This window comes from Stegostoma tigrinum, chromosome 39, assembly GCF_030684315.1.
Source record: "Stegostoma tigrinum isolate sSteTig4 chromosome 39, sSteTig4.hap1, whole genome shotgun sequence".
Classification (NCBI taxonomy): Eukaryota; Metazoa; Chordata; class Chondrichthyes; order Orectolobiformes; family Stegostomatidae; genus Stegostoma; species Stegostoma tigrinum.
In genome coordinates, this window is record NC_081392.1 from 17,447,411 (window position 1) to 17,519,329 (window position 71,919).

The following is a 71,919-nucleotide window of genomic DNA, read 5'->3' on the forward strand; positions in this document are numbered from 1 at the left end:
CCTGAGCTGGATCTCAAGGTGAAAGCGCTTTTCCATTTCCCAATCCCCTCACCTTGACAAACAAAATTAAGTTTGTACACACAACAGGACCCCATTGCATGGACTGAAACAGGCTCGCCTGGGGTGGGGGCTGGGGGGTGGGGATGGGCGGTGATGTCTGTGAGCTGTGAGGCTTTCACCTGACCAGAGACTCTGTCACACAAATGGAAACATATCCCAGTGATAATACAAATACACACACAGTCTAACCAGCTTATTGTGTAAACAGATCCACTATTTTAAAAAGGAAAAACACACACACACACACGCACACACACAGACAGCCACACGCAAAGGTTTGTTTATCTGGTTCTCTCAATGACTGAGGTCCAACATACAGCAATGCAACATAACAAGGTGTAGAGCTGGATGAACACAGCAGGCCAAGCAGCATCATAGGAGCGGGAAAGCTGACGTTTCGGGCCTGGATACAGCATTGCAGTGTTTTTTTTTGCCAGTTGCAAACTCAGTAAAAAATTGCTTTTACAAGGTGTCAATGATGGTTGTGCCAAAGAATCTTCGAGCCAATGATGTACTTTTAAAATGTAGCCATCTTGTAGTGAAAACAAAAGTTTTACACACAGGATGCTCCCACAAACATTTCAAGAAGCATTTAATTGACAATAAAGAGTTAGAGACATCCTAAGGTCACGTAGGGTGTTAAGTAAATGCAAGATAACAAGGCGTAGAGCTGGATGAACACAGCAGGCCAAGCAGCATCAGAGGAGCAGGAAGGCTGACGTTTCAGGTCTGGACCCTTCTACACATTTTTCTGAAGAAGGGTCCAGACTCAAAATGTCGGCTTTCCTGCTCCTGAGATGCTGCTTGGCCTGCTGTGTTCATCCAGCTCCACACTCTGTTATCTCAGATTCTCCAGCATCAGCAGTTCCTACTATCTCGATGTAAATGCAATCTGTCTTTGTTCCTGTTGTTAATTACAGGGAAAACGGCAGGAAAGTGGAGTTGAAGATGATCAGAACAACCACGATCTTATCAAATGGTGGAGCAGACTTGATGGGTTGAAAGGTCTACTTCTATTTTCCTCCTTCTTATTACCTTTTTCTCTCTTTATTCCAAACTTTCTCTCTGCTCAGTGCCACACAGGATTCCCAGGCTCCAAACAGATTGGTTCAGCCTGAAACAGAGGTTAAAGGATGGGATCAGTGGACTGGATATTGGGATGGGGAGGGGTGAGAGTGGTGGAGCTCGATGATATGTGTTGAAGATGGCAGTTCAGCTGGAGAACATTTTAGAGAAAGTTTGCCTCTGCGTTGCCTGTCAGAGCAGTGAAAAGGTTTTATAGCATGGAAAGAGATCATGTCCACACCATTCATTAAGCACCTAATCAATCAAATCCCATTTTCTGGCACTTGGCCCATGACCTTGTGGTCAATGATGCTTCAAATAATTGTCCAAATTTTTCTTAAATGTCGTTCATGCCTCAACTATCCCAGAGGTGAGAGGATCATGGATGGTAATCCTAGAATGGCAGCAAGGTGGGGATGGGATATGTGTGGAAACTGCTCCACAGACTGTTCCCCAGGACGCACACCAAGATAAACGTTAACTGCGCCTGGAGGAGCAGAATCGACTTGATGAAAGATGCTATTTTGTCTGACCGAACCTTGCTGGTCTTCCAGAACAAAGTCATTGGCCCCAAATGAGTGCTGCAGGCTGGCACATTTCCAAGGTCCAGGTCTATGAGCTGAGGGACACACTGAAGCTCAGAGCAGGAGCCACCAAGATGCGGTGCAGAAAGACCACCGTCTGAGGGCTTCCTGTTGATATTAAACAGGGTTTTGTTCAGTTATCGGACCGTCTCGGTGCCCAATGCATGTAAATATGGTCTGGTCCCAGTAAGAGATGCCTATGGTTTAGTTGGATAGGGTCAAACTCCAATATTTGTTTGTTTCCTTGATATACTACTGCACAGAAGCAAATTGTGTTTGTTACCATGTGTACGTTAGTAAGGATATTCTTTACGCATAAAGTACATTTTGAAATTAAGAAAAAATGGTATGAAAGCTGCTCGAAACCCTTAGACCAGTAGCAAAGCGAGTAGAGGGACAGGGATGCAATTCCAAAGAGGAGCAGCTGGAAATGGTCTGCAGATCTGGCAGCATCTACGGAGGGAGAACAAGCTTGCGGTCTGGATGACCTTTCACCAGTTTGAGTGATCAATTGGTGGGAGGGGTGGGGGGAGGGAGGAAGTGTGGAGGATGGGTAGTTCAGTGGGGGAGTGAGAAGGAGGGGAGGAAATTAGCTAACAGGCAAAAAGAAAAGATTGGGGGGGTGCGGAACTTGGCGAGTTGAGGAACAGGTTGAGATTAGAGACAATTCATACCTTTGTTTCGTCTGTTTGGATGGGTGAATTCATAGACAGGAGATGAAATTATGTCATCAACTCTGTGAGCCCTCCCATTGGCCAGAAGTGATGTAATGTGCCTCAGTTCCATCCAATCAAACTGTGGCAAACTGATGAAATGTAGAAGAATGTTGTGTATCTGGCACCTGATACATTCACAAAGAAGATTTCAATGTGAATGTGACCCTGCTCAACCTGACCTCAAACAGCCTTGGACTAAAATATCAGAACTTGAGCAGAAGCCTCCCACTTTTAGGGACTTTCAGCAAATTATTCTCATGTGTGAATCATCTCAAAGGGTTGCTGCTTTTGCCTGAATCTTTGCAATACCATTTTGCAGCCAAACCCTTTCAAGGACATATGACGAACAGATGTGCATTTGCAAATCTGGGAGCAATGATTTTCAAGGGACAGAAATATATCCCTGAATATCTAACGGTTTGCTGAATTTTCATCCAGGTTTTTCACCAGCCTTTTCTCAACTGAGCTGTTGACTCCTCATGAAGAGATGTGAATCCCAAATGCCTAGTTCTTTTTCTGCCAAAAAATATATAGTTTACATGTGTATTACATTAGAATTTTTTTTTGTAATAAAATTAAACTTAAACCAGTACTGTATGTTCTGCTCATTAATATTGTGGTCGTTCTAATGTTCATAAGTACTGGAACAGGCCCTTTGGCCCACCATGTCTGTGCCAGCCATGATGTATTCAAACCTAATCTCATATACCTACTATCTCTTTTTTCCCCTCACCGCCCCCCCCCAAGGGATTTCTGTTCATTTGGAGATCCAAAAGGACAAGGTTTGGGACGAGGCAGACTTTCAACAAAGAGCATCCTTCAGAGGGGACTATTCGACAACCTGGGGCACACATGACTAGTGTCTGTTTATTACCTGAGGCGATGGACTGTTCTGTGTTCTATGTTCTAATACATATCATCACATGTTCCCATGTGGGGCATCCCAGAAATGTTTGCCAGTTAAATAGATGTGCATCCTTTTGATTTCCCAACTGGCTGTCTCTATGGGCTGCGCATCTTTTAAGGTAATCCTGACCTTAGGGGCTCAGTTTAGGATGCAGACAGCTCCTAAACAGTAAGCCTCTTGTTTGAATGTGTGAGCCTTGAATATTGGTAAACTATTTGACTGTGGGAAGCATCACACTTTAACAAAGGCTACTGTCTGTCAACTTCCACACAAGGTGCTCTCCCACTGGTGATCAAACAATACTGAACCAATCCTGATTAAACATCAGTCATGATTTGTGAGGCTCAGGGAATAGAATTCATTCCTGTGGCTGCAAAGGTTCTGAGGTCCCATCTTAGGGTGTCACTGGCTGGGCAGCATTTATTATTTACTATCCCTAGTTGCCCTAGAAAAGGTAATAGTGAGCTGTTTTCTTGAACTTCTGCAGTTCATGTGGTGAAAGGACACCTAAAATGCTGTTCAGGAGGGAGTTACGGGATTTTGACCCAGCGACATTGAAGGCACGGTGACATATTTCCAAGTCAGGATGGTGAGTGGCTCGGAGGGGAACTTGTAGGGGGTGGCGTTCCATGTATTTGCTTCCCTTGGCCTTCTTGATGGAAGTTGTCTGTCTGAGGATCTTTGGTGAATTTCTGCAGGGCATCTTGTAGCTGGTACACGCTGCTGCGCCTGAGCGTCGGTGCGGGAGGGAGTGGGATGTTTGTGGATGTGGAGCCAATCAAGAGGCTGCTTTGTCCTGGATGGTGTTGAGCTTTCGGAGTGTTGTTGGGGCTGCCCCCATCCAGGGCAAGTGGGAAATATTACATCATGTTCATAAGGATCCTCATCAATTTTACAGATGTACCACAGAAAACATTCGGTTCATAACGGCCAGGTACAGCAACTGCTCTGCCCAGGACCGTAAGAAACTACAGAAGGTGGTGGGCACAGCCCAGACTGTCTGTCCACCCATGGACTGAATTTATCTTCTTGTTGCTGCGGAGAGTCTGCCAACATCATCAAAGACCCTCCCATGCCAGGAATGCCCTCCTACAACCTCTTCCATCAGGCAGAAGATAAGAAGCTTGAGCACACGCACCAGGAGGTTCGAGAACAGCTTCTTCCCTGCCGTTAATAGATTGAGGAATGGACTCTTTACCTCGGATTCTCCAGCATCTGCAGTTCCCATTATCTCTGATACAATTTCAAATAATGTTAGTCTTGTTAATGTTGACCCTTCCTAGTGCGCATCCTGTGTTACGTAACCAGTATGCCTTACTCTGTCCAAGTTTATTTTCACCCTATTATCTGTATGCCCTTGCTTCTATGGCCTACCTGTACTGCTCACAAACAAAGCTTTTCACTGTACTTAGGTACATGTGACAATAAATCAAATCAATCAGTCACACTCCTGGCTTATGCCTTGTGGATGATGGACAAGCTTTGGTGAACCTGACAAAGGAGCAGTATTCCGAAAGCTTGTGATTTCACCTGAACCTTTTGGACAACAATCCAATGTCATGTGACTTCTGACTTTGTGTTGAATCACCTATTTAACCTGTTTCACTACTTTTAGTTATTTCTGCTTCTGGACCCTCACCTTTCTCTGTCTCTGTCCTAATTAGTGTGTGACTTGCTCATTCTTCCTGCCAGGATGTAATATCTCCATTTCATAGAATCCCTACAGTGTGGAAGCAGGCCATTCGGCTCATTGAGTCCATTCTGAGGAGCATCCCACCCAGACACACGCCCCTCTAATTCTATCCCAGTCACCCTGAATTTCCCATGGCTAACCCACGTAGTCTGCACATCCCTGAACACGATGAGCAATTTAGCATGGCCAATCCACCCCAACCTACACACCTTTGGACTGTGGTAGGAAACCGGAGCACCCGGAGGAAACCCACACAGACATGGGGAGAATGTGCAAACTCCACACAGTCAGTCGCCCGAGGGTGGAATCGAACCTGGGTCCCTGGTGCTGTGAGGCAGCAGTGCCACCCAAAGCAGTACAGCAAAGTGCTTTCGAACATCCCGAGGCGCTACAGAAACACAAGTCTTGCCCGAAGCCTGTTGATTATGAGGACATTTTGGGATGCATTCAGGATTAGGATGAACACAAACCTTTTCCTGTCTAAATGTGGGACAGTTGTAAACTCCCATCTCTAAGCAGTAGCGTTAAGTCTGAGATTGCTGAGTCATGTTTTTTTAACGTGTTCACAGGATGTTGCCCATCCCTATTGCTACATGAATCCAAAGGGCATTTCGGAACGCAGCAAAGTGTCAAGTCTATAGCTGTGGAGCTGGAGTCACTAGATCAGATAAAGAAAGCTGATTTCCTTCAACAGTGAGTGAGATGAGTTTTCAAACATGGGTCCCATTAAGCTCATTTTTAATTCCAGCTCTTCATTGAATTAAATTTCCCCTTGGCCACAGTGGGATGTGAACCCAAGTGCCCACAGCATTTAGCCTGGAGCCTCTGGCTTACTTGGCCCAGTGTCATCACCATCACGGCACTCTCACCAGGATAGAGAAGCTAAAACCCTTTTGGTTATTGACACCCTGTCAGTTTTTTTCTGTAGCTGATCAGATTTGTGAAATCAATTTGCCTTTCTCACCTGATTGAGCCCTTTCTAAGTTGTGTGTGAAAAGAGCAATCGCTTGTCAATTTAATGAAGGTGTCACATTTTACTGTAAGTCCCATGTGGTTAACCATTTCCCATCGCTTGCTTTGTACTGCCTACGAACGCAGCATGAGAGGCAAGCCAAGAGGTGTCTGTACCTCATGCTCCACAGGAACAGCCCAGGACGATTCCGAGTCAGAAGGCATGGTTCATCCCTGACTCCAGGATCCTGAGCCAAAAATCCTGGCCATTATCCCTCAGTAGTAGCACCGAGGGAGTGTTGTAGAGCTGCCTTTTTGATGTGACATTAAACTGAGTCCCTCTCAGGTTGATTTACTACCATCTGCTGCACCAGGAGAAAGAGTGCCCTGGCCAATACTTATCTCTTAACTAACATCGCTACAAATAACTCATCTGGGCATTATGACACCAGACTCCATGGGATCTTGCTGTGCCTACATTCGTTATTGTGTTTCCCATTGCTGCAACAGTGGTAAACATTAAGGGGTGATTAATTGGTCATGCATTGATATGGGCCCTTCTGAAGCTGTGAAGGGTGACGTATCAATATAGAAATAAAGGCAGAATCTTCATAACTATTAAGATGTAAAATTGAGATGCCAAGGCTATGGGTCATGTGCTGGAAAATGGGATTGAAATGTTTAGGCGCTTGATTTTGGCTTTGATGTGCAAACTGCCTTCATTTTCTGCTGTTGACCTCCTTTACTTAATGATTAAACACAGATGCTGACCTTCCAACAGGTTGGAGGATGTGTGCAGTAAGAACAGGGAGGCTGTGAAGCTAATGTCAGGAGACAGCGTAAATGGTACAGCACTGGATCATAGAATCCCTGCAGTGTGGAAGCAGGCCATTTGACCCATCGAGTTCACACCAACCCTCCGAAGGGCATCCCACCCAGATCTACACACCCCACCGCCACCCATAACCCTATACTTCTCATAGCTAACACACCTAACCTGCACATCCCTGGGACAATTTAGCGTGGCCAATACATCCACCTTTGGACTGTGGGAGGAAACCTGGGATCCCAGAGGAAACCCACACAGGCACAGGGAGAACATGCAAACTCCACACAGGCACCTGAGGTTGGAATCAAACCCTGGTCCCTGGGACTGTAAGGCAGCAGTGTTAACTACTGAGTCACTGTGCCACTCTAGTGGAGGCGTAGAGAGAAGTGTTGTTCTTTCGTTTTTGATCCATGAGAAGATGGGGCAGAAAGATCCAACTGCAGACTCTCAGGAACCACTGAAATTCTGAGAGAAATGTTATGCTGTGATTTTCTATTGCTCAGGACCAGAGGCTGAAGCTGGGGGAGACTGAACTCACAACGAGAAAGTCCAGCCCCCTTCACAAAACTTCAGCAGTAAGAGAGGCTCTGCAATGTCCAGTTAGCAATATGTTCTGTGTCGCTATTCTAATGCGACACTGTCTGTTTACTAAAAATACACTGAACAATGCACATAACTGAGAGCAGTTGCTTTGCATTAGATCACCAGTTGGGATTTTACTGAACACCCTAAAGACAGGTTTGCATTTCTAAGGAAGACAAATGGTATGGTGGGCTTCAGAGTGCAAGGACTCAAGTGTAGGCACAGGGATGTCTTGTTGCAATTGTACAGGGCCACACCTGAATTATGATATGCAGTTTTGGTCTCTTTATCTGAGAAAGAATGTTCTTGTCATAGAGGGAATGCAACAAAGGTTTAGCTAACTGATTCCTGGGATGGTGGGACTGATGTGGGAATTGGTTAGGAAGGGCCGATAGCATACCAAAGAACTGCAGACGCTGAAAATCTGAAGCAAAAACAGAAATTGCTGGAGAAACTCAGCAGGACTGGCAGCCTCTGTGGAGAGAAACAGAGTTAACATTTCGAGTCCAGTGTCCCTTCCTAGTAAATGGCTAGGAAAAAGTGGCATATGTGCTGAATGCAGGAGTGGGGAAGGAGTGAGAGGAGAGGTGGAGAGACGGAGCTCAGAGAGAGAGCAAGACAATTAGGCATTCAAAGGGATGTCAAATGGTAAGCCAGGGAAGGAGAAAAATCGGATAATGAGGACCATGAGAGGGAGAGAATGGGTTGGCTGTGCTGATAGCAGCCCATGCGATGACGGGGCTTGGGTTGTGGGGGCTGGGGAATGGACACGGGATGGAGGTGTTTCAGGCTCCAAAATGATTGAACTCGATATTGAGTCCTGAAGGCTGCAGGGTCCCTAAAAGGAAAATGAGGTGATGTTCCTCCAGCTTGCACTGAGCTTCACTGGAACACTGCAGCAAGACTGAGACAGAGATGTTGGCCTGGGAAACAGGGTGGCACGTTAAAGTGGCAGGCAACTGAAAGCTCAGGGTGTTTTTTTGCGAGCAGAACATAGATGTTCAGCGAAGCAGTCACCAAGTCTACGCTTCATCTCCCCAGTGTAGAGGAGGATGCATCATAAGCAGTGAATGCAGTAGATTGAATTAAATGAAGGGCAGGTGAATTGATGCTTCAATAGGGAGCTGGGCCTGGGGCCTTGGATTATGAGGAGGGACCCTGAGGAGGTCACCCCTCCCTGCTCAAATTTGAGATGGTGGTTGTGGGATCTTTTACTTGTACCTGAGAGGCCAGATGAAACTTTGGCTCAATGTCCCAGGCAAAAAAGATTCACCTCCATCTGAGCCACTAAGAATGAATGGAGCCACAGTCCTGAAGAACTTCAACTGAGAACCTTCTGGGTGAGAGGTGAGAGCGCTACCCACTGAGACTCAGGCTGACACTGAACACAGAGGGGGTTTACAGGTCTTGCTTTGTTAAACTGGGCTTCACTTATAACCAGGGCGCAAATGATAAGGAGTATCAGGAGGTTTAGGAAGACACAGCTACAGTGGGGATGGTGAGTGTACAATTTAGAAACTCACCCGAATGAAAAGAACTCGGGTTAAAACTGGTTAAAGAATCAGTGGGTGGCTGCACCGTGCCCAGGTGCTGGTGTCAGACTGGGGTGGACCATGTCAGAAATCAGACAACACCAGGTTCTAGTCCAACAGGTTATATCACAGCAAAGCTCCCAGCCTCCAGCACAACACCACACAACCCTGTCATGGCAATCTCTGGAAGATGTGACTGATCGTCGACATGGACACTATCGTCACACGTGGGAACATCACCCACCACGAACATGGCAGGTACTCATGTGACTTGGCCAATGTTGTCTATCTCATACGGTGCAGGCAAGGATGTCCAGGGCATGGTATATTGGCAAAACCACGCAGACTCTAAGACAACAGATGAATGGACGCTGCGCAACAATTGACAGACAGAGATGTTCCTTCCCAGTGGGGCACACTTCAGCGGGTCAAGGCCATTCAGCCTCAGACCTTCGGGTAAATGTCCTCCAAGATGGCCTTTGGGATACACAGCAGCGGAGAATCACTGAGCAGAGGCTGAGAGTCAAATTCGGTTCCCATGAGGACGGACTTAATCAGAATCTTGGGTTCTTAATGTGCTACATGTGACCCCCACTACACTGTTCAGTATCTGTAAAATCTTCCTCACTGTCCTGTTTTGACAGCATCATCTTGATAAATTGTTATGATCTCTTTACCTTAATTAGTTAGTACAGTTTTGGATTAATTATTACTCTTGTTAGGCCCTCAGCGAGTGACTCTTATACCCCTTATGTTATTCCAGCCACTTATTTTGTCTCCAGCACCGCCTTATTTTTAACTTTTTTGCAATTATCTCTGCCTCATTTAATCAGATTACTAGGTCACCCCTTTGCCTGTTATTCAGCTGTTGACGCTTTACACTCACGGTCGAACTGCGGATCACCTGCAGAGAGTTATTATTCGACACTCCACTCACACCATTTGTATGATCTTTTGATCTCTCTGCTGTTGATCTCTCTGTTATAAATTCCGTGTCTGTGTGCTGATCTCTCACTTCAACTCACAAAGGGGCTACGCTCTATAAATTTGTGATTTGAAATAAAACCTTTTGGACTATAACCTATAGTCTGATTCCTGACCATGCCTAACAGTAAGTTCATAGGTTTATCCTCAGCTTGGGGATTTAGTTACTTGAACCTGGTCTTGTGCATATCCACTGTCCAGTCCCAGCAGCACTTCGACCATGAGGGCCTTCACATCTCCTCAACAATGTTGACATGATGCAGTAATGATCAGGGAGAATGTAATGCAGCCACAACAGGGTGGGGCTGCGTGAGGGGGCACAGTGCAGGGGAAATGGCATGCAATGGGGGAAATGTGTTATGGCTGTGGGGCATGAGGCTGTGCGGTGGATGGGGTGTGAGTGGAACGGCGTAGTGGTACAAGGGGTGCGGGGAAGGGGTGTGAGGGGAAGGTGTGTGAGGGGAAGAGGTGCAAGACATGGGTGTGTAGTGCTTGGGCTAAGGGGTGTGCTGTGGTTGGCGCTGTGGGGGAGGGGGTGTGTTAGTGGGAGGGGTGCTGGGGGGATGGGAGTAGGTGGATGAGGGCATGGAGGATGGGTGTGGGGAATGGGAGTGGGGTGAACGGAGGTCTGGGAGGTATGTGTGCGTGTAATAGAGGGTGTGTATAGAGGGGATGTAAAGGGGAGATTGAGGGTGTGGGGGATGGTGTGTGGGGGAAGTGCGAGGGTAGGGGATGTGAGGGCAGACTGTGAAGAGATGGCTTGTGAAGGGACCACTTGTGTGGGAGATGGGTATGGGGGAAGCATTGTGGGGGGTAGGACATGCAGGTGAGGGGATGGGAATGCTGTGTGAGCTGAGAAGGTGAGTAGGAGAGTGTTGGGGGTTGGAGGATGGTGTTTGCCAAGGGGTGTGGGGTAAACTGGTGGGGTGAGAGTTGAATTCCCAGCCCTGTTTCTTACTCTGTATTCCTTGTTGAGGCAGATTAGGTGTTAACTGTGAAGACCATGGGAAAACATGAGAATGCTCACTGCGGGTGTGGGGAAATGTACCAGCACAGCAAAATTTACCTGGCAAAATGTGACCCTAAGACATGTAGAGTGATCTCAGACAGATGACTATCAATTGGACCAGTGATCACTGCTAAGGGGCAATTCAAAGGGAGTTGGGGGGGGGGGGGGGTCGGTGATTTAGAGAGGAATTGGAGAGGGTAAGGTCCAACAGCTGAAGGCACAGAGATAGTAGGAACTGCAGATGCTGGAGAATCTGAGATAACAAGGTGTGAAGCTGGACGAACGCAGCAGGCCAAGCAGCATCAGAGGAGCAGGAAAGCTGATGTTTTGGGCCCCGACCCTTCTTCAGAAAATGAAGGCACAGTGTGGAATGATTACGATAGGAAATGGTCAGAAGGTCAGGTTGCAGGAGTTTGTGGGGCTGCAGAATTGGGGTGGAGGAATATTGGCAGCAAGGATCCTGAAGGGATGTGGATACAAATGGATCTTTAATGGAAATGGAAGCCAATGGGAATGATCTAAAAGTCTGGGTATTAGCAGCTGCCATCAGACCAGACTAGGCTTGGCAAAATGGCCTGTGGCCTAATGAGGAAATGACTCAAGATTTTTACTTATGAGAGAGGGTGGTGTCAAAATTGTGTAGATCGGCTTGTTATCTCACTCAATCCACTCACTTCCTGCAGTGCTAATCTCTAGGAACCTTGCCAGTAAGTACCTGCAGCATCTTCGTGGGTGAGTACAGTATTTTGTAAAAAAAAATGCTAAACCTCTATACCTTACAATAAAAACCCAAAATGCTTTCGCAGTGAAGTCATATAGAGAGTGAAAAAAAAGTCACTTAATTCTCAAGAGCACTCTGTGTTATAAACGTAGAGTCTGGAATTCCTGCACTGAACTTCTCTGTTGCTGTGAGTCATATTTCAGTTACCTGCTCTAATATCTCCGAATGTCGCTTAGTGTCAGCTGTAGTTCAAGTAAATCAGGAGGTTGCCAGTGTGATTGTTTGAGTAAATGGTTTTAATGTGATGCAGAATCAGGGAAATTCAGAGCCATCACAAGATGTATGGAGAAAACCCGAAGAGGAAAGGATTTGTTCCGACTGTACATAATTAGCAAATTAAAAATTCCCATTTATAATGTCTTAGTCTTTTCTTATATATATCTGGGATAAAAAGGTATGTGCTGGTTCGCATGAATAATCAGAACTGGTCAGGAGGTTTTATGGACAATTAAAAGAAAAATGTTAAATAAAAACCGAAAGAACCGTGGATGCTATAAATCAGGAACAAAAATGAAGTTGCTGGAAAAGCTCAGGTCCCAGCTCTGAGAAAGGCTCACCGGACCCGAAATGTTAACTCTGTTTTTCCCCTTCACAGATCCTGCCAAACCTGCTGAGCTTTTCCAGCAACTTTGTTTTTGTTGTTGTTAAAGAAAAATATTCTTGGGGATATGGAGCACTGGACTCCAGACAAACCCAGGGGAAGGCTGGGGGTGGGGATAGTGAGCATTGTCTCACAGTGTTCCAGTCTCCCAGCAGTAAACCCACTCTCTAACACAGAGCACAGGCTAACTCCTTGGTTTCTGCTGATCTTCAGTGCAGCACTCTCAATGAGGAGTCTGGATGAGGGAAATGGGAAAACACCAGGGTTAATGCTGCTCAAGGCTGCCTGATGACTCCTACAGGAGACTGTGCAAATGTGCAAGTATTTGTACAAATGTGTGTGTGCTTGCGCGTGAGTGTGTGTGTGTGTGTGTGTGTGTGTGTGTGTGAGAGAGAGACTCTGCGTATGTGTGTGTCTGTGTGTGAGTCTCTGTGTGTGTGTGTGAGAGAGAGAGTCTGTGTGTGTGTGTGTGTGTGTGTGTTTGAGTGTGAGAGAGAGAGAGACTCTGTGTATGTGTGTGTCTGTGTGTGTGTGTGTGTGTGTGTGTACGTGAGTCTCTGCCTCTGTGTATATGCGTGTGTGTGAGAGTCTGTGTGTGTGTATGTGTTTCTCTGTGTGTGTGAATGTGTGTATCTACATGAGTGTGCGTGTGTGTGTGTGTCTCTCTGAATGCATATGTCTGTGTGTCTATCTCTGTGTATGTCTATGTGAGTGTGTCTGTCTGTCTGCATGTCTGTGTGTGCATGTGCGAGAGAGCACCCTAAGGCATGTATTTATGTCTGTGTATGTCAGTGGGTGGGTGTAAGTGCCAGGGTGTGTGTGTGTGCATACGTGTGCACACCAGGATGTGCGTATGTCAGGATGTATGTGCATGAGCCAGGGAGTGTTTGTGTGCCAAGCATTTGGGCTTATCAGGTGGGTGCATTGTGAGTATGCCAGGTGAGTGTGTGCCAGGTGAGTGAGTGTGCCAGGTGTGTGAGCATGCAGGTGTTTGAGTATGCAGGGTGAGTGAGTGTGCAAGGTGAGTGTGTGCCAGGTGAGTATGCCAGGTGTGTGAGTATGCAGGCTGAGTGAGTGTGCCAGGTGAGTGAGTGTGCCAGGTGAGTATGCCAGGTGTGTGAGTATGCAGGGTGAGTGAATGTGCCAGATGAGTGTGCCAGGTGAGTGAGTATTCCAGGTAAGTGAGTGTGCCAGGTGAGTGAGCATTCCAGGTGAGTGAGTGTGCCAGGTGAATGTGTGAGCCAGGTGTGCCAAAGATTGTGTTTTGTGATAATGCCCTCGGTAGCTGAATAGCTTTTCAACAACTGATATCTGCATTGACAAGTGGGAGTTAGTAAAAAATGACAGGCGGAAATACTGGACCCAAGAGAACAACCAGGGCTGTGTTTCTGTGAACCGATCGAAGCTCCTACCCCAGTTATGTCTCAATCACAGTAACAGCCAACACCTTCAGCTGGGAGTTGGATAGGAATGGGGTCAACTTCAACGCTGATTGAAGGAATTGTAAATAGGATGTGCAGTATGAATGGGCTATCTCTCCGAAAGTCTCTGTATCATATCCTAACTGTGATTCACCTCCAAAGGAAGCTTCACCCGGGCAACAAAACAATCAATTCAGTCCACGCACTCGGCTCAGGCCCAGCAATCACAGTCCATGGGAATAAATAAATGTATCTGTGTTGGCTTCTACTCTCTTTCCTTGCAGCACTGGGAGACAGGCTGCTGGTGGTTAAACCGGTTGAATGCTCTCTGCATTCATTTGAGCAAACCTTCAAGGGAATTAACAAACTGGAAATGGGATTAAGAATGCAACAGTGAGGGCCCCTGCACCAAAGTGGATAGGCCAATCCATCTGAACTGCAGAAGCCTCCCAAAGATTATTTTTTCACATCACCATGCTCAGAGACATTATGAAACATCTCATAGAATCCTTGCAGTGTGGAAGCAGGCCATTCAGCCCACCAAATCCACACACGGCTGTTTGAACAGTATTCCATCTGGGCCATCACCCTACCCTATAAATTTGCATTTCCCCATGGCTACCCCATCTAGCCTGCACTATGGGACAATTTAGTACGGCCAGTTCACCCTAGCCTGCACATCTTTGGACCGTGGGAGGTAAACCAGAGCACCCGGAGGAAACCCGCGCAGATGCAGGGAGAATGTGCAAACTCCACCAGGACAGTTGCCTGGGGTTGATGGGGGGGGGGGGGGGGGGTGGGGAATCGAACCCAGCTCCCTGGCATTGTCAGGCAGCAGTGCTAACCACTGAGCCATCACACCTCTGGAGCAGGTGGAACTTGAACCCAGACCCTCCTGGTTCAGAGGTAGGGATGCTATCACAGTGCAGCAAGAGACCCCTCATAAAAATAAAATGGGGGGGAGGGGACTAGGGTGATGGTGGTAATGTGGCTTGCACAGAGTTGGCCGTGAGGGAGGTATTGGTGGGGGTGGGGATGGAGGAAAGGAGAAAGGAAAATACTGACGGGGACGCTAGCCCTTTAAGAGGGGAATCTCCCACTTTGTAACAAGCCCTAACTTGTCAGACAAGGCGTTACGTCAGGCACAGTGTGTGACAGAGGGCAGGCTGAGTGAGAATTCAGTTTGGGTTTTTACATGGACTCTGAATGACTCACTGCATCTGAGCAGCTCAGAGAGAGAGAGGAGAAACTGCGATAATTTATATCTAAAATCCACAATCCCCAGAAAAACGTCCTAAAGGGGAAAGGATTTTGGGTTTTATTTAGTGCGCAGGACTTTGCCTTTTGGTAGGTTTCTGTGAATCAGCGCTTCCCTGAAATTGCACTGAAAGTGAATGTTGTCTTGACGCGATTAAGATTTTAAATGTACACTCACTTGTTTCCCCTCTTTCCAACAATCTCCTCTGAAAAGTGACGGCTGGAAACACAGGGCTGTGTGTCTGGACAATGGTGTTTTAAAAGTGGAGCCGATCGCAGGTGAGTTTCAGTGTGATGTGAAATGTATTGTTTTGTCCTTTGCAGTCTCCGATACTGTTAGTCACAATGTTACTCTCAAGATTGGAGAGGCTCGCTCACATAACAGTTTATTCCCGATTGATAATTCCTTGCAGTTAATGTTCGTGCGATTGTCTGAAGTCAGAATTGGGAATATGCAAAATTAATGGGAATATTTAGACTGGTAGAAATTTATGTTGAATAAGCTCAGCGTTCGGTTACAGTGTTGTGTTTAATTAAGAGTCCGAATTTCTAATCTCTGTAATGTAGTTGCAATAAGCTAAAAGCTTTCCACCAAATGTTTTTCCTCCTCAAATGTCAATATGTTTGACGATATTCGTTCGTTTCCCAAACTCATGTCATGTCATGCCTCGGCGTGAGAATCTGAATTTTAAAGCGATAATGCCCCTTTATTTTTCTCTCTCTCTCTCTCTCCCCGGTGCCTGTCATTTTTTTTCTTTTCTAAAAGTAAAATGACCGTTAGGAAAAAAAGTATCAAGAGTCATTCATTCTTCGGCCTTTCCACTGTGATCGCATTTTAAAAGTTGGCTGGAATTAATTCTTCCACGCTTGATTTTATTTTATTTTGGTCTTTCTTTTTCCTTTGTCATTTTAAGAAACGAACCGGTCAGAGAAATCTGGTGGAAACATCACGACTTTTGATGCCTTGCTGGCATTTTGAATGAACTGCGCGCTGCTTTTCTGTTTTGTACTGCCGCTGTAAATGTTCCCCACATGTGAGCTGTTGTTTGCAAACAACCCGCAGCCCAGGGAGTGGCCGAGAGGAAGGAGGGCGCCCACTATGGGCTGCTGCGGGATCTGCAGCGCGCCTTGCCTCCTCCCCAACACCAGCAGCTCCTCCACCCCCTTAAAGGGACATGCGTGCCACTTCCTTGCCCCTATTTTGGCTTGCAGCTTCCAACCTCGGCAGCTGATACCTGTTAGAACAGTACAGCACAGGAACAGGCCCTTCAGCCCACGATGTTGTGCCGAACACGATGCCAAATGAAACTAATCCCTTCTGCCTGCCCTTAGTCCATATCCCTGCATTCCTTGCAAACTGAAATACTTAGTGGTGGGTGATGGCCTAGTGCTTTATCGCTATTATCCAGAGACCCAGATAACATTCGGGCAACAGGGGTTCGAATCCCACCACGGCAAATGATGGCGTTTGAATTCAATAAAATATCTAGAATTAAGAAGCTAACGATGACCGTGAATCCTTGCCAATTTTGGGGAAAACCCATCTGGTTCATTAATGCCCTTTAGGGATGGAAGCTGCCATCCTCACCTGGTCTGGCCTACATGTAACTCCAGACCCACAGCAATAAGGTTTGATTCTCAACCGTCTCTTAAATGCCCCTATTGTATCTGCCTCCACCGTCACCCCTGGCAGTGGGTTCCATTCTCCAACCACTCTCTATGTAAAAAAAAAACTGTGACCCTCACATGTCCTTTGAACTTTCCTAAGATGCTGCTTAGCCTGCTGTGTTCATCCAGCTCCACACTTATCCAAGCTATTGTCAGCTGGCTATTCGACTGCAGGGGGCATCACACTCACCTCGTGACTAGAAGGGTCAGCCCTACTCACCTTCCTCCTCCCAGCTGTCTACCTGGCATCGGCTAATTGAGCTCAGGTCAGAGTTTGAACCCAGATTAAACACCACTGAATGAGTGGGAACTTTGTTTGAACAGCCCCTCCATGAGGGAGTTGGTAGCTGAAACACTAAGGTGTGGGTACTGCTGCAGCTCTGTTTGTTTATCTAAACCACTTGCATAATCCCAGCTCTAATCCTTATTTAAATTGTCGAAGAGGAAGTTTGGTTTTGTCATGACTGAGATTTGAATTTGGAATTGTAAACAGGGGGAGTTGCAATTTGCTGCCAGTGTTAATAACACCCTGCAGCCCTAAATGCCAAATAAAATTAATCTGCTCACTGTACCTTTTGTAAGTTTAATTTTGTGTCAAATAGATTGGTACAAAACAGAAGGCCCATTTGGTCCATCAGACTGTGGTGGCCCTTTGAAAGAGTTACAATTAATTCCACTGCCCTCCTCTCTCCCAACATCATTTGCAACTTTTCACATGTGTATTTCACTCCCTTTTCACCGTTTTTGACTGTCCTTTCAGGCAGCACAAAAAACTCGCTGTGTACGCTTCCTTTCTCATGTCACCTTTGGTTCTTTTGCCTGTTTTTTTTGCCATTTCCTTCATTCTGCATCCCCTCTGCTCAATATCCACTCCCCCCCCCAACCCCCCGCAGCAATGGACTCTGCAACACCCTGATTTCAGATTCAGATCTCTCCTGCTTCTGGGGTGGGGGGAGGGTGTATATCTGCCACTGGTTCTGTGTAGGAGCCTGAACTCACCCCCGCCAACCCAAGAGGAGTCAAGAAGAGCGGCACTTTTCATAGTCGAATAGCCAGCTCTCCAGACAGTCGAAGTCCATCACAAATAATGCTCTGTGGGGTTAACATTTCCGAAGGAATCCAGCTGTGGATGAGGGGGGCAGTTTGTGAGGAAGTGGCAGATAATAGCGAGGGTGAGATAGGTATCCCATTTAAGTGAATCCCACTTCTGCCACAGTGGCCATACAGAAACCACGGCCATTAAGGGGAGAGGCTGCTCTTGGTTAAAGATATGCACCAGAAGCCTGGAGGCTACAACATTGTTTGCCATCAGTCCTCAACGCTTGACAGCGATTAAGAACACTTTGTATGCTGATGTTACGCAAGGGAGTTCCCTTTTGGGGGAACAGTTTGCTGCAAAAAAACAGTCCTTTTAAGTCGAGAAAGTGAGTTGCCTTTCGCTGCCTGCAGCAAGAGCTGTGTGGGCATCCTGTGGCCGAGTGGGTAGCTTTCTCTCTCGCTTTGTAATCAGAAGATTGTGAGCTCTGATCTTGTTCCAGAAACTTGAATATTTAATGCAGACAGGTGCAGTACTGAGGGAATGATGCACTATTTGTAGGAACCCATTTTGGAAGTGACATTTAACAGAGGCTCTGTTCATCCTCTCAAGTGGACTCAAAAGTGCTAGTTATTGAAAGAAAATCGCAGAGTCTTCCCCAGTATTCGGGCCAATAGCTAGCCCACAACTGATAACGCTAAAGCAAAGGGTGGCTCGGTGGCTCAGTGGTTAACACTGCAGCCTCACAGCACCAGGGACCCAGGTTCGATCCCACCCTCAGGCGACTGTCTGTGTGGAGTTTGCATATTCTCCCCGTGTCTGCGTGGGTTTCCTCCGGGTTCTCTGGTTTCCCCCCCAACACCTGAAGAAGGAATGAGACTCCAAAACCTTGTGTTGTCAAATAAACCTGTTGGACTATAACCTGGAGTTATGTGATTTCTGGCTTTGTTCACCCCAGTCCAACACTGGCACCTCCACATCAGTCCGAAGATGGGCAGGTTAGGGTGGATTGGCCGTGCTAAGTTGCCCCATGATGTGCAGGTCTGGGTGGGCCGTGGGAAATGCAAGGTTTGTGAACTTGATGGACTGAATGGCCAGCTGTAGGGATCCTATGAACAACTTATGGGGCACGAATTGGCCTTTGCATTATCCAAAATTCAACCTCATTACAGTCAGTACATAGTGGATGTGAAATTGATGACCACCTGAGGTTGTGAAAGGTGCTATGTAAATGCAGGCCTCGCCGGCACTAAGCTGTGCCATTTGTTTTCCAGCAGGTGTTTAGCAAACATGGCCAAACCATTTGATGATGGAAACTCGTCTGATGCTCACACGCAGGAACACATTCCGAGGGAAGTCCAGACGAGCCTCACTAACTGCACTGCCAGCACATCGGGTCAATATTCACCTTTGCCCCTGGTTTGTGCCCATTCTGTCAGGCACCAGGCAGAATACAGTAACTGCTCAGTGACATCCTCAGGCCGCAGGGGTCAGCTCACCTGTGGGATGACTGCGACCACCAGCAGCTCATTTGCCGGTAAGACTCTAAATTACGCAGTATCTTTTAGATATCCTGTTTTCTCCCTCTCCCTCGGCTGGTGCTTGAAGGGCTGCTGTGTGGGGCATCTCTAACCCCAGCGATTTGGTTCCACAGTGGCTGCCATTCTTTCGTGTGTGAACCCTGCTGTCTGACCGTAGGAGTTTGCGATTCTTCCTGTAGTCAAATAGCCACCAAAGTCTGGTCTCGTGCCTGGTTATGCTAGATGGAGGGGGTGAGATGCCGAGATGACTTCCCTTTTTGTTGAGAGGTGAGCAGAGGAAATAACACTATGGATTTCACAGAAATCTCATCAGTGTACCAGGCAGCTATTTGGCTGTGAAAGGCATCGCAGGTTTGCCGAAACTGCCCCTTAGGCCGTCTTTACCAGAAATTTCAGCGGGACTCACTAGACGGTGTGAGCCCCAAGTGATCTTTACCACTTCCCTTTCCAGCTGGACTACCCCAAACAGATAGGGAGGGGAGGGGTGGGGGGGCTGGGGGCAGGGATGGAACCTCTAACCATGTGGTCAGCTCAGCCTGGTTCTCCACTGGATGAGGAGTGGCACACTCGCCTGCAGTACCACCCAAGGAGATGTCGATGCCCCTTTCAGCTCATCTGGCTGCAATATCTCTCATGGCCGAGCATCTCGCCCATATTCGGGGTCCTGGTGGGCAGTGGCCATTCCTAGAAGTCTGCTGTCCAGCCCAATTTGGGTCTCTTCTGGAGGAGAGGGGATGTTAAGAGTGAATTTAGATGGCTCTGTCAGTTGGTGTTTTAGCTCATACTGCATTGTGCCTTGCCAGACAAGTTCAGACATGCCCCTCAGTGTGTGTGTGTGTGAGTGTTTATGTGTGTGTGTTTGTGTGTGTGAGTGAATGTGTGTGAATGTGTGTGTGGTGTCTCTCTCTCCCTCTCTCTCTCCACCACCCCCCCACCCCACCTTCTGAATATTTGTAACACAAACCACTTCGAAAATATAACTTTATTTACAGAGACTTCTTAAGGTGAGCAGACTGGCTGCTTGTGTGACAGTAACCTACAATGCTGTCTGCGACACCTGAGTTTGCTCACTGAAACTCTTACTAAAACCAAATTTGGGATGAGTCACTGTCCCAACGATGTGAAAACTCCTCTTCAACAAATGATAAGGGTCTAGACCTGAAACGTCAGCTTTCCTGCTCCTCTGATGCTGCTTGGCCTGCTGTGTTCATTCAGCTCTCCACCTTGTTATCTCAGATTCTCCAGCGTCTTCCTACTATCTCTGACATCATTTAGAAAGACTTGTCAAAACAGTGAAAACAAATAAATCTCAGAGAATCTGTGCTGCCCTTTCAAAGTGCCTCATCCTTAAACCTGGTTATTTCCATGTGAAGTTTCCCCTTTTGGAAGGCTGGACTGTGAAATTTCATTTTCCCTTCAGGCCTGTCGCTGATGTGGACTTGCATCCGCATGGCACCAAAACACATTCTGTACACACAACCAAGACCCCTTCCCACACCCCCATAGCCACCCCCCCACCCCATATTCTCCTGCTCCTCCAATCCCTCCCCATAACCTCCCCCTCTCCAGGCTTTATTAATGAAAACATTTCATGGCACTTTATGGGATTGTCTTTGGGCAAATGATGTGTACATCCATTAGGGTGACATGAGGACGAGTGAAGACTTAGTCAGAGAGAGTGAGAACGTCAAAAGTAAAGTGAAAGTAGTGCAGATGGAGAGAGCGCTAGTAAGGGAATTCCAGAGTTTAGGTTTGCCTCCACCCCTGTGTCACTTCTCCTGCGAATTCATGCTGTGGCTGACTAGTGCAGGGCACTGGCCTCGGGTACAGCATGAGTTGGGGGTAGAAGCTGGTCTCCACTGGGACACCTAAAGTTTGCTAAGATAATACAGCGTGGAGTTAGAGGAACACAGCAGGCCAGGGGGCATCAGAGGAGCAGGAAAGCTGACGTTTCAGGTCAGGACCCTGCACTTTCTGAAGAAGGATCCCGAAACGTCTGCTTTCCTACTCCTCTGATGCTGCCTGGCCTGCTGTGTTCCTCTAGCTCCACACTGTGTTATCTCAGACTCCAGCATTGGCAGTTCCTATTACCTCTGTAGATTGCTGAGGTTTTCCATGTTGCCTGGGGATAGAATGTGCTTTTGTCAAACCCTGTACAGTACGTTTGCCTCTCGTAGGAGCCAGCACCAGGATCAGAAACAGCAAAGCACAAGCAGGAAATCTGAAATGAAGTATAGAAAGTGCTGGAGAAGCTCAACAGGTCTTACAATCTCTGAGGAGAGAGAAAAACAGGAATATGAGAGTGTTGAGTGGAGGGGGAAGCATTGGGTTGGGAAGTGAGGATATTGAGGGAGGAGAGAGAGGCTGTTGGGGGAAGAGTGAGGGTATTGGGAGAAGTGAGAGGATATTGGGGGAGCGAGAAATGATATTTGGCGGGGAGGAGTGAGGGTATGGGTAGAGAATGAGGATAAGGGGAGGGAGGTGAGAGTAAGGGAGGGAGGGTTAGGGTATTGGAGGATGGGGAGGGTATGGGGGTATGAATAGAGAGCGTGGGTTACGGAAGGGAGTGAGAATGTTAGGGAGGAGGGTGAGGCTATGGGAGGAAGGGGTAGGGTTTTGGGGAATGGGGAGGGAATGAGAGAATGGGGACAGCATAGGGGTATGAGTAGACAGTAAGGATGACAGAGGGGGGTGAGAATATTGGGGAGGAGGGTAAGGCAATGGGACGGATGGGGAGGGTATTGGAGGGGGGTATTGGGGCATGGAGAGAGTATTGGGTGATGGGAAGGAATTGGCAGAGTGCCAGGGTATTGGAGATTGGGGACGGTTTTGAGAAATGGGTGGGGTGTAGGGAGCGGGGGAGGTTATGGGGAGGATATTGGAGGAGCAGGAGAGTATTGGGGGGGTGGCTGTGGGGGCAGGGGAAGGGGCCTTGGCTGTGTGTACTGAATGTGTTTTGGTGCAATGTCCAGCCCCACATCATATTCCTGTGAGGATATATCAGCTTGTTTAAGGTGGGGTGAAGAGTTACATATTCTCCTTGAAGTTTGAAATATTCCATCAGTGAAGAGCATTCTTAAGGGGATGTTGCTGTGAACGAAACACTGTGATAGTGACCAGGATCACATTTCACCCACGGCCCATCAGCAGAGCTTGGGTCATAAAAATTGGAATTACTGTCTTCCAAGATAGTACTTTTCTGTAAAACTGCTGGGATATGATCCCCACACCCCCAGACCCCTACCCGCCACATCCTGTGACCCTGTGTCTCCAAAACATCTTCATACATACAAGATGCTATAATGTTTGTAGGCCATTCAGTCTATTTCTGGTATTTATGGTTCACTTTAGCCCCCTATTCTATCTCTCTCTCTCTCTCTCTCTCTCTCTCTCTCTCTCTCTGTCCTATTCCTTTCCCTGTTGTATGTTTATCTAGTTACATACAGTCGTAGAGATCTATAGCACAGAGAAAGATACTTCAAACCCTCAAATCCCAGCCAGTTACAAATTCTCACCTATCTATTCTAATCCCAGTTTCCAGACCGTGGGCCTGTATGCCTTCCCCATCTAAACATTTCTTAAATCTGCCTCTCCCACCCTTGCAGGCAGTGAGTTCCAGCTTCCTCTGGATGAAAGCTTTTTTCCTCACATTCCCCCCAAACCTGCAGCCTCTTACATCTACCCCCACCCTGCCCCTGGCCATTGATTCCTCTACCTTCCTGTCTACACTCCTCATCATTTTATCCATCTCAATCGGGTCTCCCTCAGCCTCCTCTGCTCCAAGGAAGACAAACCCAGTAATGCCCAATCTCTCTCCATGACTTTCCTGTTAAATGTGTCTTTGTTATTTGTCTTGCAACTACTGGAATAAGTTCCACACTGTCTGGTTACTGGTGTTTCTCCAGTGTTCCTGCTTGGATTTGTCTGACACTGATGGCACTGCTGCTCTCACACACAGGTCGCAACATCTTGTCCATGTCTACCCTGTCGAACCCCTTTCATAACATCTCTGTCAGGTCATCCCCACCCGCTAGTCTTGTCTTTTCCAAAGAAAATAGTCCAGTCCTGCTGAGCTTTTCCCAGCAGTTGCAACATCTCAGTTCTGGCATCTCGGAACAGAGAGAGAAGGCGTTTATAAGTCCCCAGGGAGAATCTGTCTGTTCAGTTACAGGACAAGGGCCCCTTTGGCACGTTCCAATGGTAAGGCACTGTCTAAAGCACAGATTCCACATAAACAGCAGAACATCCTCATGTTTGAAGTCAGCAGCTGCTGCAGGGTCAGGTTGCTCTGCCCTAGGCACCTAGCCACAAACGCCACCGCTCCCCCTCCCCAACACCCAGGGAACATGTCTAAAAGCACAGGCCCCAGGAGCGAGATGCAGCGCAGGTCGAATCTGATAACCGGCATCTCCCAAGGTATAATGCACCCCCACCCTCACCCTGGCATCAGACCATAAAAGCTGCACCTGGTTTGGTTCCCACCCAATGCACACTCCTGTCCCCTCAAAATGCTGTTTCGTGGGATCTTGCTGTGTGCCAATTATCGGCAGAGTTCCATCCGTTAGTCACACCCTGAAGCTGCTTCATTGTCGGCAAAGCGTTTTGGGGTTCTTCTGGAGTTGGGCGTGCTGATAGGTGCTAGGGAAACGCAATCCCCACATCCTTTCCAGGAACATTGAGTTGCCTGGCATCGCGGCTGTTTGTCCTTTCGGGGCAACTTTTGTCAAAATGCAGCTAAAATGTTTCGCGCCTTGCACATTGCATTAACACTCCCTACAACACACACCCCACCCCCAACCCCAGCCCCACATCGCGCACCCCTCCCAGACAATTTTAACGTGTTTAAAAATAAACAGCAATCCTAGTGCTGGGCTGCAGCTTACCTGTGAATGCAATCATAGAATCAGACCTCTTTGTGAAAGGCACGTTGCCGATAAAAGAAATTGAATGGGCCGTGTTGGGGCCAAAGTTTATTGGGCACTGAGATTAGCCTAATTTTAGAAAGGACAGGTTGCTAATGAGAGGTTTGCCAAGTGAGAGGCTGTGTGACATGGCATCTGTCCAGAGTGTTCCAGGACAGGATACACTCAGCAACACTAAGCCAGTTTGATCTGTCTCGACTTCAGTCAACAGGAACTCTGAGAACAATTGCCACAGATGGTGGGGAAATCTGTGAGTAACCAAGTAATAGGTTATGAAATAAGTCAGTAAATAGGTCATTGCTGTGTGTGATCAGTCCTAACTCCTATGGAAGGGAGGCTCAATGTGATGCACAGAAATATGACCTGTCGTAGCTGTTTTTGCACATGGCTGTGGTAGTAGCATGTGCCTTTCCCAAACAGAGAATATGTAAACATGTGAAAACATTTTAGTTTCTCTCAATAAAAGGCCTTTCACAATCCCATTGCACTAGATATCAACAACTCATCTGGAGAGCATTTTGCTTTTGCGTATTCATAATGTCCAGGAGTACCGGGAGAACACTCCTGCCACAGTTACTATCTCTTTACGCCCACCCAAGTGGATTGACAGGTCTTCAGTTTCATCTAATAGAGAGCACCTCCGACAGTGCGGCGCTCCCTCGGCGCTGAGCCTCCGACGGTGAAGTGCATCCTTTTTTATTTGTGTACTGCACTGCGATAGCCAGTTTGCATTGAAGTCTGTTGATTATGACTCTAAGCCATGACATTTTAACTCCGAAGAAAGCGTGCTACCGATGTACGAATATGTGCACTTGAGTCATTGAAATATATTGTTTAATATTTGCAAACGGTTGTGCTGGACTCAGAGCTGCTTGCTCATTTCCAATGTCTTCGAGCAGGTTGTGAAACATAATGTCTGATTGCACAACCTGTTTGAGTGGCTTTCACTGAACTGGGAGAACAATGCCTTGGGCCGTGAATTTAAACTAACATCTTGGTCTGCAAGTCCCTCCATGCTCTTGCTTCCCTCTATCCTTGTCTAGCCCCCAAAACCCTCTGAGATAGCCACATCCATCTAACTGTGGCCTGGAGCGCATCCAGGTTTTTATTTGCTCTGCCGATGGCAGCTGTCTGGCCCCACCAAGTGCTGGGACTCCCTCCCTGATTCGGCACTCATATCTCTCCCTCGTGGATGCTCCTTATGACTGACCTCTTTGACTAAGCTTTGGTCTATCCATCTCACTGTCTCATGTGCTTCAGAATTGGGTGGTGTCTTGTTTACCCTACTGGAAGCAGAAGCAGATGGGCCGAGTGACGTCATTCTTCTCCTGAACATTGTCGCTTGCTGCATTAGAAGGTGCTATGTAAATGGAAGTTGCTGTGTGTTCTGCCATCTGATATAGCAGTGCAAGAGTTGATGGGGTGGGTGTGGGTGTTGAGGACAATACTAAATGTTGGTGCCCAATGCTTGGGCCTGCTCTGACCCTCTTGTGTGCGTTGTTCCAGGTGGATCCCGGCAGATTCAGACCATCAGAGCAGAGGAAGGGGTTGTCTCACCGCTCAGTCTAAGGGGCGGGAACGCCCAGCAGGATGGAGGGGACGATGATGCCATTATCCGGCAGATTGGGATCCAGCTCCGACAAATGGCAGACCAACTGCACACCTACCACATGGAGAGGGTAAGTCAGCCGGTACGCTCTTTCCTGCTGTCTCTCCCTCGCTGTTCGGGGTGGGGGTGTGGTGGGCAGGTGGCAATTTGTGCTACAGAGCAAGGATTTTGTTTCGTCTGTGGAATGTGGCCATCATTGGCCAGACCAACATTTATTGCCCCTTCCCTCATTACCCAGAGGGCAGTTAAGAGCCAACCACATTGCTGTGGGTCTGGAGTCACATGTAGGCCCAGACCAAGTAAGGATGGCAGTTTCCTTCCCCAAAGGACATTAGGGAACCAGATGGGTTTTCCGCAACAATCAACACTGGATTCAGGGTCATTGTTAGGTTCTTAATTCCAAATTTTTGTAGAATGCACATTCCACTGTCTGCTGTGGTGGGACTCGAGCCCAGGCCTCCAGAACATTATCAGGGTCTCTGGATTAACAGTCCAGCAATAATACCACTAGGTCATTACTTCCCCAGTGTCAGTGTGGGGACCTTTGCTCCAGTTTATGGGACTCAGTACCTGGGAGAGCAGGGAGCTGTTCTTTTAACCACTGCAGACCTATCCCCATTCTTCAGAGAAACTCAATTTGCGCACTTGAACTTAGGGTGAGAGTGAGGAAGGTCACCCTGATGACTTGGCCAACATTCACCCCTCAACTCATTGTTCCCTCAACACCGTCCCCATTAAAAACTCCTGCCAAAGTGAGTGGCTGAAAAACTATCCCTAGTCTTCAAACTTCAAGTGAACACAAAATTCCTTCAACTCCATCCACATCAAACACATCTGGGACAGGGTCAACAAGGGTTAAAATACAGAGTGAAAGTTCGTGCACCCTTCAACCAACATCACTGAATCAGATCAATAGTGCCCTTGCAAATTGGCTGCTTTATCACTTTTGCTCTGAGTTTCGACCCTTGTATTTACTGCCTGTGTGTTGTGAGCCTCCCCTTTGGAACAACTAGTGTATTTGCAAGGGGAGGCCCTTTGGAATGGGACTGGAGTCACATATGGGGTTAGAATGCCCAAGAGAAGCAAGTAATATTTCCTAAAGAGACAACAGTGAGAGCAGCTGGGTTTTAATGGAACAAATTTTCACAGATTTACGCTGACGTTTACTGAGACCAGTCAGTTTTTTTAAGAAAAAAAGTCACGAGTAAGGGATTAAATTCACTTGGTCACTAACTAAGTTTGTGTTGATCGTTGACTGTTGCCCAGGAGGTAGATGATGAATCGTACTAGAGACAGGAAGCTTCAGGGTTTTAAAGAGCGAAGGGAGAATACCTGGCACAATAAAAATGAAATTGGAGACTAGAGGCAGGATTATTGTTGAAGTTTTATGAGTTTCAATGGTTCTGCTTATGTATTCAGTTGGATTTGTCTCATCTGAATTGCTTCAGTTTTGTTTGATAATTGTGAAGTGTCATAGTTTCTGAAATATGTAGAGCTGCTGTACTTATTTAAAGGGGCAGCTGTTCATTTCCTCTTCATTTTCTCTTCTGTCGTTAAGTCTTCACTATGAGCGTGCAAAGAGGTTGTTTACGTATAGCCCTGAAACCCCCACACGAGCATGTGCCAGTTTTTAGTAAATATTGCATGACACAGTATACCCGCACAGCCATCCTCCCTTATCTCTACAGGCAAGGGACCAGAAACACTGAGGGAACAACATCTTGTATTCATCGAACAACCTCACAGCTATACTCCCTGTACTGATTCCTCAAATAATGCTAACCAAAAAATTATTTGGGTCATTGATATGTTTCTACTTTTGGGAGCTCACTATGTGCAAATGGAGGGGGCACGGTGGCTCAGTGGTTCGCACTGCTGCCTCACAGCGCTAGGGACCAGGGTTCGATTCCACCCTCGGGCGACTGTCTGTGTGGAGTTTGCACATTCTCCCCGTGTCTGTGTGGGTTTCCTCCGGGTGCTCCGGTTTCCTCCCACAGTCCAAGGATGTGCAGGTTAGGGTGGATTGGCCATGCTAAATTGCCCCATAGTTTTAGAGTAGATTTGTAGCTCAGATACCTGGATAAGAAACCTCTCAGACAGATACAGAGAAAGCTGTCGTCACCCACGGACCTAACTATAACTACAGAGATGCCAGCAAAACAGAATTCCCAGCTGCACTGAGGACCAACAGCATCAGGGAAGAAACACACAGATTGGTGAGCCAACCAACCACAATTGTCCATAGTGCCCGGGGTGTGCAAGCTGGGTGGGTTAGCTATGGGGAAATGCAGGGTCACAGAGATGGGGTGGGATGCTGTTCAGAGGGTCGGTGCAGACTCTGCGGGCCAAATGGCCTGCTTCCACCCTGTAGTGCTTCAGTGGAAGTGATTGCTGCCTTTCCTTCCTTACAACCTGACTCAGAGTGCTTCAGTGACTGAGGGGGTCCCTGAGATTGTGAAAGGCGCTGCAGAAATGTAGGACTCAGTTTGCCCCATGACCTGATTTCAGCTGGGACCGGTAACTGAGCTAGTCTCTGCGATTTAAACCTGGTGTGATGCAGGGAGTGTAATAGTGCCCTTGGGGTGACTATCTGCTGTCTGCCTTCCTGGCACTTCTCAGGCAGTGTGTGTGTGTGGCTGTCGGCTCCAAACCAACTTAGATCTAGATGATTCAGTGAGTTTTGCAGCTCCTGAGTTCACCTGTAACTCTTACATTGTTTGCTTGGACAGGCTGAAGGGAGCATAACTTACTCCAACAGCAGCGAGCTTCTTCCAAACCTACCACCATTACCCCATCTCAAAGGACAAGGGGCAGCAGATACATGGGAACACCGCCCCCTGCAAGTTCCCTTCCAAACCACTCACCATCCCGACTTGCAACTCCGACAACACTCAAGAAGCTCGACACCGTCCAGGATAAAGCAGCCCCCGCTTGATTGGCACCACATCCACAAACATCCCATTCCCTTGCCCCACCGATGCCCAGTCGCAGCAGTGTGTACCAGCTACAAGATGCCCTGCAGAAATTCACCAAAGATCCTCAAACAACACCTTTCAAACCCATGACAACTTCCATCTCGAAGGACAAGGGCCACAGGTACATGGGAACACCACCCCCTGCAAGCTCCTCTCTGAACCACTCACCATCCCGACTTGGAAATATATCGCCGTTCCCTCTCTGTTTCTGGGACAAAATTCTGGAATTCCCTCCCTAAGGGCATTGTGGGTCTATTTACACCGCAAAGACTGCAGAGGTTCACTCCAAGGTATTTAGGGGCAGGCAATAAATGCTGGACCCAGTCAGCGACACCCACGCTCCATTAACTATAAAAAGAAATATTGTCATGGTGGGGGATTTGCTAAATCCAGGTCCACCTTTCCTGCCCAGTTTTCAGTTTAAAAATCAGTGATATCACAGATAACCTGACGGAACAGTCACCTCCAACCCTTCCTCAGTAACTGAGGGGCATCAGGGGGACCCTAAATGTTTGGCACTGATTTGAATCACAAAAGAGATGTCTGCTTTGAGGCCACTCTATACTCCCATAGGGTGTCTGAGATGACTGAAACATAAAAACAAGTACAATTTTACTCTGTCTCTGACGCAACTTTCGTTTTTTTTTCTTTGAAAATCCGCATGCACCATAAAAACAAGTTGGTTTATTTTGGGATGTGGTTTCGAATTAAAGAAGATTGATGGGTCTTGATGTTTTCTTTAGAATGACACACGCAGAGCAGTGACTGAGCCAGAGATTTGGGATTCAATGTTGCCTTTTCTCCAATGCCCCGTGAGCACCCCTCCTGTGTGGTTGCTCTTTGTGCTTGTGTGAACTCCTGGTGTGTGCCTGGCTATTGAACGGTGAGGAGCATCACTGCATTCCTCGGTTGACAGCTGCTTACTTTGAAGTATTCCTTCCCTGGCACCACCGACCCCTTGGCCCACTTCTCTAGGGCTGCTGCGGCCAATTTTAGTCATCCAGCCTTCTCCAGCTATCTCCCATCTCTTGTCTATTTGCTGCCAATGCTCTGAAATAGTTTTTTGTTTTAACAAACGACCTTGAGGCGAATTGACAAATGTGGGTCAGGGTGTCGGGGAAAACATCCCATTTCACGTTCCTGCAAAATAACATGTCATGGGATCTTTTTATGACACCCCTTCCCTGCTACTTAGTTGAAATGAGAGAGAAATTTCTTCACTCGGAAAGGGGTTGCGAACCGTTGGAATTTTCCACGCTGGAGGACTGTTAGTGCTCCATTGTTGAATGTATTTAAGGTCAGAGCTTTGCTGAACTCTGTACTGAGAACAAAAAAATCCCTGGAAATCACAGTGGAACAGGCCACATCCATGGAGAGAGAGCAAGCTAACCTTTTGAGTCGAGGTGACTCTAAGAGTCTCTCTCCATGGATGCTGCCTAATCCGCTGTGATTTCTGGCACTTTTTATGTTGATTGTATTTAAGAATGGGCTTGAGACATTGGTCTTCTGAGGAACTGAGGCAGATGCGGAATGGAGTGAAGCTGTAGCCTCAGCCTTGATTGTGTTGAGTAGGCTCGATCGGCTGAAAGAATCACCCAATACAGAAGAGGCCCTTCAGCCCATCAGGTCTGCTTCTCCCTTCAGTATGATCAAGGCTGATCACACAGCTTTAACCCCAAATCTACACCAGTGCCCCAGGGCCTATAACTTCAATGTTATGATATTTTGAGTGCTCATCCCAACTACTTTTTAGAAGTTGTGAGGTCCCCCTCCTCGGCTTCTTTCCCAGGCAGAGCATTCCAGACCCTCTGGGTCAGAAAGAGTTTCCTCAAATTCCCTCTCACTTTAAAATGGATATCGACCCTTTGATTAAGCTGCTTCCTAGCTACTCTGACTGTGCCCCTCATCATCTTATACACTTCATTCGGTTTTCTCTGCTCCAGCGAAAACAACCCGAGCTTATCCAGTCTCTCTCCATCGCTGAAATGCTCCAGCCCCGGGCAATATCATGGCGAATCTCCTCTGCACTCCCACCAGTGCGATCACATCCTTCCTACAGCGCGAGGACCAGGACTGCACACAGTACTCCAGCTGTAGTCCTGTACAGTTCCAACATGACCTCCCTGAATGGTCCACACCTTACTTTTCTTCTTATTGTTATTTAATGAGCACACTTGCTAATTAATCCCCCAAGCCCCCACAACACAACGCTGGATTACACACCCAAATCCTTCACTCCTGAAGCAATCCCGTCCGGGAAGGGTAGAACGGAACATGCGGATTGGTAAAACTTCTCAACTCATTGCAATTGGTGGAATGAAACTGCAAAGAAATGGCATCATTTGATGTGCTTCCAAATATTTGTGCATCTCTGACATACTGGGCCTGTGCAAAAATTCTGGTTCCTCATAGAATTCCCCCCAGACCAGGTCTCTGACATCAACTACTAGATTAAAAATCCAAACTCTGGCTGAATGAATGCTGACTGTGGCTCAGGCCCTGCACCAAGAAAATCTGCTAAGGCCGGGGTATTTTGATAAGTGAGCTGTAAACGTAGCTGCATTGTGGCTTTACTGTGAGATAGCATTCCCCCTGCCAAGCAAAACTGCGGAATACCAGGAAGTGGGGTGTTGCATTTCTCTGTCGCCTTTCACTGCCTCAGGATGCCCCAAAGGGCTTCACAGCCCCCTGAGGTGCTTCTCTCTTTATTTTCCTTTATTTCTTCATGGGATGAGAGCGTCACTGGCTTGGGCAGCATTTATTGCCCATCCCTAATTGCCCAGAGGGCAGTTGAGCGTCAACCACATGGCTGTGGGTCTGGAGTCACATGTAGGCCAGACCAGATAAGGATGGTAGTTTCACATTAGCAAATCATATGGGTTTTTCCCCCCAGCAATAGATTCCTGGTCACCATTAGATTCTTAATTCCAGTTATTTATTGAATTCAAATTCCCCCATCTGCCGTGGCAGGATTTGAACCCAGGTCTGCAGAACATTAGCTGGGTCTCTGGGTTAACAGTCCAGCCATTATACCACTAGGCCATTGCCTCCCCCCTCTGACATGTTGTCACATGGGAAAGGTGGTAGCCAATTTGCACACAGCAAGATCCCACGCGCTAATTTGTTCTGGAGATGCCAGTTTAGGGATTGGCCAGGATGCTGAGGGGTTTGGGTATTCTTCCCTCTCGACTGTCTGTGAAATAGTGTTACACAACCACCCCATCAGCTCCAGGAATAAATCCATAAAGATGCCGCCGAAAACCCGGCTCTTTGACCAAGCTTTCGAACGCTAGTGCCTCCCCACGTCTTAATTTCTGCTTTAACACTTCTGTGAAAACACGTTGGGGCAATTGGCTGCTAAAGGCGTTACAGAAATGTACGCTTCTGTTAGTGTGGGAATGGTGAGCCCTCTGAGTCACTATGTGCTCTGTGCGAGGTAGTTTTATGAGCTTTGCTGCTCTCGTCCTGTTTAACTCTCTATATATGCTGGGTTTATTTTTAGTTGCTGACTCACTGGGCAGCTGCCTGACTGTCTCGTGACTCCCTCTCCACTTGCTTGCCTCTAGGCATAATCCCAAACCAGCCCAACCTTTCGCTCATAAACAAATTGATTGTCATCACAAAGAAGCAGGCTGCTGGTTCCTTGTGGTCGAGGAGTCTAGGTCCCTGCCCCCTCTGCAAGCCTCCTGCTCAAATTAAACACGCTTCGATGTACAGTCCCCTCTTGCTGTGTCAAACGATAACAGATACTCAAAAGGACTGCTTTCTCTAGCAAGTTTTAATTTACTGGGAATCATAGAATCCCCACAGTTTTGGTCTCCTGCCACTGGAAGGGGTGCCGAGGAGGTTCACTTGGTTGATTCCAGAGTTGACAGGGTTAGCTTATGAAGGGCGAGTGGGACTGTACTCACTGGAATTTTGATCAGTGGCGGGTTGGGTCTTATAGAAACATATAAAATTGTGAAGGAAATAGATAAGATAGAAGCGGGGGCGGGGGGGTTTGTTTCAACTGGAACTAAGGGGCACAGCCTCAAAATAAGGGGAAGCAGATTCAGGACTGAGCTGAGGAGGAACTTCTTCACCCAAAGGGTTGTGAATCTGTGGGATTCCCTTCCCAGTGAAGCAGTTGAGGCTTTCTCAATTAATGTTTTTTAAGGCAAGCATAGATTTTCGGACAGTGTAGGGATTAAGATTATGGTGAGAGGGTGGGTAAGTGGAGCTGAGTCCATGAGAAAGAACAGCCGTGATCTTGTAGAATGACAGAGCAGGCTCAATGAGCCAAATGGCCTCCTCCTGCTGCTATTTTTTTATGTTACAGCGTGGAAAAGGAGGCCATTTGGCCCATTGAATCTACAGCAACGCTCTGAAGAGCATCCCACCCAGACCCAGAAATGCTGTGACCCTCCATTTCCCACGGCTAACCCACCCAGCCTGCGCGTCCCCAAACACTATGGGGCAATTTAGCACGGCCAGTCCACCCTGACCTGCACACCTTTGGACTCTGGACAGGAGCCCACGCAGACACGGGGAGAATGTGCAAACTCCACACAGACAGTCAAACATGGGTCCCTGGAGTTGAGAGTCAGCAGTGCTAACCACTGAGACACTGTGTTGCCAGGGAACAGGAGACTGAGGCAGGTAATGGGATCATGTGTGCTTTTGGGAGAGGGGAGATGGGGAAACCAGCTGTCCCCACCAAAATCTGAATTGATATTTTGCCCTCTAAATACCCAGCTGGACAATGTCTAGTGTTCACACTGCACAGAAGTGCAGTGATTCAACAACATGTTGCATTTGAATAACACCTTTAACCTCATAAGGTGGGCAAGTTATCAGACCAAGTTTGCCCTGAACAGGGGATTGGATTAAGGGCTCAAGATGGTATTAAAGGAGAAGGGAGAGGGACAGAGAGGGTTAGGAAGGGAATTCCAGAGCTCGGAGCCCAGGCAGCTGAAGGCAGGGCTGCCAGTGGTGGAGTGATTAAAACCAGGGGATGCACAAGAGGTAGGAAGGGGGTGAGACTCCGAGGGTTTTAAGGCTGCACGGGTTTGTACAGATAGGGATGGGCAAGAGGGGTTTGAAAATAGCATGAGAATTTTAAAATAGAGACGTTGCTAGTCCAGGAACCAGCAAAGTTTAACAAAGAGTGACCAGGAGTCTCCCGCAGAGAATGTTCAGTGAATCTGCTCACTCTGAACATGGCAATGAATAAAACTCACCCACAGGATGGGCAGCGGTTTTGATACTGAGTTAACAGTGTGCGAGGGAGCAAAAAAAATCCAACAACTCTCTTACATTCAGTGTTTACTCTGGTGGAAATCTAATATTTGTCTGAACATGTCCCAAATGTAAGTTCATCCAAGTTCCCTTGAGTATTTTAATAACATTTGACTGTTTTGGTAATAACTTGTAACCTTTTCCTTGAACAGTTGATGCATAAACAAAACAAAAAGGAAATTGAAATGGGGCCTCATGTGAGCTCCACAGAGACATCTAGTGCCTAGAGATGGCAGGAACGCCACGGCTGTTGACATAGCAAACTGAATAGGAATTTATCAATAGGAGAAATTAATGATGGTAAATTCTGAGAGATAAAAATGTGACACACAGTTTTGACAGCAGGACGCAAGTATTGGAAACAGTAAGATTGTCATAATGTATATAGATTACCACACTGGGCTTGCAGGACTCACATATGAAGAAAGACTGGATCAGTTAGGATCGTACTGACTGGAGATGAGGAGAATGAAGGGTAATCCCAGGGTAGGGACAGGAAATGGGACCTGGGGACTGAGTTGGATGCTCAGCCATGATCGTAATGAATGGTACAGCAGGCACGAAGGGCCGAATGGCCTACACCTGCTCCTGTTTACTGCATCTCTAAGTTTTGTATTAGCAATTGGAAATTCACTTTCTTGATTGGCCAAAAGAAATAACGACCTCACTGTCCTCCTTGATGTTACAGGTTGAGGAGTGGGACCGAAGGCCTTGGCCAGTCTGGTACTGGACCTTTGTCAACTTCCTCATGCACACCATGGCCATCTTCCGCATGCCTCGGTGGAGATGAACTCTCAGGAGCTTGGGAAGGGCCACTCGGCCAATCCGTGAGGGGACCATCGGAAAAAGAATTCGGAAGGCCCCCTCTGAAACTTTTTTGACTCCGCTGGACGGACGAGATGAAAGAAGAGAGAGAAAGAGAGATAAAAAGAACGACGACTTTTCAGGGCCAAGATGTAGATATTCTTGTTGGAGCGATTGATGGTTACTGTAAACCTCCCTTTTCCGTAAGGGTCTGTAGCAAAAAGCTGTTCCTGTGCTTTTCCTTAATCCGAAATAACCTCAAGCTCCCCGGAAGCCCCGCAGAGCAGAGCCTCCTGATCTCGGACCAAAAGCAGGGTACACCTTCACCGCTGCCTTTAGTTTCAGGAGGATCGGGTTCTGTGTGAACCTGAGGTGAGGAGTTGGATGTCAGGTAGAGACACAGGGAGGGTTGCGGTTGAAAAGGGCATTGGATGGTCCTAGCACTGCCTGGAGCTCGGGGTTAAAACTGGATGAGAATCTCCCTCCATTGCTGAGGTTATAATGCAACATCAGCTTTGCACTTAGATTTTGAAGTACTGTACGATGTGGAGAGAGTTTAACCACTTCTCCAGTTTGCATTTATAGACCCAGACTTGTTTGTAGCTCTCCTTGTGGTGGATATTATCTCAGGGGAATCCATCAGAGATTGGTTGATGATTTTTCCAGCATTTTCTAATGGGTGCATTCTATCTCCCTTGGGATTGACAATTTCCCCTTGTGTGAGCTCCTGAGAGAGATGCGTTCTGTAACCAACCGACTCATCCTGTCAGTTTCTGTGACCAAACCTCCCTCTCCAGAACTAAACATGCAACCCGAAGATCTGGTAAAAGTCCAAATTGGGGGACGGTCTGATAGAAAGGAAAGTCAGGCTCGCTGTAGTTTGAAGGTGCTTGTTTGGGGTTGGGGCAGTGGGTAGGTTTGAGCCTAATGAAAATAGACACTGTCTGTGGAATTTCAGACGCTGTATTTTTTGTAGCTCTCAGGATATCTCAGCTGCATGTCAAAGCCTGTGGCCCCTTCCCCCACCACATGCAGTGTGTCTTTGTAAAATCGATTCCTTAAAATTGGGGCAGTTGCGAAAAATCAGGCACTTTCTAGGGAAAGGAGAAGTTTTCTTCAACATGTAGCAATAGCTGTGCAACAGCTGGATCGATGAGCTGTATAACCAATCACTCAAAGTCACCTCAGGGATGAATTCTGGTGCAGTTGGTTCCTTGTATTTCTCATGTCTCTTTTGGTGCACCCTGTATGGGAAAGCTGAGTGTTTCGTGATTACTTTACATCAAACGGGCTTCGAAACTATTTATTACTGTGTGAATTTTTTTGTTTCAGTTTGAGTCCTTGGTTAGTTCGAAAGACCAAATGAAGTTTTAGATGAATGAAACAAAACTGTTTGAGGAACACTTGTGTTCAATCTGGGCCAGTAGCAGTGATGGGGCTGGGTAAAAAAGACGTGTGTTCCAAGAAATCTGCCCTTTTTAAGGGATGCTGCCTTCTAAAGGAGTGAATAGTGCTGGGAAGTTCAATCTCGTTTTGTGAGAGACTGATCCTGCCGCCCATCAAACAGCCTGCTACACTTTCCAACCTCCCTGCATTGTACAAATGCTGAAGTCCTGCATTGTTGGACAGTGAGTGGTCAGTCTGCGCACCTGGGTAATGAGTAATCTGACCACAATGTGCCTAAGGCTGGCTGTAGAGAGTGGAGAACCAGGACTGGTATTCTTACCCAGCGTAACCACCCCACTTCCGCCATCAACCCCTCACATTCCTGGACTTGAGAGGGGACACTGAAGCCGTTCCCCACCTCCCCAAAGAAACACTGCACCCCAGGTCCACTCTGACTGAGCCAACAGATGCGGGTGGACCCCGGGCTTCGAACCTGGGATCTTTCTGTTCCCTTGCTACACGAAAGCGAGAAGGTGCATTTTCCCCGACTGCTGAGCCACGTGGGGAGATGGGCGACGTCACCTGCTTCTGACTTGAAGACTCTCAATGCAGATGCTTCGGGATACGTGGGGTTGGGTGATCGGTGGGCCACTTTTGTTCTGGGTGGGTGGCATGCAGAAGCGGCGATAAGAGAGCCTGGTGCCTATTACACCCCCTTCTCTTCCACCACCCAACTCCCTTTTCCCAACAAGTTTCAATGGGGGCTTTGCCACTTCATTCGACATGAATTTCTGCCGGGGTCAAGAATACAAGTTCCCAGCATGCCAAGGTGTCCTGTGGTCTTGAGAAGCTGATGGGACCCGTCCTGAGTGACAACAGTCTGCTGTGTGTTGGGGGGGGGGGTGGGGGGGGGGGGGGGCGCGCAGGTGGAAGCAGTGTCCCAGACCCCTTGTACAGTGATGTTTTGTACATAGATCATTTCATTTTGTAGAATATGCTGGTTAGATTTCTCCTTTTTTTTTAAAAAAACATTGTTTGTTTTGGAAGATTAATTTTTGTAAAATAATTTTCCAATAAAAGTTCGAGCAAAGAAATGTGCAGCGTCTTGTCTGGTGTCCTGGCGGGATTCAGTTGCAGCATGTGTTTTGTTCAGTTCTCATCGTTGTAGGTCCCTCACAGAAGAGGATGACTCTTTTCCACTCTCAGGGAGAGGCCATAGGTGTACAGACTGATGCAGCTGTCGCAGGCTCCATTACGCTTGGGGCAGGAGGTGGTCACGGGGTGGGGGTGGGTGGGGAAGCACATTCCTCTCACTATTTTCATCTGGATTCCATTTTTTCCCCAAAGGCAAGTCTCAAGGTGCTCAATGCTTTCCCAGATGCTCCTCCTCCACTTTGGAGGGTCTTGGGCCAGTGAATCCCAGCATCTGTGGGAATGCGTCACTTTGCCAGCATGGCCTTGAGGGTATCACTGAAGCATTTCCTCCCTCCACCTGGAGTTTTGAAGCTGGGGAGTAGAGAACCTGATTGAGGGCTCTTGTGTGAATGATATGCCTGGCCCTCCCACAGCCAATTAAGGGCAGTCAGTGCCTCGATGCTAGGGACATTGGCCGGCTCGGGGATGTCGGTGTTGGTGTAACTTTGAGTATTTCAGGATATTTGGCAAGGTCAAATGATTGGACAGTTTGTCTCTGTCAGAGGTGAAGTTTGAGTGCTCTCTCTCCAGCCAACTGGTCCAGTCTGACACAAGCCAAACTGGGAAGTGTTTACTTGCCCAGACTGCCAAATGCATCCTCAGGACTGAAAACCCAACCCAAAGCAAATATCCTCCTCCTCTCAAACCCAGCACTTACCCTCCCCACTTCCATTATCTGCTCATCTCCTGGCTTCCTGAAGCCGTCATGTCTGTGCATCATATCTACATCTTGTCATTGAGACTTTCTGAGCTATTTCAAAGAACCACAAAGTCAGATAACACCACTTTAGAAAGAGAGAAATAAGAAATTTGGCTCTAAAACAAGACTCGATAATCAGAGAATCATCCAGCAAAAGAGACCATTCAACCCCTGTGGATAAAGGGTCTAGGCTTGAAACATCAGTTTTCCTGCTCCTCTGAAGCTGCTTGGCCTGCGGTGTTCATCCAGCTCTACACCTTGTTATCTCACATTCAACCATTGTGCCTGTGTTGGGTCTTTCAAAGTGAATTGTAGAATTTTAACAGCACAGAAGAAGGCCATTCAACCCATTGTGTCTGTACTGCCCCCTGAAAGAGCTCCCCAGCTAGTTCCACTCTCCAGCCTATCCCTGCAGCCCTCTAACTTCAACCTTTTCAAGTATATATCCAACTCTCTTTTGAAGTCTTCTATGGAAATGGCCTCCACCACTCTCCCAGGCAACACATTCTAAATCCAAAATAACTCTGAGTAAAGAAGTTTCTCCTCTTCTCACTCAGAGACAGCAAGAACTGCTGATGCTGGAGTCAGTGATCACAGTGTGGAGCTGGATGAACACAGCAGGCCAGGCAGCATCAGAGGAGCAGGAAAGCTGACGTTTCGGGTCGGGGCCCTTCCTCATCTCACTCGTAACTCTTGTGCTGACAATCCTGAAATTGTGACCCCTTACTGACATTAGAGCTGCCCCATTTAATACCAAACCCCTACTCCTTCCCCCAAATCCTCCGAGAACATATGTGATTAGTTTTTACGACATCCTATGGAGCCTAGCTGTGCCATCCTTTCACATATTGTGTACTGGCCTTCTGTGTGAAATATTTACTCCTCACACTCTTCCCCAGGATCTTTTGCCAGTTATTTTGTAATTTTAATCTTTCAGCACTAACTCACTTTATGCACAGGGTGCAGGCATTGCTGGGCAGCCCCGACATTAAGAGTCAACCACTTTGCTGTGTGTCTGAGGTCACATATAGGCCAGACCGTGTAAAGATGGCGGATTTCCTTCCCTAAGGGATATGAGTAAACCTAATGGGTTTTTACAACAAATGATGATCGTTTCATGATAACTTGCTTTTAAATACAGATGTATTTGAATTTAAAAATGCTCTGGCTCTTGTGGTGGGATTTGGATCCACGTTCCCAGGATTAGTCTGAGTGTCAGGATTCCTAATCCAGTGACATCACCACTTTGCCAGTCTCTGTCTCCATCACCCAAAATTGCAAACCACACCCCCAACCCCAACAGAGTTCTGGAATGGCCTGCTGGAACTTCCTCCTCCTCTCTCTTCCTGTTTGGCAAACTTTGGTGGAATTTAAATGCAAGTTGTTGTTGAATCACGACTGAGCATCCTTGGGGATTTCTGCATGCATGAGCTAAAACGGGTGACGTGCCTCTCCTCAGTGACTTGCTATGGCCCATTGCTGCGGAGGTATTTTCTAAGTGATTTGTACAGAGATGTTACAACTCTCCTCTGCAGTAAGTGGGACTCGAAACTTGGGTGCTCTGCCTCAGAGGTAGGGATGCTACCACAAGAGCCTCCCCCACTGCTAAGAGCATCATGTACATAACATCTGCCTAATCTCGATGAGAGGCAGCAGTGCAGCAAGCTATCCTCTTTAGCCTAAAAATCAGTGACACTGTGCAAGCCTGCTCCCATCAAACTCTGGCTGCCTTTGCTAACTGAGCCACCCACTGGCAGTTTGCATCTTCCTTCCTCCAACATCAAAGGCGCAATGAACTGGCACCATGTCTCTGGGGGAAAATGGAGGCTTAAGGAGTTGAACAGCCTGAAGGAGTGGACGGTGGGCGGTGGGGAGCAGGGGTGATGTGAGGGATGTGGACAGGGAGGAAAGAAATATAAATGAACTTAACACCTGCGGCAGTCACTGGCAGTGAGGAACGCAATTCAGAAAATGCTGACAGACCAGTTGTTCCTCGTTTATTTTTAGTGAGGCTGGTGATTTTTGCTGTTAAAAAAACAGGGCCCATTGTATAAACACATCAGCCCATGTGTCAATGCATTTCTAATCTGTCTCCCTGTTTCCCTCATAAAATGTCACTGTTGGCAGAGCTCTGACCTTGGAAAGTACACTGAGAGATTCCAGATACATCCGATCCTCAACTGATCAGACTCCCTGGTGACCACTGTTCACAGCAAACACTTTCTTCCAAATTATTTTAAACAAGTTAATACCTTGATTTTCTTCACAACAGCCTCTTGCCTTTCAGAGCCTTTTACTCATTATAACATTGTTTGGTGGTACTAAGCATTGTTAAAAGTTTAAAAAAAGCAACTTAAGTTGGAAGTTTTTTTTTGTTCAGGACACTTAGGCAAGAAAACAAAACTCAGGTGGGAACAATAATTTATACAACATGAGAAGAGGGTGCTGATTCCATTTGGGGATTCCACAGCCTTCTGGACTCAATATCGAGTTCAATAACTTTAGGACTTGAGTTCTCCCACGTCCTTACCCCAGGCCTTGTTATCACACAGAAACCTAAAGAGCTACAGATGTGCCGTAAATCTGAAACAAAAACAGAAATTGCCGGAAAAGCTCAGCAGGTCTGGCAGCTTCTGTGAAGAGAAAATCAGAGTTAATGTCTTGACTTTGGCGACACTTCCTCAGAACTCAAGGAAGGGTCACTCGACCCGAAACATTAACCCTGATTTATCTCCGCTGACGCTGCCTGACCTGTTGAGCTTTTCCAGCAATTACTGATCATGTTATCACATGGTCTGGTATCACACACAGCCTATTGTTAGTCACTAACAGTCCCCATGAACAGCTATTCACCCTCCTTTCTTTGGGGCCTATCCCACCTATCAATAACTCCATAACCCCTCCCCCCACCCTGTCTTCTGCATATAAACTGACAGTTTCCAAGCTACCATCAGTTCTGAGGAAGGGTCACTCAACCTGAAACATTAACCCTGCTTTCTCCACAGATCCTGCCAGACCTGCTGAGCTTCAGCAGCAATCTCTATTTTGTTGCTGCTGATTGGTTGGCACCATTAATGGTCTTCATTAACTGGCAAATTTAAACCAGGAAGGTTACCTCTGGTTGGTCAGGGTGTTGTCATGGGAAAGCAGTAGGGGTTAATACAGCATTTATTCAGTTACAAAGGTGCAATGTGCGGATAACTTGAAAGGATATTCTATATTCTATTCTCTAACCCAAATGAATCCCACTGCAATTCTTACTGATAATTTTATGTTGGATTCTAATGTAATTCATGGCATAGTTAGGATTATTTATTAAATGCTAATCAGTAGTAGAACCATATCTAATGCTGAATGTCACAGGTCCAATTACAAATGCTACATCTAGGATGTGACCATGTTGCTCCAGTATTCAGATTGGAGGGCTGAAGAGGCAATGCAGGTAAATTACACCTTTTAAAGGGTGTTTGGATAAGTTCACGAATAAGGAAGGTTTGGAGGGATATAGGCCAAGTGCAGGCAGGAGGGATGAGTTTAGTTTGGAAAATGGTTGGCATAGACTGGTTGGATTGAAGGGTTTTTTTCCATGCTGTAGGACTGCAAACTGTTTTCTTTTAAATTTAAGCCAAAAAAATTGCAATTACTCTGCCTATTATGAAACCCCTCTGAGCCTATAATCTTCAATGAGCTTTCAATTGAAGAATATTACTTTAAAAAGATGCTTTGCAATCTTAAAGGCCCAGACCACCTAAACTATACACATTCTCAATCTCCAGTCACTGTAAATGAAACACAACTTTTGCTGGTGCTAAAGTCATAGGAAGCCTGCTTTTGGAGGGGGGAGAGAGAGAGAGAGAGAGAGAGAGACTTGCATTGCTATAGCACCTTTAACAACTGTTGGTTGCTCAGAAGCACATTACAGCTTTTCAAGTGTAGTCAGTGTTGCAATATAAGGAAAACAGCCACAACTCAGTGAGCTTCCATAGACAGGAAAGTAATTTAATCACGAAACACTTTTGTGATACTGTTTTGAGAGATAAAATATTGGCTGGGACCCTAGCGATAATCCCCTTACCTTTCAAAATTAATGACATGAGATTACTTGCATCTACATGAAAGGCCAAACAGTTTAATATCTCATTCAAAGAAAAGGCAACATCTCTGCCAGTGTATATTACCCTCAGTACTGAGAGCATATATCCATCAGAAATAGGAATGGTATTAGACGATGCAGCCCCTTGAGTCTGCTCTGCTATTTAATAGGATCATGACTGTCCCAACGTTCCCCATGTCCACTTTTTTTTGCTTTCTCCCCATAATCCTTGATTTCTGGACTGATCAGGAATTGATTGCTCTCTGCAACAGGAGTATCTGCTTGGACATTTCACTCAAAACTCTGGAGTGGGACTCAAACACAGAAACTAGGATCACTGCTGCCACTTCCACTTGGGAATGAGTGTGCACGGGCCTCTGAACTATTGCATGTAATTCATTCTGCAATTGTAATTGTAAATATTTATTTATACTTATGATAAGGGTTCGATTCCACCCTCGGGCGACTGTCTGAGCGGAGTTTGCACATTCTCCCCGTGTCTGTGTGGATTTTCTCCGGGTGCTCAGGTTTCCTACCACAGTCTGAAGATGTGCAGGCTAGGTGGATTGGCTGTGCAGAAAGGGTGGGTGGGATGCTCTTTTTTGTGGGGGGGAGGATTCTCGATGGGCCAAAAAGCCTGCTTCCACACTCTTGCAATTCTATGATTCTAGCAGACCTGATGAGCTGAATGGCCTACTTCTACTCTAAGGTCTCCTGAACCAGATGAGGGCTGTACCCTGACTGTGAAAGGCTTGGCCCCAGAGAGCTGGGATTTGGGATTTGCGGTTTGCAGGCATGTCCTTCACTCATCCTGCTGAACAACAAGCACTGTGAGAAATTAAGCATGGGGCGGGGATGGGGGCGCTGAGATACTGAGCCCCTGACAGGAGGGAGGCTGGGTAATAAGCTCTCGGGTAGAGCCAGCTCTGGTTTGGAACCGTTCCAGCGGATGCATTTGACAGAATTGCAGAGCGCGGTGACCTCTTCACTGACAATTAAAGCCTCCCTCGAGGTGGGTTGACACCTCTGACTCTCACAGCTCTGATGCGAGAGGTAGACAGGCTGGGAGAAAGGGTGAAGTCATCTGGTTTAGTGCATCTTCTGTGACCTGGAACATCCAGGGTAGCCTTGGAAGCACAGTGGGCATCTTCCTGACTCTGTCTGACTGGAATCTCACATTCACTCCGTCTCCTTCTAAACACCCAACACCTTAAATGAACTCGCGGTACCTGTATTGTGCAACACTGAGCATATAACTAATGGAGGTGCTGGAGCTTTGAACCTACTCCTGGCCTGATTTACTGAACCTTAATCCACTCCTGTCGTATCTTATGAAAATTTACAGCACGGAAAGAGGCTATTCAGCCTTTATTTATTCATGGAATGACAGCGTTGCTGGCTAGTCAGCATTTATGGCCCATCAGGTAGTTAAGTGGGTCTGGAGTCACATGTAGGCCAGAACAGGTAAGGATGGCAGTTTCCTTCCCTAAAGAGCATTAGTGAACCAGATGGGTCTTTTCCGCAAAAATTGACAATGGATTCACAGTCATCACTAGATTCTTAATTCCAGATATTTAGTGAATTCAAACTCACCATCTGCTCTGGTGGGATTCAAACCTGGGTCCTCAGAACGTTATCTGGGTCTCTGGATTAACAGTTCAGCAATAATACCACTCGGCCAGCACCCCTCCCATTAGCTAGCCAGCTGAACATCACTTTCCAATTCTTGGCCTTTAGCTTTGAAATAGGAGGTCAGGACTGTTGATTCCTCAATCGAGTAAACCCTATCCTGTCCCGATTGTCATTTCACACTCTTCAGCCCCATCATTAATTTGTGACAGTATAGACGGTGGAGGTCAGGTCAAAGGCTGGGAATACTGCAGCGAGTAACTCTCGTCCTGACTCCCCCAAAGCCTGTCCCACCATCTACAAGGCACAAGTCAGGAGTGGGATGGAATACTCCCCACTTGCCCTGGATGGGGGCAGCTCCAACAACACTCAAGAAGCTCGACACCATCCAGGACAAAGCAGCCCCCGCTTGATTGGCACCACATCCACAAACATCCCACTCCCTCCCCCCACCGACGCTCAGTCGCAGCAGTGTGTACCAGCTACAAGACACACTGCAGAGAGTCACCAAAGATCCTCAGGCAGCACCTTCTAAACCTGTGACCTCCAGAAAAACGTGGACGGCAGATACAATGGGAAAACTACTACTCCCAAGTTCGCACTGCAAACCATTCAGCACCTTGAGTTGGGGATGTGCTGCTGTTCCCACAGTGTCGCTGGGTCAAACTCCCTTTTAAGGAAGCTGGGCATGTTCTGACAGCCCAAGACCTTCGGCAGCTCACCACCACCTTCATCGGGGACGTAACGGCAGGCAATGAAAGAATAAATTAATTTAAAAATATTATTTACAACCTTCCCGCTGCAGACGTTATTAAATCTTGCCTGGTTGCATCCATCCAATAATTTCCGCACGATCTGCGGGTTTCAGTGGTGATTTGTTGCCTGCAGGTTGACTACGAGGGGCATCAGCTTCCCATAAGAAAAACGCAGATGATAGATGGAGTCAGGTCACTTGCAAATACATTTTTGGCTAGGCCCAAAAATCTGTTTCCACTTTAGCCTCTCCAATACAGTCCCATTTACCCAGCAACCCCACCTGTTGACGCATCTCCCACTCAGACTGTTCCACACATGCCTGAAACTGTCTGCTCTCTTTCTGCTAGCTTTGTTTGTGGGTTTCCATGATGTCCTCTTGAATTGATGTAATCAGGAGCAATATGCTAATCTGTGATGGCGTATTTATGTCAGTGATGAGAATCCCAAAAAACACTGTTCACATTCCAAATGGAATATATTGACTGATTAACTTTCCCTGCCTAACCCAGGGAGCTGTAAGCCTGTCTGCAATTCCTTGCTGAGATTAAATTTGCTGAATTCCTCACTGCCTTTGAAATGAATGAGGTTGTGAATGGCTATGCAGAAAATGCAATGAGGGGGGATCTTATAGAAACATATAAAATGATGGAGAGACAGGAGCAGGGGTGCTGTTTCTGCTGGAGGGTGAAACTAGAACCAGGGGGCATAGCCTCAAAATAAGGGGGAGCAGATTTGGGACTGTGCTCAGGAGGAACTTCTTCACCCAAAGGGCTGTGAATCTGTGAAATTCCCTGCCCAGTGAAGCTGAAGCTACCTCGTTGAATGCTTTTAAGGCAAAGATAGATTTTTGAACAGTGAAGGGATTAAGGTTGTACTGAGTGGGCTGGTAAGTGGAGCTGAGTCCACGAGAAGATCAGCCATGATCTTATTGAATGGCAGAGCAGGCTCGACGGGCCAAATGGCCTATTCCTGATCCTGGTTGATATGTTCTTAACATGCCCTTGAACATGTATGTCTTAGACTAAGCTTACAGTCACCATTTTTTATTCATTCATAGGACGTGGGCATCACTGGCTGGGCCCAGTATTCATTGCCCGTCCCTAGTTGCCCCTTGAGAAGGCGGGGGTGAGCTGCCTCCTTGAACTACTGCAGTCCTCCTGCTGCTGGTTGACTCACAGTGCTATGAGGCAGAAAATTCCAGGATTTTGATCAAACGACAATGAAGGAACGGCGATATATTTCCAAGTCAGGATGGTGAGTGGCTCGGAGGGGAACTTGCAGGGGATGGTGTTCCCATGTATCGGCTGCCCCTTGTCCTTCTGGATGGAAGTGGTCGTGGGTTTGGAAGGTGCTGCCTGAGGACCGTCCTAAAATCTCACTGTAAGTGCTGTTGAACCTCTTTTTCAGAATTGGTTGGCTGACAGGAGGCAGAGAGAGGTTGTAGATGGTATGTATTCTGCCTGGAGATCAGTGCTGAGTGGTGCCCCACAGGGCTCTGTTCTTGGGCCTCTGCTCTTTGTAGTTTTTATAAATGACTTGGATGAGGAGGTTGAGAGGTGGGTTAATATGTTTGCTGATGACACAAAGGTTGGAGGTGCTGTTGATAGTATTGAGGGCTATTGCAGACTTCAGCGAGACATTGACAGAATGCAGAGCTGGGCTGAAAAATGGCAGATGGAGTTCAACCTGGATAAATGTGAAGTGATGTGTTTTGGAAGGTCGAATTTAAATGCTGAATATAGGATTAAAGGCAGGATTCTCGGCATTGTGGAGGAACAGCGGGATCTTGGTGCTCAAGTGCATAGCTCCCTCAAAGTTGCTACCCAAGTGGATAAGGTTGTTAAGAAAGCATATGGTGTTTTGGCTTTCATTAACAGGGGGATCGAGTTTAAGAGCCGTGAGGTTAAGCTGCAGCTCTACAAAACCCTGGTGAGACCGCACTTGGAATATTGTGTCCAGTTCTGGTCACCCTATTATAGGAAAGATGTGGACGCTTTGGAGAGGGTGCAAAGGAGGTTTACCAGGATGCTGCCTGGACTGGAGGGCTTGTCTTACGAGGAGAGGTTGACTGAGCTCGGACTTTTCTCCCTGGAGAGAAGGAGGAAGAGAGGTGACCTGATCGAGGTGTACAAGGTAATGAGAGGCATGGACAGAGTCGATAGCCAGAGACTTTTCCCCAGGGCAGGATTGACTGCCACGAGGGGTCATAGTTTTAAGGTGTTAGGAGGAAGGTATAGAGGAGAGGTCAGTGGGAGGTTCTTCACCCAGAGAGTTGTGAGCGCATGGAATATTTTGCCAGTGGTAGTCGTGGAAGTGGAGTCATTAGTGACATTTAAGCGACTGTTGGACATGCACATGGACAGCAGTGAATTGAGGGGAATGTAGGTTAGGTTATTTTATTTTTGGATTAGGAATATTCCACGGCACAACATCGTGGGCCGAAGGGCCTGTACTGTGCTGTACTTTTCTATGTTCTATGTTAAAGGCACCGTATAAATAAGCATTGCATTGAGATGGGAATGTCTGTCAGATCCACTTAGTTTGGGTCGTATCACTCATGGGGTCTCCCACTCATTAACAGGACAGGAAATGGGATCAGGCAGCTCCCTGATGTGATCTCAATCTGTGATCCACCACTTTGAGATTATTACATCATACTGTTTACTCCCTGTCTGTCCATGTTGTGGTGCAAAGTTTGCACTGATGTAGCCACTCAGCACACCCCTGGAGCCAGTACATGTTCTCTCATAACTGACAAATTAATTCTTGAGAGTTGGAACTGCTCCTCGTGCTAGCAAATGTGACTATCTGTGCACAGAAAGATCCCAGAAATTATACAATATTCTGTTTCTGTACTAAATGAAGGAGAAATTGCAAAACCTTAGAAATCATACAGCAACAGAAGAAGTCCATTCAGTCCATCTTGTCCATGCTGACCCAGAGACACCCAGAAGCCCTTTCTAATCTCACCTTCACTACATGTGGCCCATAGCCCTGTGGCATACAGCACTGAGGCACAGATCCAGGTACTTTCTAACAGGGATCAGTTCTCTGCCTCCTGCACCAGCTCAGGCAGCAAATTCCAGACACCCATTGCCCTCTGGAAAAAGGTTTTTTCCTCAAATACCCTCTAATCCTTCACTGAGCTTGAATCTATGAGCCCTAGTTTTTGAACTCTCTGCCAAGGGATCCTGAGAGATCTTGATGGCATAGAGGGGAAGAGAATCTAGAACTGAGGGCTGCTGTTTCTTATAAGGGATCTCCTGTCCTAAGACAGATTTGAGGAGTAGTTTTTTTCTCTCACTCACTGGGCCATGAATGTGTGGAACTCTGTCCCTAAATAAAAGGGGGTTGGAAGCAGAATCCTTGAATATTTTGAAGACAGGGCTAGAAAGATTCTTGTTAAGCAAGTTGGGTGAAAGGTTACTGGGGAGTAGGCAGGAAGGTGAACTTGAGGTTATAATCAGATCAGCCATGATCATATTGAATGGCACAGCAGGCTCGAGGGGCTGAATGGCCTGCTCCTTGTTTGAACAGTATGTTTCTTTGTCTTGGGACACTGGGAGAGCCTTCGTGTTTCCAAAGTGGCTGAGAGGGTAGTGCCTTTGCCTCTAGGCAGAGGGTGGGAATGGTCAAAAGCCCAATTTCAGAGGCTTGCGATTACATTGAGAATCATGGAGTTATTACAGTGCAGGAGGGGGCCATTCGGCCCAAGTGAGAGCACTGGCTCTTTCAGCATTTTGACTCAGTGCCAACCTCCTGCTTTTCACCCCTAAACTGGCAGCTTAGCACATTCGTGAGGGACCGCTCCACTGACAAAGATGCTGCATTTTTTTTATTGGATAAGGTGTTAAACCAAATGTCTACCTGGGTCCATGGCTGTCTGTTAAAACAAAACCTATCCTCCAGTAAACAATGAGAAGAAAAGTTGTTCAAAATAAAATCAGAATTGCTGAAGAAACTCCGTAAACTGGGCAGCATCTGTGGAAAAAGAAAACAGAGTTAATGTTATAAGCCCATTTTGACTCTTCTTCGGTTTAACCAATTTATTTTATTGCTCAGTGGGAAGTGGATGCTGTTGTTGACCATGACTAATTACCCTCAAACTGAGAAGCTTGTCCAGGCCATTTCAGAGGACAGTTAAGAGCCAACCACATTGCTGTGCGTCTAGAGCCGCAAAGAGCTGTGCAGCATGGAAACAGACCCTTCGGTCCAACTCGTCCATGCCGACCACGTATCCTAAATCAATCCAGCAGTTGGCCCATATCCCTCTGAACCCTTCCTATCCATGTATCCATCCAGATGCCTTTTAAATGCTGTAACTGTACCAGCCCCCACCACTTCCTCTGGCAGCTCATTCCATACTCGCACCACCCTCTGTGTGAAAAAGTTGCCCCTCAGTCCCTTTAAATCTTTCCCCTCTCACCTTAAACCTGTGCCCCTCTGGTTTTGGACTCCCCTACCCTGGGGAAAAGACATTCACTATTTACCCTATCTGTGCTTCTCATAATTTTGTAAATCCCTATAAGGTCACCCCTCAGCCTCCAACATTCCAGGGAAAATAGCCCCAATCCATTCAGCCTCTCCCTGTAGCTCAAACACTCCAATCCTGGCAACATCCTTGTAAATCTTTTCTGAACCTTTTCAAGTTTGAAAACATCCTTCCTGTAGCAGGGGGACCAGAGCAGAACGCAGTATTCCAGAAGCGGCCTAACCAATGTCCTGTACAGCCACAACATGACCCTCCCAATTCCACCCACAGGCCAGACTGGGTAGGGACAACTGATTTTCTTCAGTTCTTATGATAATGGCAGAGCCGTAGTCCGTACCATTACTCATGTTGTTTTAGTAACCAGTGGCCTGGTGCAATTCAAACCCATTAGCCAGACACTCTAAATTGTTTTACCTAAATCTGCTACCATCTCACGCCACCCCACCCCACCCTTCCATTTATTGGAACTCCTTATGGGATCTTGCTTTGTACAAATTGGCTGCCTCATTTCCCTTCATTACTGAGCACCACATCCAAGAACATCCAAGTATAAAGGTAAGTTCTTATTTTCAACAGCAGACTGGGGTATTCTGATGCCCTGAGAAAACGGTATTCACCAGCTCCAGAGAAAGACAATGCTGAAATGTTGTGACCTGGATTGTTAGCAAAACAGACACATTTTCCCACATTTTACTGACCATGCCGCCAAATGCAGCCACAAGCGAAATCCTCCCGATGATTACAAGGCTATTGCTGCATCAAATTATAGCTCTCAGGAAAAGATCCAACTCGTGTTAGAAACTGCCACAAAACTTGCTCAAGAATTGTCAACTATTTCTGACCCAGACCGGTTCACAGCACAAAGTTTAATAATAAGTTTGTTCCTAACGGAGGGAACACAGTGATCTGGATAGAGCTGTGATTTCACGGTTCATTATTTGTGGAGGGCAGATAAATGTGATGTTGCTTATTGGGAAACTTTTTAATGACAATCTCAATGTCTTCTTTATAATTTGCAAATAATGATATGATGAAGTTACATAGAATCATAAAAACATGGATAGAATCAGCCATTCAGCCCTTCGAGCCTGATTTCCCCCATCCTTCACCATCATGGCTGATCATCCAAATCAACAGCCTAATCCTGCTTTCTCCCCATAACCTTTGATCCCACTCACCCCAAGTGCTATATCTAGTCACTTCTTGTATACATTCAATGTTTTGGCATCAACTACTTCCTGTGGTAATGAATCCCACAGGCTCACCACTCTTTGGGTGAAGAAATGTCTCCTCATCTCCGTTCTAAATGGTCTATCCCGAATCCTCAGACTGTGACCCCTGGTTCTGGCCACACCCACCATTGGGAACATCCTCCCTGCATCTACTCTGTCCAGTCCTGTTAGAATGTTCTCAGTCTCTATGAGATCCCCCTCATTCGTCTGAATTCCAGTGAAAACAGTCCCAACCCAGTCAATCTCTCCTCATACATCAGACCCTCCATCCCCGGAATCAGCCTGGTTAACCTTCGCTGCACACCCTCCAGAGCAAGAGCATCTTTCCGCAGAAAAAGAGACCAAAACTGCACACAATATTCCAGGTGTGGTCTCACCAAGGCCCTGTATAACTGCAACAACACGTCCCTGCTCCTGTACTCGAAACCTCTCACAATGAAGGCCAACATACCATTTGCCTTCTTTACCGCCTGCTGCACCTGCATACTTACCTTCAGCAACTGGTGCACAAGGTCACCCAGGTCCCACTGCACGCTCCCCTCTCCCAATTTACCCCCAAGCCATTCAGGTAGTAATCTGCCGCCTTGGTTTTGCTTCCAAAGTGAATAACCTCACATTTACCCAAATTATACTGCATCTGCCATTGATTTGCTCACTCACCCAACTTGTCGCGATCATGCTGAAGGATCTCTGCATCCTCGTCACAGCTCACCCTCCCACCCAACGTGGTATCGTCTACAAATGTAGAGATGTTACATTTTATTCCCTTATCCAAATTCATCAACATGCATTGTGAATAGCTGGGGTCCCAGCGCTGGTCCCTGTGGCACCCCACTAGTTACTGCCTGCCAATTTGAAAAGGACCCATTAATTCCTACTCTTTGCTTCCTCTCTGCCAACCAGTTTCCTATCCATTTGTCACACCATCTGCCTGTCTGAGGAAGGACGCAACGGAACTTATGGTCACGTAGGACATTCCATGAAATCCCAGATTACTGTATGAAGTATTTTTGAAATCTAATCCCTGGTGTACAGCACAGCCATTGCAGCCAATTTGTAGACAGTAAACCCACATAAACAATGTGGTAATTACCAGCAAATCGATGTCAATCAAAAGGTAAACATTGGCCACGACAACAGTGAGCACATTGCAGCTTGCCTCAGGAACATAGGAACAGGGTTAGGCCATTCAGCCCCTCAAGCCTGCTCCACCATTCAATAAGATCGTGGTTAAACTGTGACCAAACTCTGTATGCCTACCTTGGGCCATATCCTTTGATTCTGTTGCTTAATAAAAATTTGTCTATCTTAGATTAAATTTTAACAACTGAGTTTACATCAACCACCATCTGATGAAGAAATGTTCCAAACCCCCAATAGTCTGTGTGTAGAACTGCTTTCTAACTGCTGCCTCCCAGGGACCCAGGTTCGATTCCAGCCTCGGGCGACTGTCTGTGTGGAGTTTACACATTCTCCCCATGAGGGTTTCCTCCCACAGTCCAAAGATGTGCAGGCTAGGTGGATTGGCCATGCTAAATTGCCCCGTGTTGTTCAGGGGTGTGTAGATTAGGGGGGGATGGGTCTGGGTGGGATGCTCTGAGGTTCAGCGTGGACTTGTTGGGCTGAAGGGCCTGTTTGCATACTGTAGGGATTCTATTCTATTCTACTCATCTTTCCTGAAAGGCCTGCTGCTAATTCTTAGACTGTGCCCCTGGTTCTAGAATCTTGAACTTTTGGAAACAGTTTATTTTTACCTACCTTGTCTTTCCCTGTTAATATCCTGAAGATATTGATTCGATTGCCTCTTGGCTTTCACACAGAGCCAGTGCAGAAGGAGATTCAGTTCAATGTCCCTGACAGTACAACACTCCCTCAGTTACACACCGCACTGACCCCAATGCCCATGATCTGAATTAGAGCTGAATCGACCCCATTGGCTTTTTCACCATGTAAACACACCGACACAATGCGAGTTTATTACCGAAGCAAACTTCTGAGTTGGAAAGAACTGAAACACAGTCAAGCAGAAAGAACATCAAGATTAGAAGCCTCCTCCCAGTCTGAAATAAACCATTTCAGGGCAGATGTAATGTCAGTAACTTCATGGTCATGGGCAAAGTAAGGTGTGACCCGCAGACAGACTTCCCAAACAGGTGATACTGTGCAACCTTGACCTGGTTCAGCAAGGTACAAAGCAGTGATTAAAGCACAGAAATTGGCAACATTTGGGACTTTCTATGGAAACCAGCCCTTTAAACACTGGCCTATTGTCTGTTACATTTCTGGGTGAAGTTGCTGGGATTGGGCATGGTCATAAAGTTTGTTTCTTTTTGTGTGGGGGAGCTGTGGATTCATTTAAAAGGGTTTAAAGGCAAGATCTCTCCAACTTTCTTTGTTGTCTATGTCTCCCTCAGTCCACATGTCCAGACCTATAAATATTGGGAGGTCAATAACTTACAGAGCATCACTTTTTCGGGAGGTGGCTCTGTTAAATGGATGCATTGCGGAAATATAGCCCCTCCCCGCTCTCAATTTCAGGAGATTTGTATGGGCCTCATGTGGGGAATGGGTTGGGGAAGAGGTAACTGAGCGAAAGGGAGGGTGGGAGGGCGCTGTCAGCGAAAGGGGAAGGAGAGTGGGAAAAGGATGGGAGAAGGTAAGGGAAGCCTGGATGGGGTCGGGAGAGGGATAGAAGGAGGTAACAGGAAAGAGGAGGGGAGGGAGAGCTAGATAGGGGGCAGGTTATGACCTGAAACACTGGGCAAGTTTTTAATCTGTCCAAAACTAATCCACCAGCCCGAATAAAAACAATGAAAGCAGGATTACCTCTTCACTGATGCTGCCTGACCTCTTGTGTATGTGCTAGTGGGTCTGGTGGACCTGCTTCAGTGAACATATGATATGGTCTCAATCAGGGGAGCAGTGGGACCCTACAAACAGGCTCAGGGCCCCTGTGTTACAGAGAGGCAGCAACTGGAACAATGGATAACATGATTTTATCCAGGGATCACAGGGCATGGGTCCAGTCACTAATTTTTAATTCACTCACAAGTGTGAACATCCCTGACTGCCCCTTGAGAAGGTGGAGGTGAGCTGCCTTCTTGAACTGCTGCAGTTTCTCCGCAGAGAGACACCCCGAATGTTACTAGGGAGGGAATTCCAGGATTTTGACCCAGAGACACTGAAAGAACGGCAATATATTTCCAAGTCAGGATAGTGAGTGGCTCAGAGGGGATCTTGCAGGGGGTAGTGTCCTCATGTACCTGCTGCCCTCGTCCTCCTGGATGGAAGTGGTCGTGGGTTTGGAAGGTGCTGCCTGAGGATCTTTGGTGAATTTCTGCAGGGCATCTTGTAGCTGGTACACACTGCTGCGACTAGGCGTCGGTGCGGGAGGGAGTGGGATGTTTGTGGATGTGGTGCCAATCGAGCGGAGGCTGCTTGGTCATCCAGGGGCCAGTGGAGAGTATTCCATCATCCTCCTGCCTTGTGCCTTGTAGATGGTAGGACAGGCTTTGAGGGAGACAATTGCTTTTCATGTGTCTGAGACTCTGACCTGCTCCAATTGCCACAGCATGCGTATGGTTGGTCTGCTTCAGTTTCTGGTAAATGGTAATCTCCAGGAATCAGTGATGGTGATACCCCATTGAATATCAAGGGGCTGATGGTTAGATTCTCTTATTGGAGATGATCATAGCCTGGCATTTGTGTGGTGCAAATATTACATCCCAGTTGTCAGTCCGAGCCTGGATATTGTCCAGATCTTGTTGCATTGCATCAGTATCTGAGGAGTCGCGAATGGTGCTGAACATCGTGTAATCATCAGCGAACTTCCCCACTTCTGACCTTACGATGGACGGAAGGTCATTGATGAAGCAGCTACAGATGGTTGGGCCAAGGACACTCCCCTGAGGAACTCTTGCAGAGATGCCTTGGAACTGAGATGACTGACCTCCAACAGCCACAACCACCTCCCTGCATGACAGACCAGAAGACCGTAAAGCCATAAAAAATAGAAACAGGAGTAGGCTGTTCGGCCCCTTGAGCCTACTCCACTATTCAACAGGCCCATGACTGATCCGACATTCCTCACATACACTTTCCTACCTTTTCCCTGTAATCCCTGATTCCCTGACTGATCTGGAATCTATCGATCTTAGCCTTAAATATACACAAGGGCTCTGCCCCCACAGCTATCTGTGGCAGGGAGTTACAAAGACTCACAACCCTCCGAGAGAAGGAATTCCTCCCCATCTCAGGTGTTAAGTTGGTGCCCCTTTATCCTGAGGCTGTGCCCTCTGGTCCTAGACCCTCCCAGGAGGGGAAACACCTTCTCAGCATTTACCCTGTCAGGCCCCTTAACAATCCGATATGTTTCAATGTGATCACCTCCCATTCCAGTAAACTCCAGTGGAATCCCAACCTGTTTAGCCTTTGCTCATAAGACAGTCCCTTCACACCAGGGATCATCCCAGTGAACCTTCTCTGAACTACCTCTATCGAAGTGATACCTTCCCTTAAATAAGGGAATCCAGCTGCTCACAGTATTCCAGATGTGGTTTCCCAGCACCTTGTACTGTTGCAGTAAAATGTCTCTACTCTTATACTCTAAGCCTCTTAAAATAAGGGCCTTCATGATTCCCTGCTGCCCCTGGGTGCTAGCTTTGTGTGTTTTATGCACAAGTCCTCCCCCAGGTCACTTTGTGCTGCAGCCCTCTCTGCAGTGTTTCTCTCCATTTCAATAATACAGTTCTGTTGTTCTCCCTTCCAAAATGAACAACTTCGCATGTTCCCACATTATACTCCATTTGCTAACGTCTCACCCACTTACTTAAGCTATCGATATCTGTCTGTAAACTGTCTGGATTCCTCTCACAATGTGCCTTGCCGTTTATTTTTGTGGTTGTCGGCAAGTCTGGCTACAGAACATTCAGTTCCTTCCTCCAAGTTGTTAATCTATATTGTAAACAGTTGTGGTTCCAGCACTGATCCCAGTGGAATTCCATTGGTCATGGACTGCCAACCTGAAAAAGAACCCCTTATACACCCTTGCTGTTTTCTGCCATTCGTCAGTTCTCTATCCATGCCAATATACATGCGCCAACACCATGGGCTCTTATTGTATGATTTAACCTTTCGTCAGTACCTTACCAAACATCTTCTGGAACACAACAAATCTACAGGATCCCCCCTGCCCCCCCACCTCTTCCCCACCCCCCCCCCACCACCCCATCCCATCTGGTTGAGACTTCCTCGAAACACTCTAATAAATTAGTTGGAGATTATTTCCATTTCATGAAGTTGTGCTGATTCTGCTTGATTAGATTATAATTTCCCAAATGTTCTGCTATTACTTCCTTAATAATTGATTTGCATTCTTGTCCAACAATAGACATTAGGCTTAATGGCCCATAGTTATCTCTCTTTTTGAATAGTGGTGTCACATTAGCAATTTTCCAATCCTCTGGTACATCTTTGGAATCTGATGACTTTTGGAAGCTTACAAACAATACATCCACTAATTGTGTAGCTATACCTTTTAGGACCCCAGAATGCAATCCACCAGGGCCAGGGGACTTCTCACCCTTTAGCCCCATTCATTTTCCTTTATGCTACTTCATTACTACTTGGGTTGCACAGTGCCTCAGTGATTAGCACTGTTGTCTCCCAGGGACCCAGGTTCGATTCCACTCTCGGGCGAATTTCTGTGTGGAGTATGCACATTCTCCCTGTGCCTTCGTGGGTTTCCTCCCACAGTTCAAAGACGTGCAGTTTAGGGTTGAATGGCCATGGGAAATTACCCATGGTGTTCAGGGATGTATAGATTAGGTGGATTGACACTGGGAAATGCAGGGCTAGAAGGATAGGAAAGAGGGGTGCATTTGGGTGGGCTGCCCTTCAGATGTTCAGTGTGGGCTTGATGGGCTGAATGGCCTACTTCCACACTGTGGGATTCTATGATTCTAGTGATGGTGATGCTACTTAAGTCCTCCACCCCCCCCCCCACCCCACACTGTATGCTTTAGTATTAGTGACATATTTTGAAGTTTCTTTCACTGTAAAAACTGATGCAAATTAACTATGCTATTTCCTACTTTCCCAAACCATTTTCCAGATTCATTTCCTAAGGAATCCATGTCCACTTTGATCTGTCTCTCTGTTTTATATATTTAAAGAAGCTCTTACTGTCCGCTTTTACATTACTTGCCTGTTTGCCCCTGGAGTTAATGTTCTCTGTCTTTATTTTACTTTTAGCCTGGCTTTGCTGGATTCTGAATCTATCCCAGTCCTTGGGGCCATCGGTGACTTTAGCCTCTTTCAACTTAATATACGGCTTCATTGTCTTGGTTCAGCATGATTACTTTATCCTTCTCATCGAAACTCCAGGCAGTGAAGAGCTTACCATCCAATTTCCCATTAACACTAATTTTTGTAGGGCTCCTTGATACCACATTGTCAAATGTAGCCATGAATTTGGGAACAGTCACGCTCGTCTCATCTCTGGGTAACAAACAAAGGACTACCCATTCATCAGAAAAGGCTCAGGGGCTGAGAAATCTCTGAGCTCTCCTGGCTGAAGTCTATAAGGTTTCAAAGAGGTTCAATAGCAGTGGTATTGAGAAAATGTGCCCAGTTATGAATGGAATCTGTCAATCTGAGGCAGTCATGAATAATGAGAAAAAAATGAGGATGAGCCTATTTACTGTGAAAATGAATGAGACAGGGAATGATATTGGTACATGTGAGAGGCAATTAGATAAACACACAAGGGAGAAAGGAATGGAAGATTGCACTGATGAAGTTCATGTCCACAGTTCCCTAGAAGCTACCATCCAGGTGGATAGAGTTGTTAAGAAGGCGTATGGTGTGGTAGCTTTCGCTAATAGAGAGATTGAGTTCAAGAACCGTGAAGCCATGCTCCAGCTATACAAAAGCCTGGTTTGGTCACACCTGGAGTATTGTGTCCAGTTCTGGTCACCTCATTACAGGAAAGAAGTGGAAACGTTGGAAAAGGTGCGGAGGAGACTTACCAGGATGTTGCCTGGAATGGAGGGAAGTTCTTATGAGGAAAGGTTGAGAGAGCTAGGGCTTTTCTTTTAGAACGATGGAGGATGAGAGGTGACTTGATAGAGGTGTACAAAATGAGCAGAGGTATAGATAGAGTAGACAGCCAGAGAATTTTTCCGAGGGTGGAGGTAGCTATTACAAGGGGGAATAGTTTTAAAGTGAGTGGAGGTAGTTAAAGGGGAGTGGTCAGAGGTAGGTTCTTTACTCAGAGAGTGGTCGGGGTGTGGAATGCATTGCCGGAGAGGGTAGTGGAGTCGGGCTCATTGGGAGCATTTAAGTGGCTATTAGCTAGGCATGTGGATGATAGTATAACATAGGGGTGGAGGTTAGATAGACCTTAGGTTTAGGGTAAAGGTTCAGCATAACATCGTGGGCCAAAGGGCTTGTACTGTGCTGTACTGTTCTATGTTCTACATTGGATACAGCCTGATTGGGGGACCACCAATATTGACCATTTGGGCCATGATCTTTTGCAGTACTGGAAAATTCTAGAAACACTGTTGAGGACAAGGAAGTACATGTTACATTATTGGAGATGCAAGAGGCGGAGTTTGGCTTGTTGCATTCAGCAGTGTTGTGGGCTTGTTCTATACACAGTTCAGTAAACTCTACTAACCACAAAATACTCACATCAATACTTAGTATGGGTCAAACCAGGTGGTGCGGAGATCCCCAGGTCCAGGACAGGAACTTGCTGATGAAATATTACTGAAGAAATGCAGCCTTTTGAGGTGTTCCCTCATGGTTTCATCTGGGATCTTCCTGCTCAGGAGTGTGAGGGCCTGGGTTAACTTGTCTCTGCCTGGACCTCAGTCCTGCAGCATCGGTGGGGAAGAGGGGCAGGGGAGAAATGGTGGGTAGTGATGACGATAGAGAGGGATGGGGTAGGCATCCGTGGGGAATGGTGAGAGGGGTGGGTGCGGTCAGAGAGGGAGGGGACAGAGGGCGGTGGGAAGGGTTCAGAGGGGCAGGGAGTGAAGTGGAGGGAAAGTTGGGAGGGGAGGGAGGAAAAAAGGGAGGTGTGGGGGAGTCAGAGATAGGACTTTGGGGGGGGGGAAGAGAGAGGGGATGGAATGGGAAGGGGAGGGGAGAAAATGAGATGTTGGGAAATGCAGAGGAGAGAATAGGTGAGTGGGCTGGTTAAGAAAACGGGGGAAGAGAAAAACAGAAAAGTCTGGAGGGAGCGAGGAGCTGGAAACAGAGGGACGTTGGAGGTTGGGAGAAAGCAAAATGGACAAAGCAGTGAAAGAGAGAGAGAGAGAGAGAGAGCATGCAGCAAAATTCTGCTTGAAAATGTATTGTTTTGAGCAGTGCTACAATGGGATGTGCACTTGGGCCCCTTCTAAGCATCCACACAGGAAGATAAACAGCTCAGGCACCTGCCTTTGGGGCAGATCAAAGCCTTGCTGGGAAGGTCATTTTGTGACAAACTTCACATTGACTGCAGAATGGTGTTTAATGATTTGGGTATGGAATCCTGGCTTGTTCTGGGCTGGGAGGAAACATGCAAACCTGGGATCGCCTCTAATATTCCTCATTCCTGGGGTAGCTCTGGCTGCAGCTGGAAGGCCCTTTAGTTGTTGCATTTCAGTCTCTGCTCACTTGGGGCCTTATTCACTCACCAACAGCGAGCTGCACTCTTACAGATATAGGTCCTGCTTTACACACACATGTTCCCACTTTAAATCACGCGCCTACTGTTAAATGTGTTTATTGGAGATGCCGAGTGGAGATTCCTAGCAACAGTAACAGCCAAGACTTCGTTTATTGACATATAAATGCACATTCACTCGCCCCTGAGAGGTGCAAGGCAGTGCTTATCAAACACTGTCATCTGGAAAACTACCTCTGTTTAAATACCTCAAAATTGCCAATAGGCGCCAGACAGCTATTGTCACCAGAGTTGCTGTGGCTTAACATTACCAGATGTTTCATCATTAACTAGATAATAGAGTCAATTTCAGCTCAATTAAAGTCCAATGTAGGAAACATAGCGTAAAAAATAATTCTAGTTGTTCCTCCTTTTCTTAATATCATTGCCTCTTTTCTTTGAGGAAACATTTACAAACAGCAGGAGACAATAAAATCTAATTCCAATTCTAATTCCCTTGACCGTGTCTCCCGCATTTCCAGCAACACATCCCTCACACCCCGCCCCCGCCACAACAGCCCCCAGAGGATCCCCCTCGTCCTCACATACCACCCCACCAACTTCCGGATACAACGCATCATCCTCCGACACTTCCACCATGTACAATCCGACCCCACCACCCAAGACATTTTTCCATCCCCACCCTTGTCTGCTTTCCGGAGAGACCACTCTCTCCGTGACTCCTTTGTCCGCTCCACACTCCCCTCCAACCCCACCACACCCGGCACCTTCCTCTTCAACCGCAGGAAGTGCTACACTTGCCCCCACGCCTTCTCTCTCACCCCCATCCCAGGCCCCAGGATGACCAACACACTAAAACAGCAGCTAATGAACTTAAAAGACCCTATACAGACAACAAACAAAACGAACGTCATTTACAAAATACCTTGCAAGAACTGTGACAAACACAACTAGCCACAAAACGACATGACCCACTATCACTCGTATCCTTACATACAGATGAGGAAGGACAACACTTTGATTGGGACAACACATCCATCCTAGGACAAGCCAAACAGAGAAACGCATGATAATTCCTAGAAGCATGGCATTCCAACTGGAACTCCATCAACAAACACATTGATTTGGAGCCAATCTACCATCCCCTGAGAAAAAGAACTGGAAATGACATCACCAACACAGGAAATGACATCACCAACCCAAGGAAACCTAACCAGATAAATAGAAAGCGGGACATAACACCAGCACTTCGTCGGAGGCTCACTGATGATGTTACCTAGAATGGTGACGAAACGTCTGAAAACTAACCTTCCAGCTCAGCGAGCAAACTCACATCCATGACCTTCCATATCAAACAGATGTTCACCTGCACATCTGCCAATGTGGCATATTGTATCCATTGCACCTGGTGTGGCTTCCTCTACATTGGGGAAACCCAGCGGAGGCTTGGGGACTGCTTTGCACAACACCTCTGCTCGGTTCACAATAAACAACTGCACCTCCCAGTCGCGAACCATTTTAACTCCCCCTCCCATTCCTCAGACGACATGCCCATCATGGGCCTCCTGCAGTGCCACAATGATGCCACCCGAAGGTTGCAGGAACAGCAACTCATATTCCGCTTGGGAACCCTGCAGCCCAATGGTATCAATGTGGACTTCACCAGCTTCAAAATCTCCCCTTCCCCCACTGCATCCCAAAACCAGCCCAACTCGTCCCCTCCCCCCACTGCATCCCAAAACCAGCCCAGCCTGTCTCTGCTTCCCTAACCTGTTCTTCCTCTCACCCATCCCTTCCTCCCACCTCAAGCCGCACCTCCATCTCCTACCTACTAACCTCATCCCACCTCCTTGTCCTGTCCGTCTTCCCTGGACTGACCTATCCCCTCCCTACCTCCCCACCTATACTCTCCTCTCCACCTATCTTCTTTTCTCTCCATCTTCGGTCCGCCTCCCCCTCTCTCCCACTTTATTCCAGTTCCCTCTCCCCATCCCCCTCTCTGATGAAGGGTCTAGGCCCGAAATGTCAGCTTTTGTGCTCCTGAGATGCTGCTGGGCCTGCTGTGTTCATCCAGCTTCACATTTTATTATCTCCAATTCCCAGTTGCCCAGTTTGTATGGGGACAGCGGTGACTCAGTAGCCCCTGAGCCACGAGATTGTGATTTTAAAGCCCACTCAAGTTCCTTTAATCATGCCTGACCCTCTGGGACTGGACAGTGGCACCGTCAAAGGTACCGGCTCTAGGATGGGACCTTGCTCGCTTATTGCTTGGCACTGTTTCAATACCTCATCCAACCTCAGCAAAGGAACAGTTGACCTGATCATATTGACACAAGGCGAGTTTGCTCTGCATAAATGAGCTGTTTGGCTTCCTGTATCACAACTGGACTTCATGGGGTGTAAAGAGTGTCCTGAGGCTATGCAAAATGCGACATAAGAATATAATGGAGGAGCAGAGGGATCTCGGGATTCATGACCACTGTTCCCTGAAAGCTGCCACCCAGGTGAATAGAGTTGTTAAGAAGGTGTATGGTGCGTTAGCTTTCAAATAGAGAGATTGAGTTCAAGAGCTGTGAAGCCATGCTCCAGATATACAAAATCCTGGTTTGGCCACATCTGGAGTATTGTGTCCAGTTCTGGTCACCTCATTACAGGAAAGATGCGGAAGTGTTGCAAAAGGTGCAGAAGAGATTTTGCCTGGAGTGGAGGGAAGTTCTTATGAGGAAAGGTTGAGAGAGCTAGGGCTTTTCTCTTTAGAATGATGAATGCTGAGATGTGACTTGATAGAGGTGTACAAAATGATCAGAGGTATAGATAGAGTGGACAGCCAGAGACTTTTTCCTAGGGAGGAGGTAGCTATTACGAGGGGACACAGTTTTAAAGTGAGTGGCGTTAGATATGGGGAGAGGTCAGAGGTAGGTTCTTTACTCAGAGAGTGGTCGGGGCATGGAATGCATTGCCAGAGAGGGTGGTGGAGTTGGCCTCATTAGGGGCATTTAAGTGGCTATTAGATAGGCATATGGATGATAGTATAAGGTAGAGGTGGAAGGTTAGATAGACCTTAGGCTTAGGGTAAAGGTTCGGCACAACTTTGTGGGCCGAAGGGCCTGTACTGTGTTGCACTGTTCTATGTTCTATGTTCTAAGAGGTGATCAGGTTACTCTTGTGTAATATTCTTTAGGGGTCAAAGGCGGTGCCACGAGCTTTCCTAACCTTTGTTGATGTCCCAGCCCAGATACTTTGTACAGTACATTGGATATTAATCACAAACAATGATGTACTGATAACCAATATGACTGAATCATCTGCCTTTAGTTCATCAAAATACCAAATGTAGTCTAATTGTCAGCCCGAGCCTGGATATTGTCCAGATCTTGTTGCATCTGAACATGAACTCTGTGGAATGGTACTGAACATTATATAATCATCAGCGAACATCCCCATTTCTGACCTTATGATGGAGGGAAGGTCATTGACGAAGCAGCTGAAGATGGTTGGGCCGAGGACACTCACCTGAGGAACTCCTGCAGAGATGTCCTGGAGCTGGGGTGACTGACCTCCAACAGCCACAACCAGCTTCCAATGTGTCAGGTTTGACTCTAACCAGTGGAGAGTGTGCCCCCTTATTCCAGTGTACTCATTGTTTCCAGGACAGCTCCTTCACCAGGTTCTGTGCTCCAAAAGCTTGTGATTTCAAATAAATCTATTGGAAATTAACTTGGTGTTGAGCGACTTTGTTCACTCCACTGCAACACCGGAACGTCATGACAATATGAGATAGCAGTTATAAAGATACGAATTAGGAGCAGAGAAAGGTCATTCAGGCTCCTGCAATCAATTAATAAGATCATGGCAGTTCAGTTTATGGTTCAAATTCCACAATCCCAACTACTTTTAATACCCTCAATCCCTGACTAACAAGAGGACCTTGCTCAAACATAAATGAGATAACAAGGTGTAGAGCTGGAGGAACACAGCAGGCCGAGCAGCATCATAGGAACAGGAACGCTGACGTTTCGGGCCTAGAACTTTCTTCAGAAATGGGGGCGGGGAAGGGAGTTCTGAAATAAATAGGGAGAGAGGAAGAGGTGGATGGAAGATGGATAGGGGAGATGATAAGTGGAGGGGAGACAGACAGTTCAAAGAGGTGGGGTTGGAGCCAGTAAAGGTGAGTGTAGGTGGGGAGCTAAGGAAGGGATAGGTCAGTCCAGGGAGGATGGACAGATCAAGGGGGCAGGATGAGGCTAGTATGTAGGAGATGGGGGTGGGGCTTGAGGTGGGAGGAGGGGATAGGAGGGAGGAAGGACAGGTTAGGGAGGCAGGGATGAGCTGTGCTGGTTTGGGCATGCATTGGGGAAGGGAAGATTTTGAAGTTTGTGAAGTCCAAGTGGAGGCTTGGGGGCCACTTTGCAGAGCTCAGTTTGCAACAAACAACTGCATCTCCCAGTCGCAAACCATTTCAACTCCCCCTCCCATTCCTTAGACGACATGTCCATCCTGGGCCTCCTGTAGTGCCACAATGATGTCACCCGAATGTTGCAGGAACAGCAACTCATATTCTGCTTGGGAAACCCTGCAGCCCAATGGTATCAATGTGGACTTCACCAGCTTCAAAATCTCCCCTTCCCCCTACTGCATCCCAAAACCAGCCCACCTCATTCCCCCTCCCTAACCTATTCTTCCTCCCACCTATCCCCTCCTCCCACCTCAAGCCCCACCCCATCTCCTACCTACTAACCTCATCCCGCCTCCTTGACCTGTTCGTCCTCCCTGGACTGACCTATCACCTCCCTTTACTGGCTCCACCCCTGCCTCTTTGACCTGTCTGTCTCCTCTCACCCTATCTTCTCCTTTATCCATCTTCTATCCACCTCCCCCTCTGGCTATTTATTTCAGAATCCCCTTCCCTTTCTCCATTTCTGAAGAAGAGTCTAGGCCTGAAACATCAGCCTTCCTGCTCCTCTGATGCTGCTTGGCCTGCTGTGTTCATCCAGCTCTACCTTGTTTCCTCAAAGGGCTGTTTTTGATGATTTTGCTGAGATCTGTGTCCCATTGCCCAACACACAATTGGTGAACTCACATGTGACAGGCCTGTTCAGTTCAGTAACATTCAGCAATAGTCAACAATGTCCATTTACATGCAATATAAAGGCGCTTGACACAAATGTTAGCAGACAAAATTTGACAGTGATGCATAGAGGCTGTTCCCATGCACTCTATCCAGGACACATACCAATGTCACCTCCCCCCCCAAACTCCCCCCGCCCCCATCATTGTAAAACTCCCACCAAAGAGGTAGGTCTTAAGGAATCTTGAAAGAGACAAGCGAGCCGGAGAGAATTCCAGACCGTGGAGCTCTTGAATGATTAAAATTGGACATGTACAAGAGCCCAGTGTTCCACTTTTCACAAAGAGTTGTGAACCTATGGAATTCACTAGCCCTGAGTAAATTGGAAGAGGAGATAGAGATTTTTCATGCGTAATGGGTTGTAGGGCTATGGAAAGCAGGCAAGAAGGTGAAATTGAGGCAGATGGACTAGCAATATTATCCTAGGCGTGGTGATGGCCGGTTACTCCAGATACCCAGATAATATTCTGGGGATGTGGGTTTGAATCCCACCATGGCAGATGCTGGCATATGAATTCAACGAATATCTGGAATTAAGACTCTAATGATGACCATGAATCCATTGTCGATTGTCAGGAAAAACGCATCTGGTTCACTAATGTCCTTTAGGGAAGGAAACTGCTGTCCTTACCTGGTCTGGCCTACACATGACCCACAGCAACGTGGTTGACTCTGACCTGCCGTCTGGGCAATTAGGGATGGGCAATATATGCTGCCCGGCCAGTGATACCCTCATCCCTTGAATGAATAAAGGGAAAAAAATGTGATCAGCCATGATTGTATTGAATGGTGCATCAGTAAATAGGGACTGAATGGCCTAATCCTGCTCCTACATTTTAAGTTCTTATGTATTGGAGGACTGCAGAGATGTTTGAGGTTGTGGGATAGGAAGATGTAAAGATAGAGAGAGAGAGGATGAGGAATTTTAAATTCAGGAATGGGAATTGTAGGTGTTTCTACACCCAGAGCCAGTGATGGTGACTGACCACAAAAGTGGGAAAATGTCTGAAGCAACTGTGGAGCAGTTAACATTTGAGGAGTGGTGTTGAGCAGTTCTGAAGATTCTGAAATGTTAACTGTGCTTTCTCTCCACAGGTACTGCCAGACCTGCTAAGTTTTCCCAGTAATTTCAGCAATTCTTTGAAGAGTATAAGAGCTGGGATGTCATGTTGAGGCTGTGCATGACGTTGGTGAGGCTTCTTCTGGAGCAATGTGTCCCGTTCTGGTCGCCCAGTTTCGGAACAGATATTATTAAATTGGAGAAGGTTCAGAAAAGATTTGCCAGAATGTTGCTGAGAATGGGGGGGTTTGAGTTATAAAAATAGACTGGAAAGCCTGGGACTTTTTATCTTTAATAGCACAGGAAGTTGAGGGGTGCCCGTATAGAGGTTTATAAAATCTTGAGAGATATAGATAAGGTGAGTGAGAAGGGTCTTTTCCCCAGGGTGGGAGGAATTCAAATCTAGGGGGGCATATTTTTAAGGTGAGAGAAGAAAGATTTAAGAAGAACATGAGAGGCAGTATTTTTACACGGAGGGTGGTTTGTGCATGGAATGAACTGCCAGAGGAAAAGTGAGTCATTGGGGTTTGGAATTCACTGTCTGGAGCTGTGGTGGAAGCAGATTCAGATGGGGCATTGGGTGGTAATGGTGTACAGGGATCCTGGGATAAGGCCGGATATTGGCACCAGGGGATAGGACCGTTGCGGTTACAACGTTTATAAGACATTTGGATAAGTTCATGAGTAGGAAAGGTTTGGAGGTACAGAGACAGCAAGGTGTAGAGCTGGATAAGGTTTTGCAGAAGAGTCTAGGCCTGAAACGTCAGCCTTCCTGCTCCTCTGATGCTGCTTGGCCTGCTGTGTTCATCCAGCTCTACACCTTGTTGTCTAAGGTTTGGAGGGATATGGGCCAGGAGCAGGCTGGTGGGACTAATTTAGTTTGTGAACATGGTTGGCCAGTTGGACAGAAGGGCCTGTTTTTATGCTGTTATGACACTACGAGTGGGCCCTGTGTCAGAATTCTGTGATGGCCTAAGTAAGGTACCATGGGTATCTGGATGTTGGATGGTCCATGATTCTACTGAACCACAGAACACAAGTAGAGGCCATTCTGGTCTCGAGGGGCTGAATGGCCTGCCCCTGTTCTTATTTCTTCTGCTCTTATAGAACTGAGCCAAGCTAGGAGTCAAATACCTTGAGAGACAACAATGAACAGAAAAGCACATAAAAGGAATGAACTTTTCAAAAGGTTCACAAAGAGGTGTGGATCCATTGTTGTGAAAGGAATTCAGATTAGATTTCCCAATGTGGTCGGAAATGAGCAGGTGAATCATCCATTCACTGGCAGGATGGGCATGAGGATCAATCATCTGTTGTGGGTGACAGGTTTCTTGAGGCTATTTAAACCCGTTCCCTAATCTGTTCAGTTACAAAGTGGAACAATGTGTTCACTGAGGAGAAATGGCAGCTTTTGCTGGATAGGGCAGAGATTTCTTACAACCAAGGAGGCTGAGGGGAGGAGTGGAGGTTTGATTGAGGTTTACAGGGATGGGGGGTGGGGGGGAAGTGGCATTGGTGTGTGGCCTGGATAGAGTGGATGGGAACTGGAAAATGGGATTAGGCTGGATGGCTCTTTTCCTTACTAGCACAGGCATGTTGCCCAGAATGGCCCCTATTTGAGTCATGCATTTATTTATCCATTTTCTAAATATCTGGTGAGGGTGAATGTCCAGGAATATGGGAGGAGTGGCAGTATGGGAATTGCTGTTTTGGAGGTCTAGCACTGATACAATGGACTGAATGGCCTTCCTCTGTGCTGGAACAATACACTGAATTGAAACAGTTCAGAAGGAAGACATTTCTCCCATTGTGCCCGCAACGGTCCTATCCCCTGGTGCTAATATCCGGCCTTATCCCAGGATCCCGGTACACCATTACCACCCAATGTCCCGTTTGAATCTGCTTCCACCACAGCTCGAGACAGTGAATTCCAAACCCTAATGACTCACTTTTCCTCACGTACCTTTGCTTGGTTTGCCCATCTCTTTAAATATACCACCCTCTTGTTCTTTGCTCCATTTGGCCCATTGTGTCCATGGTACTGTCCACTTTTTATATGAAACCTTACTTATGTCTTTTTCCCCCCCACAAGGGATCAAGGAACAGAGGTTGTTCGTTCAGGTCCTCATGCTGTTCTACTAATCAGTTTGTATCATCTGCCCGGCCTCAGTTAAGAGTGAGCCACCTTGCTGTGGGTCTGGAGTCACATGTAGGTCAGACCAGGTAAAGACAGCAGATTTTCTTCCTTAAGGATTCATTGGTGAATGAACCAGATGGGTTTTTTTTCCTGACAATGGACTCTTCATTCCAGATATTTACTGAATTCAAATTCTATCGTCTGATGTGGCAGAGATTTGAACCCAGGTCCCCCAGAACATTACCTGCGTCTCTGGATTAACAGCCCAGCAATAATACCACTAAGCCTTTGACCTCTCTGGGAGTTTGCCCTGCTGCACATCAGAAAGTTGTTCTTTGGCTGTAAATCACCATGAGATGACCACAGCTTGTCAGGAGCAAGAAAAAATTTCCAGCCCGTCTATCCTTGAAATGGAAATGGCAATGTGAACAGTAGCTGGGGGTGGGAATGGGGTTTGGGGTGGGGGGCATGCAGGGGAATGAGAGGGCTGGAGTCATGCTTTCGTGCAGGGCCAGGAAAAATGAAAATAGTTTCTGCTGTGGTCTCTGCCAAAGCCAAAGTTTGAGAAGGAAGGCACTTTAATCCAAAGGTACCAGTAGGAAATAGCATTGCATGGCAATTTTCCATTATTTTGTCTGTTTAATCTTGCACTCATGCTCACATGGTATTAAAACTGAGCCAAAAACCTCTATTTAGCATGGCTGGAAATCAATAACTGGGCATGACAACAAATGTGTTTGCCAAGAACCCTCAGGACTGGATCAGGATGTCGAAAGGTTTTGCATAGACATCCTTTTGTAATAGTTTTTCACCGTATATATCATTGTGATCTAAAGGGATTGATTCAGGGCCAAGAAATTGTTCTTGTGAGCTTAGGGTGGCCTCCTTCCTCACCACCTCTTAACAGGGTACGGTAGTATTGGGGTCAATTGGCCCATCATGCCAGTTCTAGCCCTTTGCAACAGCTATCTGAATAGCAGCAGGCCCAGTTCCCCACTTCTCTTCCATGGCTCCATCAGCTTTTCTTTTCCGGTTTTCTTCTAAGTGCTTTTTAAAGGTTACCATTAAAGCTGTTTCAGCTGCCCTTTCGGGTGAAACCCACTCACTGAGCACAGCTTGTTATCGTTGATTCATTCAGAAGACAAGGAGCATCAATGGCTAGGCCAGCATATGTTGCTCATGCCTAACTGGCCAGACTCAACCACATTGTAGCGGGTCTGGAGTCACATGTAGGCCAGACGAGGTAAGGATGGCAGTTTCCTTCCCTAAATGGCATTAGTGAATCAGATGGGTTCCAACCCTGACCCCTGACAAAGGTTTTAAGGTCATCATTAGACTTTTAATTTTACATTTTTTAATTGAATTCAAATTTCATCATCTGATGAGACCAGATTTGAACCCAGGTCCCCAGAACATTATCTGGGTCTCTGGAGTGATAGTCCAGCGATAATACCACTAGGCCTCCCCCTCCTCCTCCTCCCCTCATCACCCACACCCCCCCTCTCCCGCAATCACTGCTCCTGATTCTTTCACCACTTGGTAGAACGCAGTTTTAAAATAACTCTTCTGCCAGGCAAAAGATTCCTCCTCATCCACCCGCCCAAGAACCCTCATAATTTTGACTACATTTATTCAGTATTTCCTGAGCGTACTTTGACGCTAGTGGGGACTTTAAAACACATTACACGCAGAGATAGTAGGAATTGTTGATACTGGAGCCTGAGATAACACAGTGTAGAGCTGGATGAACACAACGGGCCAGGCAGCATCAGAGGAGCAGGAAGGCTGATGTTTCGGGTCAAGACCTTTCTTCAGAAACCCAACCCGAAACGTTAGCTTTCCTGCTCCTCTGATGCTGCCTGACCTGCTGCGCTCCTCCTGCTCCATATGGTGTTACATTATGTGCAGATCCTGTTTCAATACAGCACTGTTGGAGTGCTGTACTGTCAGACTAAGCATCACCACAGCCTTTTCTGTGGTACAGGTTGCCATAAAAGTATTTATAGGAGGTAATGTCCCCACTTCCAGACCAAGCAAACACAGGTTCAGAGGTATATCACGACATCTCTGAACAGGCCGTTAGGAAAACATCTATAAAAGTACTTGTGAAAACATTGTCAGAGACCTGTAGCCTTTTGGTCAATATTTGCTCCTCAATCAATGCTGTTATAACGGAGAATCTAGTTATTAATTTAATGACCTTATTGAACTCAAAATGGTGACAGTATTTCAAAAGTACTTCCTCGGTTAGGAGAGACTTTGGGCTGTGTAAGGATGTGAAAAATCACATGAAGTTCATAGGCCCTTAACAAAGGGCTTCGTGTTAACATTTCCCCAGACAAATGAAGGGGGAGGTTAGAAAATATTCATGATATGAGCCTCCTCATTTTGTGTTGCACAGCAAGTGGCTAGTGCTGGGGTAGGGGGCGCCCAATCTGAAACGTTAGCTCTGAGTTCGGTCCAAAGACTCTGCCACACCTGCTTAGCTTTTCCAGCAATATCTGTTTAGGTTCTAATTCTTGTCTGCCCATTGGTTAGGCTTTATTCCTCTGTCAGTCATAGCTCAGTGGATTAGAAAGTTGTAGGTTCAAGTCCTAGTGTGGGTCTCAAGTACAAATTTCAAGACTGACTGACACTCCTTGTCCTGCGCTGGCTGAGTGCTGCATTGTTGGAGGTGCTGCTCTTCAGATAAACTGAAGTGGATGTTAAAGATCTATCACAAACAGCATGGGGACTTTGACTCAGTGTCTTGGCCAGTATTTATTCCTCAGCCAACATCACTAAAACAGAGACCGTCATCATCATAGATAACAAGGTGTACAGCTGGATGAACACAGCAGGTCAAGCAGTATCTTAGAAGCAGGAAAGCTGACATTTCAGGCCTGAAACATCAGCCTTCTTGCTCCTCTGATACTGCTTGGCCTGCTGTGTTCATCTAGCTCTACACCTTGTTATCTCACACTTTTTTTTAAAAGCAGGATTGTAGTTAGAAAGTGACGAGCAGGTGAATGAGGGGTTTCAGTTTCACACAGAGGACAATGGTGGCGATGAAACTGCACAGATAATTCTGAAGCCCTCATTCTCACATTACAACGGCTAGGCCCGAAACGTCAGCATTCCTGCTCCTCTGATGCTGCTTGGCCTGCTGTGTTCATCCAGCTCTACACCTTGTTATCTCAGATTCTCCAGCATCTGCAGTTCCTACTATCTCTGAAACCGTCATCATCATATTGCTTTTTGTGGGAGCTTGCAGTGTACAGATTTGTTACTGTTTATGCCACAGTGTGTAAAGTATTTTTTGAAGTGTGGTCATTCTTTTAAATTAGGAAAAGTGACAACCAATTTGGATACAGAAAACTCCCACAGACAGAAACGTGATTATCACTAATTGCAATGAAAGGTCAGCGATCTGAAAGGTCAACTCTGTTATTTCTGTTTCTGTTGAAGCTGACAGACATGCTGGGTATTTCTAGTATTTTCTGTTTTTATTTCAGATAGCATGTTGCATTTGTAAGTGGATATGGGACCTGTTTTCTGGGTCCCACCAAGGTTACAGCCCAACACTTTCTTTTTAAAGATAATGGGAACTGCCGATGCTGGAGAATCTGAGATAACACGTTGTAGAGCTGGATGAACACAGCAGGCCAAGCAGCATCAGAGGAGCAGGAAGGCTGACATTTCGGGTCTGCACCCTCCTTCAGAAAATGAGAAGAAGAGTCCAGACCCAAAACATCAGCCTTCCTGCTCCCCTGATGCTGCTTGGCCTGCTGTATTCATCCAGCTCTACAACGTGTTATTTCACACTCTTTTTCGAAAGCAGGATTGTAGATAGAAAGTGACGAGCAGGTGGATGAGGGGTTTCAGTTTCACACAGAGAGCAATGGTGGCAATGAAACTGCACGGATAATTCTGAAGCCCTCATTCCCACATTATAAGATACTCTGACTAGTGGAGATGTGTTATGGCAGGAAAGGGTTAATGCGTTGCTGTGAACACACTGAGCTCCACTGATGCTCAGTAAACAGACTGAATCAAGGCAGGTCTCAGGGAAGGTACCACCTTATCTTTTGTATTTCTGAAAATTGTTTGTGCTGCTGATGGACTGCATACCAGCTGATGAGCTGATATGGCACAGTGCCATTTGTGCTGAGCCATTCTCACGCCAACAACTATCAGCTGAGGCTCTGGAGACATAAAACAGGGTATGGTTTGCGAGGGGGAGGAATGGTGGTTGCAACAGAAACACAAAGCCAACTGGAAAAAAACACATTCTTACGAGGAAGTTTGCTGTGAGGTAAAAATAAAACAGGTTCTGCTCGTTCACGAACACAGAGAGTGGAATCCTGAGAAAGCAAAAGGGCCTGTATTTAAACAGAGCCTTTCATGGCTTGAGAAACTCTCAACCTGCTCTACAGCTAAGGTAGTGCTGTCATGCTGAAAAACATTAGCCTCATATGCAGAAAGTCAGGAACAAAATGCAATCAGGTAATCCACTTTACTGTTGCTGATTTAGGGTTAAATTGACAGTATGCAGTAACATCACTATTCCTGTTACCGATTGGCTAGGAGAGAACTCTAATAGTGCCACTGGGAGCCCTTACACCTACCAAGCAGCAGAAAGGGTCTTAGTT

At 46.9% G+C, this 71,919-nt stretch overlaps 1 protein-coding gene across 5 annotated transcripts; it reads left to right on the forward strand.

Annotated features, from left to right (window-relative positions):
• The first annotated feature begins 11,602 nt into the window (after positions 1 to 11,602).
• On the forward strand, positions 11,603 to 37,080 carry LOC132206616 (uncharacterized). 5 transcript variants are annotated; one of them, XM_059640985.1, is made up of 5 exons: positions 11,603 to 11,644; positions 15,187 to 15,251; positions 18,951 to 19,213; positions 25,646 to 25,818; positions 28,478 to 28,977. In XM_059640985.1, the coding sequence occupies exons 3-5, from the start codon at positions 18,967 to 18,969 to the stop codon at positions 28,811 to 28,813; spliced, it is 756 nt and encodes a 251-aa protein (XP_059496968.1). In that variant the 5' UTR covers positions 11,603 to 11,644; positions 15,187 to 15,251; positions 18,951 to 18,966; the 3' UTR covers positions 28,814 to 28,977. The 5 variants fall into 5 exon arrangements, with proteins under 5 accessions (XP_059496968.1, XP_059496966.1, XP_059496969.1 ...); XM_059640983.1 differs by having other exon boundaries at positions 18,954 to 19,213; positions 28,478 to 28,976; XM_059640986.1 differs by lacking the exons at positions 11,603 to 11,644; positions 28,478 to 28,977 and adding exons at positions 14,877 to 15,062; positions 34,689 to 37,080.
• The last annotated feature ends 34,839 nt before the right edge of the window (positions 37,081 to 71,919 follow it).

Coding starts and splice junctions, on each gene's coding strand:
- LOC132206616 (XM_059640985.1), top strand. CDS start 18,967: ATGGCCAAACCATTTGATGATGGAAACTCGTCTGATGCTCACACGCAG. Junction 19,214..25,645: donor CACCAGCAGCTCATTTGCCG/GTAAGACTCTAA, acceptor GCGTTGTTCCAG/GTGGATCCCGGCAGATTCAG. Junction 25,819..28,477: donor ACACCTACCACATGGAGAGG/GTAAGTCAGCCG, acceptor TTGCTTGGACAG/GCTGAAGGGAGCATAACTTA.